Here is a 60948-nt window from a genome sequence, read left to right on the forward strand (position 1 = left end):
TTTGGGATTAATTGAATCAAATGACCACCAAGTTCCCCGCAGTGCTGAAGACCCGAGACTCCGCTGCCAGGCCCGCTCCAGCCTCTGCAAGTGCCACCTGCTCCCCACCCCTCCCCCCGTGGCTGGACGCTTCATTCTTCAGAAATTACACCAAATGCAAGTCACAGTCTTCTGAGTATCTGGTTCAAGACTGTTCTAGAAAACGCTCTCTCTGGCATCTCCCAAACCTTCCCATGGCTCCCTTGGGCTCTCCTAGTCCATGAACACAGTCTCTCCTGTCATCCCAGCCAGGTTCCCTGCACCTCCCTGTCTCCCTGAAGGACCAGCTGCTGCGCGCCCCAGCAAGACCCCTCACATTGTGGGGTCTCAGACTGGATGTGTGGACAGTGTCTTCATACTTCCCTCCTGTAGCTGTGGGAATATAACTCTTCCAGTCTCTGGGGGAAAGTCCGTGTGCCCTTGAAGTCCGTGTGTCCTTCTGCTCCCACCGTCGGTTCCTGTCTACCGCCAATCCTTCCTCATCATGGAAGCAGTGGCCAGAGACCTTCACTGCGTGGAACCAGACATGGTCCCCGACTCAGGTACTGCTGGGCTCTGGGATGACCTCGTGCTGTCACAAACTTGCCATCCCACACCCTCAGTCACATGGACTCCTCATTTCTCATCGCCTCCACCTCTACCCTTTTTAGCCTTACTTCATGGCCATACTTAGGCCCTATGGTTACCCAGGTGTTGAACTTCTGATATCACAAATTAAAACTCCCATTTCTGACCATAATTTCCCATTCTTTCAGGTATTAACCTTTATTATTACTACTTCCTCAATGTTCACCAAATGTCCCATCTGTGAACTACTCTACTGTCTTCCTGCCAAGGTGCACATCTAGAGCCACTCCTCTTCATGGCGTCCATGACCCAACACATCCCTGCCCCATGGCAGTGTCTTAACCCTCTGTGTCACTGTATGTGGGTCTTTCCTACATGCCTCCCAAGACCCCAACAAGCTCAATTCTCTGACTTCTCCTTATTTCTATAAGATATGCCATGGTGTCTTAGTCAGCTTGGGCTGCTCTAACAAATTGCCACAGATTGGGTGGCTTGTAATTTCTCACTGTTCCGGAGGCTGGAATTCTGAGATCAAGATGCCAGCTTGGTGGGGTTTGGGTGAGGTCCCTCTTCCAGGAGGTAGAAGGCCTACTTCTCCTTGTATCCTCACATGGCGGAAAGAGGTCAGAGCTCTCTGGGGTCCTTTCTGCAGGTCACTAATTCCATTCCTGAGGCTCCACTCTCATGACCCAGTCACCTCCCAAAGGTCCCAACTACTAATACCATCCCCTTGGGGTTTAAGATTGCAAAATATACATTTGAAGGGAAACTCAAATATTCACCTTCAATATTCATTGCTTAGAACAGACAGGGTCACAAAAAACTCAAGGTCACCAGCCTCAACTGTAATCCCAAATCTGATCAACTCAAAGAATCTCTCCTCCAAGGCATTGGAGTGAACTGAAGGTTTAAGGAGATAGGGAAGAAGGTCACGTCACAGCAATGCAAAGCCCTGTAGCTGAGGGCTGGCATTCCTTGTGTTTCGATCCCCTTTGGGGATCGCCTTCAGTGTCCCTCCTTGGCAGTGAGCTGCCCACTCTGTGGCAATGAATCCTGATCCCTGGTCCCTTCTGTGCAGAGCTGCTCAGCCACCTGCTGTTTCGGAGTCTTCCTGTCAGGCTTGCCCTTAGGATGTCCTGAAGGGCTTACTCTCTCATCGAAAGGGACCATGCACTTCGTTCCCAAACGAAACATACACCTCCCCCCCTCACCACCCCTGTGGATCTGTCTAACCACTACACATGGGGTCAGGGGTGGTTGGGGCAACGAGGGACGATTTCCACATCTGCCTCACCCACCCCTTTCCCAGCACCTGGCTTTGTGCTGTGCACCGGGCAGGCCCTTATGCGTATGAAAATGTGTTGGATAAATCAAGAGAGGAACAATGAATAAATATACCTGTTGTGATGACAGAACTTAAGAAAGAATGGTTTTTAAAGCAAAGCCCTCACAGACGCAGTATGCTGACGTGACACCTTCTTTCACATCTGTGCATTGCTGAGTTCCTGCCCTGTTTCCTGTCACTCAGTCGCACACACAGGGGAACAGGCAGGTGCTCAGCCTTGCTCACTCCGCTCCTCACTCCCCAGCCAGAGCTAAGAAGCGGTGTTAGCTGTGGTTTGGATGGGATGCTCCTCCCAGTCTCTCTTCAGTGCTCCTGTGCAGAGGCAGCCGTCCTTGAGGACACATCTGAGATTAGGAGGTGGTCTCTGTGTCTCACCAGTGTGGTCCCCCCTCGCAGAGTGCATTGATCTGCAGGAGGCCAGGCTCCCAGCACTAGCAGGCGGACGTCACCCTGCACGGAGACCATGTCAGGGCACTTCCCCAGCCAAGCTTCATGGGCAAGAGCTGTTCACTAATTTACAGTCACCCCTCTCTCACTCTCTCAATTTCTTGCATTTCTTCCTCACACCACATTTTAACATTTCCTTCTCTTTTATAGATCAATCAAATAACTTCAACCAGTCATTACCGTAAGCATTGCAATCATCATTAATGATTGACTCCTAACTACCCTGATAATTTTAATGTTATTTATTATTATTCATTAATGTTAACTTATCTGGGGAGATTAAATATGCCTTACCCTGACACCTCCCAATTGGCACAACTGTAGACAGCTCCACAGAAAAATAAAGAAAGGCCTGAGGTTTTCGAAGGAGAAATTAGATGATGAGATCAAACTATTTAGTCCAGAAATAAAGGCTATGAGGCCACTCAAGCATCATGAAACCTCATAGCGTGGTTTGCATGGAAGGCAGATGGGAGGAAGTGAGCTTACACATTAGGCTGACATTGGAATGGCAGCTCCACATCTTTGCATTCATTAGAACTGCGTGGCAACCATGTGAGGGAATGTCATTGTTGTCCCATTTTAGAGATGCAATGATTAAAGTAGGAAGAAATTATATGACTTTCCTGAAGGAACTAGCTAGAAAGTGAAAGAGTGCATTCTAAAGCCAGGGTTTTTCACCACTATGCTCCATTGGCTTCTTTTATTTCTGTTAATAGTGTGATTACCAGTAGCAAGTACCTAACACATGTTAAATGCTTCTTCTATGTGCCAAGTGCCATAGTAAGAAGCTGTACATGGATTACCTCAGGGTTGAGTTGGGTATCAGTTTATAAGAAAGATCCCACTAGTATTTTCATTGTACAGATGACTGAACTAAGGCTTGGATGAGTTAACTCACTTACTGGGTGCTATAAAGCCAGAAGGTGATGCAGCCAGGAGTCCAAACCCAGCACTGTCCCCAGAGCCAACTTCAGGTCCTGGAACCTTTAGTTACATGGCAGGTACTTCTCAACACATGGTCAGCTGCTCTTGTTCATCCCATGGGCAAGGCCACCTTCATAGAGAAAACAGCCTCAGTCATTTAGATGTTATGCTCCTGTTGGTCAATGGACTTCCTGCTCCTGTTACAGGGTCTGGGGATTGGTCCCCTCTCTCCACTAAACAGTAGTCACAGCAAGTATGTTACAGGTGCATCACTGAAGTGACTGTTTATATCAAAGACACTCAGGTAACAATGAAAGGTGAAGAAAGGCAAGATTTTCTATGAAGTGTTCACCCAAGGGAGAGAATGCAGGGTTGAAGGTTGATAGGAACAGCTTTTGTTCATAGATGGTGTTAACAAAGGTGTGGAATGTTCACCTAGGACATCAGCTGCAGGGCAGAACAGGATGTGTCCTCGGAAGAGCACTGCTTTGGTGACAGGCGTGCTCCCACTTTCCGTGGAGTGTACTGCCACCCAGGGGAAGAGCAGCATCCAGGGACGCTTTGGGAAGGCTCCTGGCTGACATGGTTCACTGGCAGTGGTCGTGGGCTGCTTCTGTCTCTGAACTCAGACAAGGAGGACAGACAGGGTGAGGGGCCAGGAGGTGACAGGGTGAGGGGCCAGGAGGTGGCACTGGCCCCAGATAAGTGAAGTGGCAGGAGCCAGACCCCAAGCACAGGCTTCACAGATACCCTCCTGGTCACTGGGACATCAGCCGCTCCCTGTGACTCCAGGTGGTAGATGGCTCATGCACCAAGAGGACAGCAGAACCCTGCTGGGTCCCCTGGTTCTCCTCCAGTCTTCTAGAATTGAGCCAGTTCTGTGAATTTCAGGGAAACTTCATTTTGTTCTTTTGCCTGAACCTGCAACGTTGCATTGAGCAGTTTGGAAGTTTCCGCCAGCGCCCTCCATAAATACGCCTGGGGAAGTGGCGAGGAAACCTGCTCAGCCTCCTGAGTCCCCTCAGGGTCTGGGGCTCTGTCTGAGAGACAAGTCCATCAAGCCCTGGGACAACTGATTCACACATTTCTATCTTGTGCCAATTCCAAGCAAATGGCATTGTGTCATTTTTAAACATGATTAATTCTAAATGCACACTTCTCCCTGCCTCCTCAAAGAGTGCTTACAGCAGTGATAGATGGTTCTTTATTCTGCTTCTTTGTTGAAAACAGTTTGTTCAGAGTTTTTCTTATGTACCGCAATACAGATTTTAAGAGTCATTAAAATTATGCGGCAGTTACACCTTTAGAAGAGCATGACACATATGTACAAAGACTTACTGCCCAGCAGCGATGCCTTCTGCAGGCGGCTCCTGTTCCCTGTGGCTAAGCTCAGTGCTGCAGGCAGGGGGCGAGCCCTCTGGCCTTACTCTTTCCCCTGTGGGGACGAACAGCTGACTCAGTCCTGCCCACAGGGGGAGAACCGCCCCCCCTAAACACGCCAAGAAGCCTCTTTAGTCAACCCCCCACCTCTTCCTGAGCACAGGAAACACAGTTCCGTCTCTCCTGCCCCTGCTAGCTGGTGTTTCCTAACCTCTGATTGTGTAGACACACTGAATGCGCCCCGTCCCACAGCTTGCAGCTCCAGTCCTTGGGTTGAGGCTTCCGTTGTAACCAAAGGAGGCCAGAGCCACTGGGAAGGACAGAGCCCACAAGGTGTTTCAGACTCTTCAAACAGGTGGGGAATTGAGGTGAGACAGGGACGCTCGTCGGTGCTGGATCTCCTTTTAGGATGGCCCTCACTGGAAAATAAGCATTGCCCTGAAAGGCACTGATGAAACAGGATGCTTCGGGAAAAAAGCAAATAAAATAAGCCAAGCCCTCTCTTTTCAAAGTTAGAATCTAAGATCACAGGGTCTGGGATGATCGTACTCACAAAATAAGATGATGCGACCAGCCAGGGTTACCTGCCTGCAGAGCGAGGGGTCCCATGCTGTGATCTCTGGGTGCCCACTGCTCATGTTCCCTCCCTCCTTACCACCCTCTTGGCCGCACAAACCAAGCACATTGCTCTCCTTCCTAAAAACTATGGTATCTCCCTAATTTCCAAGTCTTCAGGCCTTCATTGGTTGTGTTAGTTATCTACTGATGATTAATAGACTACCACAAAACTTCCTGGCTTCAGACAGCAAACAGATACCATCTCACAGATTCTGTGGGTCAGGGATTTGACAGCAGCTTTGACAGGATGTTTTTGAAAATGTGAGTTTTATTATTATCCAGGTATGGTGAAGCCAACAGGTCAGGAGACAACTGCCATTGAAAGAGACTTTGTTACTCATAGTTCCCAAGAGCAGGCGGCACACCACATCTTGGGGGGCGTACGGGGACACCCCAGGTCAGATGGGGTGGAGGGTGCAGGGCAGGAGGGACATAACTAGGTTTCCTGTGCTCAGGAAGAGAGGGTGTGGGGTTGACTAAACAGGCTTCGTGGCGTGTTTGGGGGGACAGTTCTCCCCCTGTGGGCAGGGCTGAGTCAGCTGTTTGTCCCCACAGGAGAAAGAGTAAGGCCAGAGGCTCGCCCCCTACCTGCAGCACTGAGCTTAGCAGCACAGAACAACATGGCTCCTGCCTTTCTTGTGGTTTCTGCGGGAAAGGCAAGGTGAGGCATCTAGGCAGACTTCAGGTTGGCTGGTGTGAGTAATTTCAATGAACTCTGGGGGAAGGGGCTGTTAAGGCAGGTGGATAGTGGCCCAGGGTGCCAGAGCCCTGAAGGAGGCGGTTGAGGTGTGGCTCTGGTTGGTTTGCTCATGCAACATGCCGGAAGGTGAGTTGTATGCTGTCTAGGAATTAGCTAGCCCTGGAAGGGGCAGTCCCTCCTGGGTCAGCAGGGATCCATAGGTCAAAACATCACAAAGTAAAAAGGCAGGATTCACACAGGTATTTCTGGCTCATAGTGTCTCACTAGGTTGCAATTCAGATGTCGGCCAGGGCTGCCATCATCTGAAGGCTCAACTGGAGCTGGAGGATCATTGTCCCTGTCCGTCCTGCAGCTGCTGGTGGGAGGCCTCCAGTCACACACTGTCACCTCCACCTGATTCTACTCAGTCCTCCCCCAACCCACGACCCTCCTCTCATCTCTCACTTTTTAGCCAGAGCTCACATCAATATCACAAAGGGAGACTTTTCAAATCCAGACACCTGGGACCCGCCCACCTACAGCACACAGAGGAGGGGACCTGCCAGGTGCCCTTGGGGAAAGTACCTCAGGTGATGCTGATGAGCTCTCTGATTGTGGACCCGGCCCAGGGCCACAATTCAGTTTGACCACTGTCCACATTTGTTGTACTCCTGGCATCTCCGTGGACATCTCAGGCGGCTTTGTCCAGAATGCCCTTCCTTGTCATCTACCTGGGTAACACTGTTCTCATCTGCATCAATGCCACCTGCTATGAGAATCCTACTCAGGGCCCTCGCCTGGCACAGTGAACTGCTCCTTATCAGTGTTCTCAAATCTCTCCAGACACAGCCTCATGAAGCCCAGAGCACAAGTCGATGAAATCAGAGTTCACGAGCCCCTCCTGGGAGGCACCACACCATATTTACACTCGCATCCCAGCATCTGTCACTAGGGAGGAGGAGGAATTGCACTGGGTAAATGAATGACCACAGGAGCAATACATGGTCAGTCTCTGAGAGCATCTTCAAGAGATGTTTGGGGAAAAGGCAGGTTTCCTCCCTAAATGTTAGCTCTATCTGCCAAACAAGTTCAACTTCCTATAATTGTTGCTGATATGAAGATTATATGAACTCTCCTTGGATTGCTTGTTCCCATTCACGGTCCCTCCATCTGCCACTCTCATTTCCCGCAGCTCGGCCCCTTCTCTCCAGCTCAACTCAGACCTTCCAGGCCTGGGCTGGGCTCCTCCTCTGCAGGTAGCTTTTCCTGATGTTCTCCCATCTCTGAGGCCCTGCTGGGCTTTCTACCTTTCCTTGGATGATTTATCCTCTTTAGGTGCCACCTTCTAATGCTCTTGGGTTGTTTTATGTGCTTTGTCTGATCTCTCAACTCTTTCATAAATTCCTGAGAGCAGTACTGATTTCATCTTCCTACGGCAGTGTTTGTTTTATACTAAGCATTTGGCCGTGGTGTGTGAATTGCTTGATGGTTTCAGCAGGTTCATCTCTTACAGTAACACATTCTACCTGCTGTATAAAGAGGTGATTTCAACTTTATAATGTCCCTGCCATTTTTAAAGAAAACTCCAGATAGATGGAGTCCTAAGTGCAATGTCCAGGTTGTGAGAAAGAATAATCTCACTGAATTCTGGACTGGCTGGCCCACTTCCAACATAATGAGTTAAGTTATGAGTACTGTTAGGAAAAGCTAAAGACCTTGGGACAGTTCAGGCAATTCTCTTTTAACAAGGACAACATATTTTCATGGCCATTGTCCCATTCAATCCTGGAGGGTGAGGCAGGCAGGCAGTACTCCTCTGTTAACAAGTAAGTCGAGGCCCAGCCAGGCCACACCTGGATTGTTCTAGTTCCTGTACTCCACACTGGCCTTGATTTGGCCTGAAGAGGAACAGTCAAGGGAAGATGCTGGACCTGTCTGAGGCACTGGAAGGAGACCATGGGGGACAGCGAGGAGTGGTACGTCCTGTGTTCTGTGGGGCAGGACCAGAGCCCACAACGTGCAGGAAGGGCCAAGGCTGCAGAAGGAAAACATTCTAAAACCCTGACTCTGCTAATGGTGAATTGGGCTGCCACGTACGGAAGGGAAATATTTCGTAGTTGGGCGATGCTAGCTGCAGACCACCCATCGAAGACTGATAGGAGATGCAATATAAGAAAACCAACTGGATCTGATCAAAATTTTCAAATTTGTGCAGATGACAGCATGGTCTCCTGTCCTGTTCACTGCTTGGGGGAATTGGCCATCTCGTCCCCTAAGAGACAGACAGAGCATCCAGCGAACCACCAGGCCATTGGTTAAAACAAGCCAGTGTGGCTCTCAGGGACTCCCTCCCCCAGAGGAAAGGGCTGGCCACTCTTCTGCCTGCCTTTGGTGTTTTCTCCATTCTCAGGTTTTGCTAGTGACTGCATCTGCATTAAAATGCTTCCCTTCCATTGACTTAAAATACTTACCCTTCAAGTCCCTGCAAATGACATTAATTCCACAAACCCATTTTATTCTAATTTAAAACAAACAATGATCTTTTCAACCCAATACATTTTATATATATCCTTTTTATCTCCTTCATCTCTTGGTCTCTCACATTTGCCTTAACTTGCTCCCTTGAAAACCGCACCAGGCGCCCGTATTTAAGTCATCACTTTGCCCTAAACCGTGGGTGCTGAAAAGTCAGTATCTGTTACTGGAAAGTTAATATGTGGATTAATAACGTGCGTGTCCGACAGTGTCTTTGTGGGACATTCTCCGGGTTTGCCGTCCATTCAGGCTGAGCCATGGCACAACGGTACTTGGGAGGGAAATTATTTTGGGTCCAAAGTGTCTTGAAAGTCCCTCATTACACCTCCAGAGTAGCAGCCTGCTAGCAGGGAGTGAGAGTGAGTATTTTAAAGCACTTTTAGTTCATTGAATGGTATAATATAATCAACAAATAAATCACTATATCTTAACTTCTGTTCCAGATACTAGTCTAGTTTTCCCACAAAGGAAACCAAGGTGTGTAAGACCCAGATGGGTCTGTCCGGAAATGTGGAATCTGCTTGAGTGCCGCACGCACGGGCAACAAGGAATGGAAACAAGCCTCGCTCAACTCCAGGATCATTGTCCTGGTGAACAGCGTGAGCCTGGCTCAGAGGCAGGAGTGAGGACTTTACCAAGCCAAGATTCCTGCCAGCACTCAAAGGACTTGGCGGGGTGAGTGAGGAAGGGAGAGGGCGCTTCAGACACGGAGAGTGTCTTGAGTCCAGGTAGAAAATGGGATGGAGGAGCTGTGTCTGGAAGGACCTACAGCTACCAGAGTGTGTTTCCGGAGCAGAAAGCTGAGCACAGCTGATCTGAGATGTCCTCTGGGGTCACACTGCACAGAGCCTTGGATGCCCAGCCCAGGACTGGGAGCTCTTCAGAGAGTGTGGGCAAGACCTGAATGTTGGGATGCAAGGTGTCATATCTTCTTTGCACTTCCCTAGGTATACCAAATTGTATATAATAATAATAAATGATAAATCAGTTTCATACATAAAAACAAGATGCTTTAAAATGGCTAATATACAGAGGGATTTAATCTCTCTCAGTAACTTCAGCAGAAACTAAGCCTAATAATTTTAGTTTTCTTCTCTACTATTCTAGATATTAAGGAAAGCAAAAGAGCTCTTTTCATCCGTTTTGTCAAAAGTGGAAAGAAGGTGGTCAAAACTAGACCTTGACTGATGTCCCTGCATTGAGCAAGCACTGTGTGAGTGTTCACAGCCCTGTTGGGTGAGTTAACCAAGAACATGACAATATTTATGTTTTTTGTTTTTTTTTTTTCTGGAATGCTCAGTAACACACTCATCTTTTGTGGAGTGTATCTTGATCAAGTTTAAACTGAAGCTGAAATCATTAGGGAAAAAGAAATCTGCCATCTTGTGTTTTTTGCTACTTCAAGTAATACTTGGGATCCAACGCCCTGCTCAGTCCTATCTGTTGCACAGCTATAATCTGTGCTAACCCCCAGTGGATTCACGTTTCATGGCTAGGTGTGTGTGTGATTCAACTCTGTTTATCTTGTACCTAACTGGTACCTCCCTGGGAAGTGGGCAGCCCTCCGCATAGGCACGATGAATGATGGATGGAGGGATAGATGATGGCTGTCTGGAGAGCCAGGTGGAAGAAACAGCCCGAAGGAGGCGGTGAATAAGGAAGAGAGGGAGAAGACCAATCTTTGTTCTTTGTAGTCACCACTGCAAATCACCCCCAGTCTGTGACTCTCATTTGGAAGAAGTGCAAAATAAAAATGATCTAAGGTACGCAAAGCTTACCCATTTATTAGTGGCTTATGCAGTAACTTTTCTTTTAATGCTTCTGTGGCAATAGTAGCAAAAAATTAATAAAAGCTTAATTTTTATACAAATAGTTTTATTACAAATTTGAATTCTTAAGAAATACACATTTAAAGAAATTACATAAAAGGCCTTTGTAGTCTTAAAAACGTTTTGGAGACTTATAGGGAAATGTCATTTCAGGCACAGTGGTCCAAATCTGCCCTCCTGGCTTCTATCTGTTCTCTTGCTGCAGTCTGTGAACACAGCTCATGTGAAACCAAGGAAGTGGCCTGAATGTACTTACGTGTAAAAATACTGACATTTTGATTCAACAGAGCTGTTTTTCAAGTCAGGATGTAGAATGAGGAATACTAATGACATGAAGGCCTTTAAGGTTGTTGTTTTGAAGTCAAGTCATTCAGTTTGTGATTAGTGTTTAAAACCCTGAAAATATTTAATACAGAATAAAAACAATAAGCTCAAAGTACATGTTTCAGTATAATAGACACCATACTCATGAACCTGGGTTTGGTTTTGGCAATACATAATTTTTGGTTTAGAAGTGAACAATGAAAACTAACGTTTCACATTCAACATCCTAGTGTTTAAAAGCCTATATTAAAGGACAGTACAGTCTTTTAAAGGGGAAAAAAAAAACTATGTGAGCTTTATTTTAACAGTGGAAGTTAAATTAAACCTTGATCTGCCTAATTGCTGACATCTATATAAATTACTAATATATATATGTATATATATATTTAATTTCTGACTACCTTTGGACCATCTTTATTCCACAGGAAAGTTGTGACTTTTGCCAAAGCAGCTGCAGAGGACTACGCATAGCAGAGAGACATATTTGGGGGTGGAAGATAGTCTACTGAGTCTCCAATTCCATTTGGAGGTTCAAAAAACCGTTTTTACATTACTACTATTTGTACAGACCAAGGGACCTGAATTTTAAAATAGCTTACAATTAGTTATAATACAAGAATGAAAATGGGCAGACAGTGTGGGAGGCACCACACCCCTCCTAGCACCCTTTGGTTTCTCAATGGAGTTCTCACTTCACGCCTCAGTGCACCGGATTGCAGAATATATTTATATTTTATTACATCAGAAGTGCCGTTTGGTATACCACTATTGAAAGCTTATCCGTGTCTTTTTTTTTCCTCCTTCAGCAAGTAGAGGCCAATGAAGCAGGGGGTGTTAGTTACACAAATTCCTATAAGGCACTTTATGGCTTCATATTGGACAGTGAGGTACACAGGATATATTTCTAGGGTTCGTTGCTGTTAAAAAGAAGAGGAAGAAGAGTAGCACCATGTTGACGTGAGCTGGGAGTCAGGCTCCATTATGTCCTTCTCATACAGACTTGGCAGCGGCTGACGTGCGTGCGCAGCTCCCCTGCCTTCAAGGTGGACGGCGTGGGCTTCCTAAAATGCAACAGAGACACACCGTCGGCCATCATCTCCCAGCACCTCCGCCCTCAGCCCTCCAGCCCTGCTCAGAAGTCTCGAAGGCACCAGGTGGGCACCGGCCTCTGGCGTCAGGCTCCACCCTGGTCATGACCAGTGGCCATCACCGGCCTTACTCTGGGTGGGCACCTTCTTGGGGCGATGCCCACGTGGCTCCCCATGCACTGTGGGTTACTGTCTTCATTCCCAGCCCCTGGCACCTGAGGTCAACGACCTGCCCCAGTGCACACAGCCCTTTGGGCAGGGCTGAGGTCACCTCATATGGGTTTGGCTCCGAAGTCCGAACCATTCCCCACTGTGCCACCCTGCCTCTGTGTACCGTAATTTAACTTCTTTCCTTCTCTCCTTAACTAGATCATAAACTCTTCCAGGGTAAGAAGAAGATACTATTCTTCTCCGCAGCACATTACACACATAGCAAGTGTTCATTAAATACTTGTCAAATGATGTGATGAGTAACAAATCTGGAATAACTAACCAGACCTCAACATTCTTTTACAACTCCTGAGGGATTTATATGCCGATGGTCAGATGTGAGGCCAAAGAGAGTGGAAGACACTTAGTATCCCAAACGCTTCTTCCTCCTAGAAATTCTACACTATTTTGATTGTTGCAAAGGTGAAATCTGAACTAAAATGGGCACTAATAAAATTCTATTAAAATAAAAGTAGCCATATATGTGAGCATTTTGTCCTAAAATTGAGGCTGCTTATTTTAGCAACTTAGGGTACTAATTCTAGCGTCCCCAAAATTAATTATTTGAATTAATGAGATCTTACCTAATTTTATTTGAGAAGACATTTTAGTGTATTGTATTAGCCTGCTTGTTCATAAAAAATTCCATTATTACCTATTAACCCTATAATGGGAAGCTCCAGCAGCTGAAACATGAACAAAGTGTGCTCATTTCAGTAGTTAACAGTTAAATTCTACCTGCAGCATAGGTAGAATGTCAAGTTTCCAGTTGCCTAAAAAGCTAGTATAAGCCACCAACTAGGCACGAGGTACATTTTTGATGGGTAAACAATTACAAGGAGCTAATATGTTGTTTCGAGTCTTATGATCTAAGCTGGAAAGAGGTAGGACTGTAGCAGAGTTCCATATATTTCTCTCCCAAAAGGTGGAGACAGAAAGACTTCTCTCCAGAGGTGAGAAGCGTTTATCTCAGGAATGAACAGTACGAGAGTGTTCTGGCCCCATCAGCCTCCAGCGCGGGCTCCCGCATGGCGGGCAGGCACTCAGCGGAGGCCGCAGCATTCATTCCCGTGCTGTCCATCCGGGCAGGGCCGGGCTCCAGAGCAGCTCCAGCAAGGCTCACAGCCTCTCGGAACAGTTGTTTTAAAGGTGACATTTTGGTAATGGAAAGGGAAGGAAACGTCCTCCCTCAATTTCAGCTGCATTTGTCCTGCAAGTAATTTTTATTTGCACAGGTCTTCACAAAATGTCTCTTATGAAGTCATTGAGAACTTACACAGCATGTACACTACGTCTAGCATTATAAATGCTTTGAAAGCAAATGCTGCTCCCCTCCCTCTCTCTAGATTGTTAACTAGACAAAATTTTAAATGTGCCCTGTTTGAAGATTTCAGTTGCTTTAATTCCATTTCAGTACATTCACCTAGAGAAATGGAAACTGATCTTTTTTCTTTTATGGTTCTTTAGTAAATAGAAGAATTAAGCCTATCACCTAGGGTCTGGTTTGAACATTGTTTCGGTTGTCTGCCTGTAGAACAGAATCAAATATTCATTACTACAGGTGGAGGAAGTGTTCCTAATGATCGTTTTATGACCACCTTGGAGACTCCACAAGGGAGGGCGTTATGGGTCACGGATGATCACAAGGAAAAGTCACAGAGAGGCGGGGCCCGCAGAAGGGCGTCTTCCTGACTTACTTGAACATATCACTTCTCTCTATAGTGGCAAGCCAGAAGCTGTAAGCATTTGCACAGTAATTGCAAGTCCCACGGCCATGGCACTTGATGAATGGTGCACTTCTGAACTCTTCCAGACAGGACCCGGGAGACGCGAGGGCTTGGCCAGAACCTTCGGCACTGGTGCTGGTGTGCTGCGGAACAAATGTGAGCTGTGAGTCACAGACTCCCTCCCCAAAGGCCAGCAGAGAGATTTATTGTTCCCGGGAAGGAGCCAGGGGACTCCCTGGGGAAAGCCACATGCTCTGGCCTAATGCGGTCACTCTGGAACACACTCTGTGCCAAAACCCCATGATGGCCGGCAAGGCAGTCCCTGCACCGCTGGGGCACTGCGGTACTCAGTCCGCACAGAGATTAGCCGGCAGCTCCTCCCAAAATAAAAGGCCAGTCCAGCTTTATCAGGATTTAATGAACTGCTGTCCTCACTATGTATTATTTTTGGAACACTAGAACTTATTCTAATTCAGGGAATGAGCGAATAGCCAAAAGGTACACATAATGTTGGAACCAACCAAGGTGAAATCAGACTTTATAAACAAAATCCTATATTTGCTAAATTAGATGCTGTTCTATTATCCTATTCTAAAGTAAAGAATAATCATTTTTTTCTCTAAAGGTAGAGAAAAATTAAACAAGAGAAAAAAGAATAACTACTATTGTAACTGTTTATTAAGTTGCATTTTCATCTAGCAGGTTCGAGTAGGACGTACCTGTACTCAGAAACCAAGACCTTGGGATGAACGGCCGGAAACCTTGAGGAAGACACACACAAACATCCCCAGGACTATATTTCAGGTATGAGAAAAGTGAACTCTGGAATTTTAGAGCTGCAAGGGACCTTGGAGGACAAGTCTAGCTCCATGGATTCCTGGATGGGGGTAAGAGGACCCTGCTACATTCTGGGGTCTGACCATGACCACACAGTCTCAAGGCGTGGCTGGGGCCAGAACTGGGCTTTCTAGACCTCCAGATCAGAGTCCCTCCCCAATGACTCGGAAGCAGCACCAGGTAACACTGTTCTCTAGAACATCATTATTTTTATTTGCTCTTGATTTGAAGGAACTGTGCCAACCACTGTTTCAGATCTTCATATGACACCAGGACAAGATACAGTGCTGGTGACAGATGCTTCCCTGTGCTGCTTTACCCCTGGATCAGTGGGCTTTCTCTGTCACACAGAGATGCCACTTCGTGTTCCTTAGGATTATGAAGTCAGAAATCCAATCTACCTTTCAATGAAAATTGCATGCACATGTCATTGTTGGTGTCTTGATTTCCCTATATGGCATTTCCAACTTTTGGCTCTCTTGATAAAGTAGTTACAATGCATCGTTTAGAATTATTGGAATAACCTGTTAATTTGGTGGTGCTATTGTTGCAAACTCTTTGGATGTGTAAGAGTCTAACTGCAATAAAACCAACCCAGCAAACCATATGATCAAACTTGAATAGATACACAAATGTTTTAAAAATTGCTTTCCTGACAACTTTTCTACACTTGGGATCATTCACAGCAGAAGAAAATAGTTAAGAAGCCCCTTTCCCTGTTAATCAAATACTAAGGTTAATGTGCATTTGTGGGTCAAAAGTACAATTTGGGAACCCCTGGGGGTATGAAAGTGGGACTGGGCCTTACAATGACAATACAGAAGATGTTTGTATAGTGTCATTTACTGGGATGTGGCACATTCCAGGATAACCCTGACCTTACAAGTTCAGGGCTTCTATCAATACTTTCAACTGAGGCAATAGAACAAAATAAGCTACAACAAGCGACTCAAAGAGGTACCTTGTTTCCTATTTTAATTGGCTTCTGGGGGCAAGGGAACCTCTAGGGGGGGTCTAACAGCTGGGGCAGCTGGGTGATAGGAGAGCCGTCCTCACCCCCTGTGAGGGGCCCCAGGCGTGAGCCCAGGAAGACCTTCCTGGAGGGCTGCTGCCAGCCAGTCCTCAGGGGTTTTCTCCCTAACTCAAGCTCTTGCCTTCCAGTTTGTGTGTGTTTAGTAAAATGCACACTTCCCCACATGCAGACTCACTTCCTCTTCTCCCTGGGAGAGTCCCTGACTCTAGAGCAGCTGCTCATGTCACCGGTACTGGGGCAGAGAGCACCTGCGTGAGCAGCTGTTGGGGAGCGCGGTCCAGGCCTGCATCCCAGGAGGACGCTCGTGCCAGCTGCCCACTCTCAGAGCAGAGAAGGGCTCTGGCTGGTGCTTGAGACCCCGCTGTCCCCAAGCAGAGCAGGCCAGGCTCCTGGGCATGCTTTGGAAGGGAACAGTAAGAGGAGGGAGTAGACACCTAAGCAGCGTGATCCAGAGAACTTAGAGGTCATTGCACTGGACAGAGGAGATAACAGGGCATTAATGGTGACTCTTCCACAGAAATATGGCATTTCCCCAAACACCTACCATCACAAAGGATTAGCCAATCCACAGCGATGACCACTCAGAGGGGCACGGTGGGATCTGAATGGTCTGACTGTGCACAGCCATCACCATGGTGGGCGCCTTGCACACAGCACACCTGGAAGGTACGAGCAAAGACACTCAGCACGGCTGGAGGGGTGCAGGATGGGGCTTTACCTCTTCTCACCTTGCCCTGTTATTTACACACAATCTCTTCACTCAGTCTTTCTGATCCAACTATATATTAAGTGCAAACCATTGTGTCCATGGCTTGGACTCTGAGGCTTAGAGCCTTCTTGCTGGTTTTATAAGCCTGCCTCAATATTAAAATATTCAATTCAAAAATAGAGCTGGGTGCAACGGCGCATCTGTAGTCCCAGCTACTTGGGAGACTGAGGCGAGAGGAACTGCTTGAGGCTAGGAGTTCCAGGCTGTAGTGAGCTATGATCACACCACTCACTCCAGCCTGGGCAACAGAGCAAGACCCCATCTCTAAAAAGTTAAAAAAAAAAAATCCAACACTAATTATTTAACCATCCATTTTGTAAGAGAGAAAAATAGGCAGGCCAGGTTCTAACAGTGGCTAACCCAGACGGGTTAGGGTTATAGGTGCATTTTGTTTTCTCTTTTGCACATCCACAAACATGATTAATGTTTAAGGACAAAGAGTTGGCAAAATGCAAGAGCTACCACTTCCACATGCAAGTTTGTTTTACACTATGAACAATCTTTAATATAAGACATACACTTAGCGAGTTGAGTAACTAAGACAAATGATGCATGCTTTAATGCGCATGGGACTGAATGTCCACAGAAGCCTTCTTCAGGAAACTTGTTCCAGACTGAAGCCGACAGACCCACTGTTCTTCTCTGCCTCCAGGGCTCAGTTGAGCAAGGCCTGAGGCTGTCAGCATCCACTGCAGCTGAGGTGACCCCCAAAGAACCTCTCAAAGACAGGACACCTCCCAAGCCAGGCTGGCTGAGCTCAGCCACTGGGACTGTTCGCAAGAATGAATGAAAACACAGTATTCTGACCAAGACTGCTCAGTTAAGGGAACCCTGGATGGCGGGATAACGCTTTGTTTATAAAAATAAATAAATAATTACATTCAAGTCACAAAATGAACAGAGTGTTAACAATGCTGGTAAGTGACTATCAATGGTGTTCATAATTACACCTAGTTATGCTGGAACATTTGCATGAAAATGGATCAGAAAGGCAGAGGGCCTAAATTAGTCATCTGATTTTCCATGCACTTTGTATGTGCGTGTGTGTGCGTGGTGTGGAATTTTCTATTTTGTTCACACAAATGCAGTTGAATTAAGTTTCAGTTAAACAACAGTTACCGAAATTGGCCTTCTACATCTGCCACCATCTGTCTGCCAGACACAGGAACCAGAAATGCAGCCTGCAGGGAAGTGCTTTATCTTCTTCAGGCTGATTCTGGGCTGGGGGGATTCAAGTGACTACAGACAGGGAGTGGTCCTTCCCCCGGCAGATGGGTGGCTAGAGAACACAGTCGCAGGTGTGAGGAGCTGCATGGTCCCTTAAAATTCATATGGTCTAATAATTCCCCACAGTGTTCATGGAGAAGCTAAGGCCACGGTTAGTTGTGTCAAAGCCAGAACTAGAGCTCAATTCTCCCTGCTCTCACACCAGTAGCATTTCCACTAGAGCAATTAAACAATTAGCAGTTTTCTGATGACTCTTGTCTGCAAAAAGCTAGAAAATGCTTAGAACATTTTGCCCTACTATCAGGATGAAAACAGTAAAGTTGCTACCTTTTCTGCTCAAAATGAAGGATTTTGTGTTATTAAGTGTTTCTGAAGACAAGCTTCAGGACCTCCCCAAAGGAAAGACCTGAGAAGGAATCTGTAAGTCCTGAGAGGTCACTGGAAACCACTACGTTAAAGTAACCAAGGAAAGCGCCTGCTGGGAGCCAGGGAGAAAGGGTCCCCATCACTCACTACAGGAGGGAGGTGGAGACAGATGTGTCTGAGAAGACCCCTTCATGCTGAGTTTCTAAGGCTCCCCTAACAGAATGATGTGAAAACCCTGAAATGTAAAGTCCTCGGGCTTTTAAATAACTTAGTTTCTGTTTGTGCTTACAGATCCAGGGATGTCTTGCTGAAAGTGACGTGTCCACAGAGAAAGGCGAGTCTAGGACACACAGCTTCTCTTGGATGTGTTTTTGGAATATGGCCAAGGCATGCCAGACCCCACCCCCCACCCCCGCCCCGTGTCTTTAACAAAATCAAGGTCAAATGTCAGTGCTGGCAAGAAGGTAAACAGGAAACACATAAATGAATAATCATTTTCTACCTGTTGTGTAAAGGAAGCTTTAAAAAACAACACAAAAGTCCTTAGTTTTCCTTCCACTGCATCAGGCATGGCTGTGTGTCAGGAAAGCCTCAGAACAGAGCAGGCAATAGGGATTCCCTGACACAGGCCAAGTACTGTCTGGATTTTGAAAAGTGCCACTCTGGAAGTGTAACAAATGACACTTTCCATTTTAAGATCCACAAAATAAGTTTTCTTATAGCTAAAAAAAAAAAAAAAATCAAAGAAAACTGCCAGAAGATATTTTAATGTAAAGCAATGAAAACCCTATGAGCTTTCTGCATAGTGGGCATCTCCAGGCCTTTCTGCTCCAGAGTCCAAACTGTAAAATGATCACTACCAGCAGAAGGGCACATGACACTATTTTGGTCACAATCTGATTCACACGTGTCCCCAAATAGACCATAAGATACCTGGAGGCTGAGAACTTCTTTTATTCACCTTTCATATGTATCTGATTCAGCTGTAAAAATCGCAGTGCCTGGAAGCTGGCAGGCACTCAATAAATGTTTGTTTGATACATTAATAAATTAATGAATGGTCGAAATCCATGACTTTTTACTGAGAAATTAATGATCCACTAATTCATAATAAGCAAATCAGAATGCCTTTATACAACCATTCACAGGATTATACAAATTGGGCTGCACACAGAAATAACATTTTTAATTTGAAGAGAGCACTATCTTGTGCTGTAATGCAGCCAGTGCAATCAGTGCTAAAGTGCCCGGGGTTAGGAAGCTCTTCCAACAGCTTGCCCTCCACTGCATGTGGCTGTGGAGGAGGCTGTGCGGCATGTCCTCTGCTGCCTTTCCTTGAAATCCTGGAACTCCTGGTGGTCCCATATCACCCTTAGAACCTGTGATTCCTGGAGAGCCACCGATACCCTAGACACACAAAGAGGATGTCAGCTGGGATTCCTCAGGACACGCACGATCAGTGTCTTGAAAGTAACCTGGGAACTGGAAAACTGAGAAAGCCCCTCAACATTCTACAAAGTAGACTGCAAACAAAGGGTGCCTGTGGTGTCCTAAATGATGTAACAGGAGTGACAGAACCTCTGTGTGTGCCTAAATTAGGAAACTGGAAGTTGGAACAATCTGTTTCATTCCCTCCTGTCCGCTGTGCTTGTCCACATGCTAGGTTCCCTGGGGGCAGGTGGAAGTCTCACACCTGCTGTCTCCACCCCATGGCATGATGCACACACAGAGTCAGAGCTCCATGAACACCCGTGGTGGCAGCATGTCCATGCACCAACACCACACTGCCTTTTCCAAAAACTTGCCCCTAAACACTCCAGTGTGGTCATTTTTCCTTAGCATTAGCTTCATATCTTATCTGAAAACCAATTTTAAATATGGGAAGAAGATAAAAAAATACTAAAGAACTTTTCTATAATATAACAATATTCATGTATTTTAAAACATTAGCTCATTTTCTTGTTTTCAACATAGCTGTTCCTTTCTCTAGTCATAGATAGCGACATGTAACAAGTTGTATCATTTCTTACACAGATTTGTTCCTTTGCTTTACCTTATTTTAGAAGTTCCATAAGCAGAATAAATGCACAAATACACACACACACGTATTTGTACATACATATGTATAGAGATAGACAGACATGGATTGGCTCCAGGAGTGGGGAGTGTATCTCTATATTTTATTTCTAAGGAATAAAAGCAGGGATACATGAATAATTGACAAATCGTCTACACTTACATCACTAGAAAACCACCATATAGCAAGAAGGGGTCTGGGAACATATTCATATACACGGGCAGCGTATTGTGGGGACGAGCATATAACTCCAAGGACAATGAGTAGGTAAAAGCGATTACTGCTACTCCTTCCAGCCTGCTCTGTGTTATTGTTCATAAGCGTTTCATCAGTTACTGATGTAGAAGTAAAACAGCACCACTATTTTTTAGTGCATGGCAAGCTAAGGTCAGTCATTCTGCATCCATTCTTCAGAAAGTGCCTTAATGACTCCAAAACATGTCTCTGCTGCTGATGAGCAGTCCGTAGTTCTCCCTGTAGGGGAGAACCTGTGTTGACTTGGAAAAGAATTCTACTCGCTCCTATTGTCACCACAGAGATGTGTCTCAAATCCCTCCTGTTTCCAATCTCCCCTGACACATGCTCTTTCTCCCAATGTGTGTTAGCGAGAGAGACACACAGACAGACACAGAGAGAGAGAGAGAGAGACACAGACACAGAGCATGAATCTCTGCTAATGCATCTATTTGACCTCAACAAGCCACATAAGCGCAATGCTTTAGCCATGGCTGTGGTTGAACTGAGAATCCAACCAGAGATCCACAAGCACCACATTACCTAGCAGGGGCTGCATGTTCAGGTGATGCAAAGGACTGAGTTAAATAAACACAAACGCACGCAAAACCCACCACGGGTCACTTACTCCACCCTGAGACGTGGTCCTCCGAGCCTTGTCTAAGTCACCAGGACTTCAACTGCTCAACTACAATATTCTAGTCCTGCCAGTCATAGGAGACACTGGGCTGTTTTTACAGAGTTGTTCTTTACAAAACAACGCTGGCTTGCTTTCTCGCATTGAGTTTGGAAATAGGTCTTAAATTTAGGCACTGAACTATAATTTCCAGCACTATAACGTTTCTCTTTTCATGGTTCTTGTGAAACTAGATTGTAGAAAATGTCATAACAGTTTCCTACTCTGATGCCAATAAAGATGCTGATTACTGGCAGGAGAGGACAACCTGATTTACAGAGGACATGGGAGTGTGGCACATGCGCACGTGCACATACACACAACATGGGAGTGTGGCACATGCGCACGGGTACATACACACAACATGGGAGTGTGGCACATGCGCACGTGCACATACACACAACATGGGAGTGTGGCACACGCACGGGTACATACACACAACATGGGAGTGCGGCACATGCGTACGTGCACATACACACAACATGGGAGTGTGGCACATGCGCACGTGCACATACACACAACATGGGAGTGTGGCACATGCGCACGTGCACATACGCACAACATGGGAGTGTGGCACACGTGCACGGGTACATACGCACAACATGGGAGTGTGGCACATGCGTACGTGCACATACACACAACATGGGAGTGCGGCACATGCGCACGTGCACATACACACAACATGGGAGTGCGGCACATGCACACGTGCACATACACACAACATGGGAGTGTGGCACATGCGCACGTGCACATACACACAACATGGGAGTGTGGCACATGCGCACGGGTACATACGCACAACATGGGAGTGTGGCACACGCACGGGTACATACACACAACATGGGAGTGTGGCACATGCGCACGTGCACATACACACAACATGGGAGTGTGGCACATGCGCACGGGTACATACGCACAACATGGGAGTGTGGCACATGCGCACGGGTACATACACACAACATGGGAGTGTGGCACATGCGCACGTGCACATACACACAACATGGGAGTGTGGCACATGCGCACGGGTACATACGCACAACATGGGAGTGTGGCACATGCGCACGGGTACATACGCACAACATGGGAGTGTGGCACATGCACACGGGTACATACACACAACATGGGAGTGTGGCACACGCGCACGGGCACATACACACAACATGGGAGTGTGGCACATGCGCACGGGTACATACACACAACATGGGAGTGTGGCACATGCACACGTGCACATACACACAACATGGGAGTGTGGCACATGCGCACGGGTACATACACACAACATGGGAGTGTGGCACATGCGCACGTGCACATACACACAACATGGGAGTGCGGCACATGCGCACGGGTACATACGCACAACATGGGAGTGTGGCACACGCGCACGGGTACATACACACAACATGGGAGTGTGGCACATGCACACGGGTACATACACACAACATGGGAGTGTGGCACATGCGCACGGGTACATACACACAACATGGGAGTGTGGCACACGCGCACGGGTACATACACACAACATGGGAGTGTGGCACATGCGCACGGGTACATACACACAACATGGGAGTGTGGCACATGCGCACGGGTACATACACACAACATGGGAGTGTGGCACACGCGCACGGGTACATACACACAACATGGGAGTGTGGCACATGCACACGTGCACATACACACAACATGGGAGTGTGGCACATGCGCACGGGTACATACGCACAACATGGGAGTGCGGCACATGCGCACGGGTACATACACACAACATGGGAGTGTGGCACATGCGCACGTGCACATACACACAACATGGGAGTGTGGCACATGCGCACGGGTACATACACACAACATGGGAGTGTGGCACATGCACACGTGCACATACACACAACATGGGAGTGTGGCACATGCGCACGGGTACATACGCACAACATGGGAGTGTGGCACATGCGCACGGGTACATACGCACAACATGGGAATGTGGCACATGCGCACGTGCACATACGCACAACATGGGAGTGTGGCACATGCGCACGGGTACATACACACAACATGGGAGTGTGGCACATGCGCACGGGCACATACACACAACATGGGAGTGTGGCACACGCGCACGGGCACATACGCACAACATGGGAGTGTGGCACATGCGCACGGGCACATACGCACAACATGGGAGTGTGGCACATGCGCACGGGCACATACGCACAACATGGGAGTGTGGCACACGCGCACGGGCACATACGCACAACATGGGAGTGTGGCACACGCGCACGGGCACATACACACAACATGGGAGTGTGGCACACGCGCACGGGCACATACGCACAACATGGGAGTGTGGCACACGCGCACGGGCACATACGCACAACATGGGAGTGTGGCACACGCGCACGGGCACATACACACAACATGGGAGTGTGGCACACGCGCACGTGCACATACACACAACATGGGAGTGTGGCACACGCACGGGTACATACACACAACATGGGAGTGTGGCACACGCGCACGGGCACATACGCACAACATGGGAGTGTGGCACACGCGCACGGGCACATACACACAACATGGGAGTGTGGCACACGCGCACGTGCACATACACACAACATGGGAGTGTGGCACACGCACGGGTACATACACACAACATGGGAGTGTGGCACATGCGCACGGGCACATACGCACAACATGGGAGTGTGGCACACGCGCACGGGCACATACGCACAACATGGGAGTGTGGCACACGCGCACGTGCACATACACACAACATGGGAGTGTGGCACATGCGCACGGGTACATACACACAACATGGGAGTGTGGCACATGCGCACGGGTACATACACACAACATGGGAGTGTGGCACATGCGCACGGGTACATACGCACAACATGGGAGTGTGGCACACGCGCACGTGCACATACACACAACATGGGAGTGTGGCACACGCGCACGGGTACATATGCACAATGTGAGCGTGCAGCACACATGCACGTATGCACAATGCGGGAGCGCGGCACATGTGCACACGTACATAGGCACAACACATACACATATGTAAGATAGGAATAATTCTGTGACCAGAGAAGTCTCCTTTCCAAAAACAATTTGCAAATCAGTCACTCACAGGCATGCCCTGGAATCCTGGCTCTCCCTCCTGGCCAGCCGGGTTGTCCTTTTTCACCTTTCAGTCCATCGAGCCCGGGGAGCCCTTGAGGCCCCATGGGTCCCGGAAGCCCTAACGGGAGAAACGAGAGTCACACATTTGGGTTGAAGGGTGATGCTGTGTGCACATGTCCCTGGGTTGTGGGGCTGTCACTGCTGCCACCCAGCCAGCCCTGACTGTACACAGCACCATGTCAGGCAGCACGAGCCCTAAGAGAGATCAGGGCGGGTCCTAGAGGGAAGGAAGAATGTTCATACAAGTGCCACAATCTCTGTCTAAAACGCCTGGGGTCAGCGGTGCCTGGGGTGCCTGTGCTGCCACCACTGCAGTCCTGGTCATGGCGGGAGGCTGTGCCAGAGTGTTATGTCACTTTAAGACAAACACCACAGACAGCACAGGTGTCCAGGCTTTTTCAATAATTTCCTTTCTTGCATCTCCCTAATTATTACTCAAATTCCTTGACAGAAAGGACACATGGAAATCTTTGACCCAATGGAGGCCAAAATACAGGTTCAAGCAGTAATAAATGCTGCAGACTTCTAAATAAAAAGCTCAATTGAGAATTTAACTGTTCATTAATTTCTTGTACACTAATTTCTTCTTGAAATTCTGCCCCACACCCCGGCACTGACACCTGGTGAGACACCCTTACCTGGCAGGCCAGGCTGTCCCTGGGGTCCCCGATCTCCTTTGGGCCCCTCCACAGCGTGTCCTGGAGCACCAGGCAGGCCTGGCTGTCCTTGCGGCCCCAGAGGACCCATAAATCCTTGTTCTCCTTTGGGTCCAGGAATTCCTGGGCTCCCAGGTAATCCTGGGAAACCCACGTCACCCTTGGAACCTAAACGAGAAAAGCAGTTTGAGACGGCGGTGGATGCGCAGCCGAGTAGGGGGCTCAGTACACTGATGGGCAGCCGGGGGTGGGCGTTCCTTGTCCTCCGGCACCCCCAGGGGGAAAACTGGAGCAGGCGCTCTGCTCGCTCCTTCGTTTAAGTAACATGCCTGGCTCTAAATGACATGCCTGGCTCCTACCATGGCCTAGCCTGGAAAAGAGAAAGCTTAGCACGCTAAGAGCATGGGTATCAATATTTACTTTTCAAGAGAAGTATTCGATGTCAAAGGCATTTGAATATGTACTTAGCAACTGCATCACTAAAATTAAAGGCTTCTTCTTTCAACAAGTGAATGGTTAAATTGTATTACATCCCTACAATGGGACACTGCTCAGCCGTAAAAAGGAATGAACTATTGACCCACGCGGCAACACGCATGGATCTCACACGCAAGCATGGAGGATTACGAGGCTGCACGGGAGACTTTTGGGGTGATGGGTGTGTCCACCACCTTGAAGGTGGGGATGTTCTCGTGGGTGCATACACATGCCAAAGCTTATCAAACTGCACATGCTAAATATGTGTGTTACATTGTCTGTCAGTGACACCTCAATAGAGCTGCTTTAAAAAATAAAAATAAGAGTTTGTAGGGGAAAAAACCCTCTATGTTTAGTTTTAAACGTATCCCCCCAAACGTGCCAATAAAAACACCAAAATTCTAGGGTTATTTCAAGGTTATTAAGAAAAAATGAAAAGGGAATGGCACAGGGTCAAGTCCTTTTTGGTCACAGGGCTCCTCCTTGGGACTCTCCCCTTACTTCACAGGCAGCGAATCGGAACACAAGCCATCGTGTGCAGTCTGTCCCAGGGCAGTAGGATGTGTCAACCAGATTGCACAGGATTGGACGGGCAGGTAAGGGAAAGACATGTCCCCGGCTCCCTTTCCGAGCAGGAGCCTTCGCAGCGGCGCTGTGTTTGAGGAGGGGAGGCAGCGCCATTCCCCAGGCAGCACCCTCGGCACCATCCCACCCTTCACGAGCCAGGCGCGTCCAGTGCCGGGCAACACACTGCACAGGAAAGGCGCCGGGCTGGCCTCGGGAGAGCCAGGGCCGGGGAAGCAGAGCCACCGTGTGCCCTGCTCAGTCTGTGCCGACATGCCAGGCCTGCCGGGGCCTTTCCCAATCCTCAGACACAGCCCTGGATCACTCAGGACCCCCCCAGCCTTGTCTGAGTGACCAGAGTGTGTGCCCTCCCCAGCCGTGGCTACCGCGGCTTTCCTTTCAATGTCCATCGCTTTTGTATTTCCAGCATCTGCCTTTTCTTCCTCACAAAATGCTAAGGTCTCTGAGGGAAGAGCCTGTGTCCCTTCCCAGCTCTCGAGTGTGCTTGGGAGTTAGCCCACCAGGGCTGCACAGGGGGTGTCTGGCCCGTGTGATGTCCTGTCCTACCTTCACATAAGAATGACCAGTTTTAGAAAGGAACAATTTTGATATTCCGATTACTTTCTAAGCACAAAAATGACAGGGGTTTCCCTCTGTACTGAATTTTATAAAATAAGTCCAAATAAAAGAGAATTTCCAATAACGAGAGCATGGTGGGGTGACCAGCCGTGTCTGGCAGGACATCCCCTCTGGACCCAGATTCTATCCTCCACATCCGCTGCTGCCTTGCTAAGGGGGCCAGGGCTGCATCCTGCAGACGTCACCCCCTGTTCTGCTGGTGCAGCGTGCAGCAGTGGCCGACTAGAAAGGAAGCGCACACTGAACAAATGTTACCTTTGTTTCCTTTGGTCCCTGGAAACCCTGGGAATCCTCTTCCTGGTAGACCTACAAGGTGAGGGCAAAAAGCCACATTTTTCTTTCCTTAAACAATCAGTCTGCAGGGACAGTACAAAGCAGCATCGGCTCTGAAGTAACACTGTACACACTCGTAGAGTACTTGGAAATTAGTTAACTGCACCATGGGAATAAAATTGTATTCCTCCAGTTGTTGCAAGATACCCTTGACTGGATATTCATAATTTAGTGCCTTTCCCTAAGTACCTTTCAGCTCAGAGCCATCTGGCATTTAGCAGGAATGATCTGTGCAAATGAGCACTTATTTCTGACACCGTCTGGAGACACGAGATGGGCTAAACACTGTTCTTATAGAGGTGGGGAAGCCAAAGCCAACGGGGCAGGGACAAATGTAAGCGAAGGGCTTGAGGGACAGTCCAAATGGGGGAAGGGAGGACAGGGTATTTTTTTATGAATTATTCCTATAAAAAATGAATGTATGCAATGTAAACATAAGGGTTATAGGCTTAAAAGGTGAATTCAGCGCCAACAGCACTGGGACCCCGTGGCCCCTCCTCCATCCGCTGTGCACCCAGCTCTGCCCGCTGAACATGGCCTGCGAGTCTGTGGCAGGGGGTGCTGCTCACTCTGAAGGGGGATGGCGGGCCGGGCCGTACCTGGTCCACCCTTCTCTCCCTCCGGCCCCGGGATTCCGTCACTGCCGCGCTCCCCTCTCTGGCCGGCTGGGCCTGTGGGGCTGGGCTTCCCAGGAAGACTTCAAAGAGAAAGGCCACGTCAGTCATGCACAGAACCTCTCCCACACCCTGGTGTCCACATACAATGGTCGTCTTTTAAGGGAGTTGTTCCCTTCTGAGTACTCCTGGCTTCCCTGAGGTTAGTTCTGAAACCCCTTCAGAAAGGACCCCCCATGCTGTTACACTGCCACCGAATCCTGAGCCACAAAGGCTGGTGAGAATGGAGAGCAGACACCTGGAACCCCACGCCACCTAGAGAGACAGATTGGAGACTGGGCCTGGATCCTAACTCATGGCAAGACCTTGGAAAGGCCCTGTGAGCCCCCCAGACCCAGTCTGCTCATCTGCCGACTGGAGGGGCAGACGGCTGGCCCCTGGTCAGCCCTGCAGCAGCGTCCTGGGGCCAGAGCCCATCCATGTGGGCAGCTCCCTGAGCCTCTGGAGTCCCTGTCCCTGGTGGCCCCTGTCCGCACACCTGCCCTGCTCTAGAGCAGGGCCTCTACCTGCTTCTCCTTTGATGCCCTGAACGCCATCCAGTCCTGGGAGGCTTTTGTCCCCTTTTTCTCCGGGCAGCCCAGGGCTTCCTAAAAAAAACAAACAAAACACCAGAACACCTGTAAGTTGGAGTTTGTGTTGTCTGTGATTGTCATGTTTAGGAAGAAGCCCCAGGTAAACTACCTGGATAGTTGACGCTCCCGGGAGACCCCTTTGGGCCAGAGACCCTGGCATCCCTGGGATCCCAGTGCTTCCTTTTTCTCCCTTCTCTCCAGGGCTGCCTGGGAAACCTGCCACTCCTTGAACTCCCTGCAAGTGAAAATCTGGCATGTTAATTTCACATCTATCCTGGACATTTTGGTGCAATGATTATTGCACCGTAAACTGCCATTGCCCATTTCTCGCCGAAGTCCACCTCCGAGAACAGAGGAAAAACTTCAGCACAAAGCAGCCAAGTGCCCCATTTCTACTCACCATCCCTGCTCACCTGCGACCCCTCTGCTTTCTCCCAGGGATAGCTGCCCCCCACCCTGGCCTCCCCCTGAGTCTCCAGATTCTTCCTTGGGGGGGACAGGTACTGAATAGAAGGGGGAGAAGAGGCAGCTTCTAATACCCTGGGGGCATTACTGGAGCTGAGGACTCACTGAACCTGCTGAGATAATTACTGAATATTTCTCAGGAAGTGTTTCCACCGAGAGGGGCAGAGGAGACATTTCCACGCAGGGTGCTGGTTACCTTGGTCCCGGGCAGCCCAGGAATGCCAATGCCAGGAGGGCATGACTGCCCTTTCTCTCCCTTTGAGCCTTTCTCTCCAGGTAAGCTGGGGATGCCAGGCACACCTTTTTCTCCAGGGCTTCCTGTAAACACAAACAACTGAAACTAGAAGGTGGGACTGGCTAGTGCTAGTGTTAAAAAGGAAAGAGTCCCTTGACAACCAGCCAAGAATGAGGTAAAGGAACACGGACCCCTTCATTTATCAACCTGCAAACAATCCAGCCAGCTGTCAGTCACCCAGGTCACATCGGAGCCGCATTGGGAAATGTTTCTCTTGTCTTTTTTATAAAGACAGAGTAGAAATACACTAACTTCTTAGAAATACATACTTTCTCAGCAGTATAAAAATGGCTCTTAGGTTCTTTATTATATAACCAACTCTCACTAACCAAATGAACCACAGGGCGCGTGGGGCAGGTGTACAGGGTGAACGCATCCTTGGTTTGCAATGTACGTTGGTGGCCAAGCTTATTTGTAAGTGGGTATGACCAGAAACCTAGATGTTTATATTTCAAGTGACAGCAGCACCTTGTAGAAACTTAGGAGAAGATAAACAGACTTTTTGTCTCCACTCTTCCCCTTTCTGGGCAGGTTACGAGAAGCATTACCCACTAGACCCTGTCTCACATTCCTTCTCTTTGTGCTTGCTGTCACTGGAGGGGACCCCACTGGCAGAGCACTAAGGCTGGCTCAGGACTGGGGAAGATGAGTCCAAGGGATTCCTCTGAACTAACACAAAGGGCTCCAGAGGCAGGCGCTGCTCTAGCTGACAACCCTGAATGGAGAGCCAGACACCTAGGGAGATGCTGGCCAAGTGGGCAGCCACTTGGAGATCATCAAAAGTTGGTTGTGTCCAGCCCACATTTTATTTTATTAAATTGTAGGTTTTCATAGCAATGGTCATAGTGTCAGCCAAACGCCATCCATCCATTCCCTAGGCAGGACTGAGGATGTGAATTAGTGTCAAAGACACAACTGCCTGGATTATGTTCTCCTCTGTGGAGCAGGATCTCATTCTGTAGACACGTCCTGCCCGTACCACACACACACGTGCTACAAAGACTCCTGTTCTAAATCCAAGTTACCTGGCAAGCCCATTCCACCAACAGGTCCTATTGGTCAAGAATGTCCGGGGGCACCTGGGGTTCCACTTATACCTGGGTCACCTTTAGGTCCTAGAATAAGAAAGAGAACAGTCAGCAGGTTGCCATCTGTAGAAAGCACTGGAGAGCACATGCCCCTTGCCACGCGGGGAACCTCAGTGCCACACTGTACCTGGCTGTCCAGGGTGCCCTGCCTGCCCATCCTTTCCAGGCACTCCTGGGGTCCCAGGGTCTCCCCGGGATCCTTTTTCACCAGCTGGTCCAATTTGTCCTATAAATCACAGAAAAGAACAACGATGACCCAGCCTGCTGCTTGAAGAGCAAGTGGTTGCAGAAACACAGGTTGGTTTGGTGTCATTTATGGAGACTCAGCTTCCCACTTGCCTTTCTCTCCCTGGTCTCCCTTCTGTTCCTTCATGCTGCCCATGTCCACCTCATCCATGGACCCAGGCTTGCTGGGGAAACCGACGTCCCCCTTGTCACCTTTGAAGCCAGGGTCTCCCCTGGGTCCCGAGGAACCTGGGAAGCCATGTTCCCCTGCAGAGGAAAGAGAAGGTACCGGGTGAGGCTGGTTACAGAGCTCGGAACTCTTGCTGGCTAGGACATGACTGATTAAGAAGGTATCGAGGACGAATAACTTGTCTAAAAATGGCACTAAGTGTCGAGTGTCTGAGTTACACAAAAGAGTCTGAAACCAAGTAAACAAATAATCAAGCCATTTTCCAAAAGTCATTATTTGCTAGTAATGCTAATATACTCAAACTTGGCTTACTACATTAGATAATTTATTATACATTTTCTCACCTTCCTACATACCTTTATCACCCCTGCTCATTCTGCCCTCAATTCCTATACAATGACAGAGTAGGAATTTTCCCATTCTACGAAACAGATGACTTTTTTCCTTCTTTTTTGAGACAGAGTCTTGCTCTGTCGCACCCAGCTAGAGTGCAGTGGCATCATCATAGCTCACTGTAGCCTCAAACTACTGGGCCCAAGTGATCCTCCTGCCTCAGCCTCCCGAGTAGCTGGGACTACAGGCATGTACCACAATGCTCAGCTAATTTCTTTATTTTTTGTAGAGATGGGGTCTTGTTCTTGCTCAGGCTGGTCTTGAACTCCTGACCTCCACAGATGCGTCTATTTATACCTCACAATCAAAGTCAATTTCTCTTTGAAAAAAATTATTATGGGCCAATTTCAAATAACAAGAAATGAAAATTAAGATTTGTAAAGTCACGGTGTTTGCTAACTTGATTCTAAGGACTCAGTCCCCCTGGCACTGCTGAAGATTCCACCATTTCTCAAAAAGAATCTCAGCGCCATCTTCCTTCTGATTTGCGGGGCAGAGCTGTTCTGAGTCCCCCATGCACTGTGCACCTCGGACGCCCACTGGGCCTGGGGCATCTCCCAGCCCCTGCTTGATCTTCTTAACTTTGCTCATTACCCCTCGAAATGACACATGACTGTGACAATTTGAGAATTTCCCAAGGGGCTTCGAGAGAGACACGGATTCCTACCTTTTTCACCTGGTAATCCTGGAGTACCTGCTGGTCCTGGTGAGCCCGGCTGCCCGGGGGTCCCCATGACGCCCACCTCTCACTTGGGACCTGTGGACAGAGGGGAGGACCATGAACATTTCCTCCCTTGGAACATGGATGGTAAACTCTATGAGTCATGGAAAGGATGAGGCAAGGCCTGTTTCCTTGTGCTCCATCCAGCCAGAAGTTCCAAAACCATTTACCTGGAAACCCGGGGATTCCAGGTGTCCCCTGCTGTCCAGGAAGGCCAGGGAGCCCTGACTGTCCTGTTAAGCCAGGAAGTCCTTGAGCACCTTTACCTCCCTTAGGGCCCGGCAGGTCCAGTCCAGGGAATCCGGGGAAACACTTCTCTACTTTTATTCCAGGAGAACCTGAGGTCGGGTGAAATGAGAATGACTTTTAGCAGAGTTCACAACTCATTTTTTCTGAACCATTTCTCCCTGATTGGTTTACCCTATTCTGCCCTCACCACCTTCATTCTAAGATTATTACCATTAAAGTCAATAGTAGCTTCTAGATATGGACTCAATTAGTTTAAATTATTGGCAACTTATTAACCCCCCTATGGAAAGAAAATATAGAGACATCATTTTGAGTAAAATTTTAAGTTATTGAATATACAATACAGGAAAGATCTCTTTGGCACATAAACCAGTCTCAGTGGCAGGAAAGAACAGAAATCTATGACTCTACATTTAAGCAAACAAGCAAACCTAACTTTACAAACTGGAATTTACTTCTTTACCTTTTATTTCACAAATCGTGCTCATCTCCCCTCCAGCATCATCTCCCACACCACCGTGACCACGCTTTAGAGAAGGGATAATTCTCAGAGAATGTCACATCACCTGATGCCCCTGGGGGTCCCTGTCCTCCAGGGGGGCCCCTAAGTCCAGGGGGTTCTATTCCTGGAGATCCTGCAGGGCCCGGCAGTCCAGGAGGTCCAGGGTCACCTGGAGGGAAAAATTGTGAATAAACTGTAGGAACAGTAGCAGACACTTCCCACTTACAAAATGGGCCACAAAATGGCAGGAAACCATGAGCTCTAAACTAGGATTTTCATCATTCTTTCAACAAACAGGTCTGGAATATACCTAGTAGGTGTTCTGGAGATACAAAAATAAGCACACCCACTCTTTGAAGCAGTCTGGATAGATCTGTGAGAAGTTACCTCTGATTCCCTGCAGCCCGGGGCGGGGGGGGCGATTGCTCTGTTTTCTCCGGGAATGCCTGATGCCCCGATGTTCCCCTTCTCCCCAGATGTGCCAGGAATGCCGGGAAGATCTGGCAACCCTTTCAGTCCTGGTAGACCAACTCCCGGCTCCCCCATCCCCAAAGCACAGAGAAGCAAATTGACCAACAAAGTCAATATTTATATCAAGCCAATAGCATAAGTGAACATGTAACGGGTACTGCCAGTGCATTTAGTAAGAATATCTGTTCAACTCTTTATAAAAGTTTGAGAAGCTTCCTCACACCTATTATTTCCTTTTAATCTCACCACAAGCCCCAAAGGTGGGTAATTTTTATTGTTTTCACTTCACAGAGGAGGAAAACCAAGGCTCCCCACAGTATGCATTTCTACCTGGGCCTCTGACCCAAGCTTGTCCCCTCAGCCCTGCCGCCTGCGCCTGTGAGGAAGAGCTGACCCTAAATAACTGACAAAATGCCAAATATGCTCTGTGACCAGTTAACCAAGTGCTTCTTAAGAGATGGGAAAGTTCCAGGGCTAGTACGGGTACCACTGACACAGTTTTTTATATAAATGAAGGCTTTCACAGCAAATTAAACATTTAAAACTACCACATGAATACAGGGGTTTTGACAAATACAGTTGATTAGAAATGAAGGAAGTATTTTGGAGAGCAACGGCACATTGGAAATAGCCTCAGTTTAGACACAGACGTAGACTGTACTTGTACTCATTGAAGCAAGTAGGTGGATGTGAAATGACAGCACTCCACTACATGCAAGTGACACTTCCAGATAAGGAGGACATGAGTGCGTACTGGATACTTCTCTCATGTCCCAGTAGGAAATTTGCACAATGGAAGGAACTCCATCCAAAGGATTCTTTAAAAAGCACACTATTTCAAATCACAAATCAAATCCTTCATTCCGATTCCATTTGGCATTAACTAACTCCTGAGCCTTGCATGCTTAAGGTGATCCACACGCCACCACAGTTGACTAAATTTTCAAATCAAATGTACATTATAAAAGGAAGATGCTGCATGTTATATAAAGACAGACTTCCAAAGCCTTCCCTTCCATCTCTGCCATGCAGAGAAGGCACCACGATGCCAGGCATCTCCTAGGAAGGAGCTCCCCCAGGACCATGAGGCCACCTGCCTTCTCCTGATAGAAAGTGAGCCGACCCAACCTGGTTCTGCCATCCCCTTGGCTCTTTCTCCCTTTCTGCACCAACACCTTCCAGCAATTTCACTTCCATTCCTTATAATCAGAACATCCAAGGATGAGATGGGGAACCTGCAGCCCCAAGGCCACATGTGGTCCTTGAATCCCCGAGCTCGGCCCCTCAACTGACCCTTTTAATCCTTTATTCAAAGGATTTGTTCTGTAAAATTTGGATTCAGTCAAAAGGCTGCACTCAAGGATCCAGAAGGCCACATGTGGCCCCAAAGCTGCAGGGTCCCCACCCCATTTAATGGCCATTCACACTTGCTGAGCAGAATTTTGAGTATAAGAAAGTTGGTAGAAGAATATTTGAGGACAAAAAGAATCCCAAAGTCACACTAGACCAGTGGTTTTCAAGCAGGGACACTTTTGTCCCACAGGTGACGTTTGGCAATGTCTGGAGATATTTTCAGTTGTCACAGCTGAGGGTGGGGGCAGAGATTTCTTGATGTCTCAGGGACAGAAGCCAGAAATGCTCCTGCCAAAGGTCCTGCAAGGCACAGGGCCACCCCACGGAAAAGGATTTTGGACCCAGAATGCCAATGGCGCCGAGGCTGAGGAACCTGCACTGAGAAACCCCCTGGTTGGCTGTGACCTCTGCAGGACAGAGGCTTCCCCGCAGCTGTTCCTCTGCCGCCCGCCATGAGAAACACGTTTCACACTGAGACCCAGCACGCACATGCACAAAAACATCTCATACAGTTTCGTAAGACTGAAACAAATGTTTCACAAAATCGGACAAATGTCTCCCCTCAAAATATTTAGCGCCATGTGCTATGTACTCTGGTATTTTCTAGTCTATGCCATTTCATTGAAAAACAAAACATGTTGCTCCAGCCTATCCTGTGAGATTAGTAACCTACATTTTCTGTGTCCCATTAATAAAAAGCTGAGGGGGAGAGAGCAATCTAGGGAACATCACACCCACCTTTTGGCCCTGCAAACCCGGGCTGCCTGGTAAGCCATTAAATCCTGGGCGACCTGGACTCTCGGGGTCTCCCACTTCTCCAGGTAGGCCATCGACACCTGTGCGGAAGAGTCAACATAATCGGCCCAGTTATAATGCCATTCCCCACTTTCTTTACTTCTCCTGCACTTGCCCAAATGTCTCTGACCTGATTCGAGATGGTCACCAGACAAGCCCTTTGGGGGCGATCCTGAGAGGCCAGATGAGCCCACCCTTCCGGCACCTGCACTCTGCTCTTTCTCTCTCATGCTGATTCTCCTCCTCTCCTTTGTTCTATCTCCTCAGCTGTTCTTTCCTGCCCTACTTCCCCAATAGGAACAAATAACTCCCTTGGCATTTGCAGACTGAGAAGGGCACTCTGGAGGGGCCAGAGCATGACCATGACCTCGTGAGAAATGCAGACCCCGCAGATCTGCTAAGTCAGACCCACTTTTTAACAAGATCCTGCATGATCTGTGGACACGTTCAAGTTTGAGGAGCACTTCAGACCACCGGCTCTCAAACTAGGCTGCACCCACCCTGGAGCCACCAGACATCTAACAACTGTCTGGGCCACACCCCCAGAGGCTCAGATGGGCTTTTGTTTGTTTTTAGAAATGGGTCTCACTACCTTTTGTTGCCCCAGGTCTCGAACTCCTGGGCTCAATAAATCCTCCCACCTGGGCCTCCCAAGTAGCTGGGACCACAGGTGTGAGCCACTGGGCCTGGCTCTGATGGGCTTTTTAGGTGCTGATGGGCAGTGACTTTGGCAACCACAGGTTTAGACCCTTTACATGTGATGCTCAGTGGTGACGTGTAAGCTTGCAGAGGCGTAGGCCTGAATCGCACGCGCAGTGTGGCTGCTACACAGACGGGGTCCGGGAGTGAGTGCATCTAACCACCACGCCTGCGCCTCCATGCAGGTGTAGGGGCCACGGGGCTCTGTGAAGGAGGCCTTCCGTGGTGATGGTGACAGGGCACTCCTGTGGTACATGGTGAGTCCACGGGCACGGAGATGGCCTCAGCATCTGTCCCTCTTGAACACAGAGGGTCTGCTGCCCTCTGAGCCCAGCAGAAGTAGCCTTGTGTGTGAGCATCACACAGCTCTTGGAGAAAAGCGCTGCTGTCTACGGTTCCCCAAGCACAATAGTCCACACAAGAGTGTGACGTGGAGCCTCTAGACACAAAGCCTGGGAGGCTGGGGAAGTTTTGGTCACAGGGTGTGTTGTATGAAGACAAACTTCCTTACACAACACACCCCTTTTGATGCTCACAGCACCTTCTTCTCAGCCATGGACCCAAGGTCTGTAATGACAAGTCTATTAATCAGAGTCTACACGATAAACAAGTAGACCTAAGAAATGTGAAAAAAGAAGAAAAAGAAAAAAGGTGAAATTGTCCTCATTACTTCCTTAAAGTTTTCAGAAGGAAGTGATGGTCCTAAAATGCTAGTGCCCTGTGGGGACACCCTTTTCCATAGGGGTCTTTCTCCTAGGAGCAAAGCCCTGTCTCTGACTCCCAAGCCCACCCTAGTGCACGGAAGTTTTCTTCTCTGATACGGGGAAAGCCCTCGAGGGTGGGTTTTAAACAAATGCCACTCACGGTGGTGCCCAGGCAGCGTGCACAATCCTAAAGTCCCATCTTCTCTAGAAACAAACTCCTCCACCGCGAGGCATCCATCGGATAAAGTGATTGAAATCCCTGTCCTCAAAACTGCATGGACGTTTTTGAAAGCCCCAGTTAACACCTGAGTCACTAACGTGTGTGGTGTTTTATGTCTGCTATCTCCTCTTTTCTCACCAGATCCGTGGGAGGACCAAAGGGGTCGTGAGGCAGGTTTACCTTTGGGGCCGGGGGTGGGGGGGGGCCCTGGAAATCCAATCCCTGGCTGGCGTGTAGCAGCTTCTCTCCCGGGAGGCCTGGCCTTCCCAGCATTCCAGGAAAGCCTTGGTCACCTATTGTGAGAAAGACCAATGGTCAGCGTGAGAAGAACGTGAGGGAGCTCCCAGGGTACCCAGGTGGGCTGGAATTCTAACGGTACCTTGAGGCCCTTGGAAACCTGGGAATCCCAGAAGTCCTTCTGCTCCAGGGGGGCCTGAAAGGGGAACGACTCTTCCTGCTTCACCTTTTGGACCTGGGGACAAAGGCAAAGACATTCAGTGAGTGAGCTGCTACACTGCACCATGTGCACCCAGAGAGAGCAGCCGCTGTCTACATTTTCCATTTCTTCCCTCTACGTTTCTAGACTCTTCCAGAGAGCTACCCTTCTTCCCAAAATGTATGTCCAAAATGATCAAGATGTTTGTTTCAAGAATTCCTTGAGAGTCCAAAATTAAAGTCACAAAAAGCTGAAAAATCAACAATATAATGTGGATGGCCTTGGGTAATTTCTTAATGAGCCTGTCTCAAAAAACCAAAATGGTTTTACTGTTTTCTTTCAACTTGCCACACAAATTCTAAGTTGCTCTGAGACTGACCTAAATTGTGTTCGTTTGGCGCTAAATCATCCAAACCTGATAAAGGGATGATCACGTGTCACCCACTACGCCTAACGGTGCAGCGGGGCAGCTCTGTGCTCCCCTGAGCAGCACAGGAAAACCACCCCTTCTGCTTCCCAGCCAGGAAGGGCAGCCCGGCTGCCTGGCCGTTCATGTCTGGGAGATCCACTGGGTGTCAGGATCTAGCTATCAAGAGAGGACAGAGGCGGTCACCTCCAAGGTCGTGTGCACTGAATCTTCACAAACCTTGTAAGAATTCCAGATATGTGGGGCGGCCCCAGAACAGCCAGCACATTCTTCATCTATAGACTGTGGGAAACACCAACTGACTGACCCTAGAAAATATCTGCTATCGTCTACGTCCCTGGGAACCAGGCTTTTACGATCATCAAAGTGAAACACAGCTCTGGCAGATCAAAGAAGGCTAGTTTTCTAATCTCGAAGCTGACTGGGCCTGGATGGCCGAGGAACCCCACAGACCGTGGGCAGAGGATCAACCCCACCATCAACAATCCTCCTTCAGGACCCTTCATCCCTCATCTCGCCAGGAGATATCTGGAAGTACACATTTGGTTTTTCTGATGGTAGTTTCTGGCCAAAAAGAAAGTCTAATTCCTTCTTACAGCTCTGCAAATTTGCAGGCACCACAGCACAATGAACACTTGATTTGTTCACTGTGAAACGAGGAGGGAAAGTGATCAGAGGTGCCTTTGCTCAGTGTCATCCTCCTGCTACAGGAGTCATAAAAGAGACATGTCTGGGACCCTTGCTAGACAAAGAACAATTGCCAGCGGAGTCATAACAGCACTGAGCACTCAGTGGTTAAACAAAACTCGGAATGATGATGACAGACACATCAGCATGCGACACATGGACTCCCATCAAGACTGGATAATATTTCCCATGTTGGAATGTTTATGAGCTTTACACTTTGTCTTAATTATGAAATGATAGTCCCACATGGGGACAGGAATCGATTATAGCTGGGCTAGCTATATGGTGATCTACAGAACCGGCAAACGTGTGAGCAAGAAGGGTGCAGTATAATTGTTCCAACATCATTCCTGTTGGACGCTTTGATTACCCAGCTACTTAGTTACTACGTCTTTCAGAGTTTACTTGTCACACATTTTTAATCACCCTAAGTCCTTTCATTCCCTTTTACAACTTTCAAAAATGTCCTAGTAATGCACCTTTCTTCCCTCCTCTACACAGCAGCCATTCCCACTCCAGGGTCTTCTAGGGAACCGTAAGAGTGTACCATGTCACTACTGAGCACCCACTGTGTGCAAGGCCCAGGGCCACAGCCTTTTCCCCTCCGGCCCTGATAATACAGTAGAGAATGACTCGGGGAGTCCCTGCCCCAGGGTGTCCACAAAACATGTGGACAGGCCGTGCAAGGGCAGAGACCATCTCTTGTGAGCACTCAGCGTAGCGCTCGGCACATGAACCACTTGAAAAATGGTCAGCAGATGGCTGAAACCAGCATGGAATTAAACAGCCATCATGAGACAGCATCTGTTGTAAAGTTACTCAAGAGGCACCTATGTGTCAGTGGAGACGCGGAGGTCACATTGCTTGGGACATACGCCAAAATGGGCGGCTCATCGAGAAAAAACAGAAAAGAGATAAAGAGGAAAAAAGTGACCTCGGTTTGATATTACTCCTACATAAAGGCTGACTTCAGTTCTGATTTCAAGATTATTCTTTTTTAAGCACCAAAGGAGGCAAGAAAAGCTTCATTCTTCTCTGCTGCACCCCTTTTAATAAAAGGATTCATTCTGTAAAATTTGGATTCAGTCAAAAGGCTGCATTTAAGGACCTAGAAGGCCACATGTGGCCTTAAGGACGCAGGTTCCCCAAGTGGTAGGTCCTCTGCCTCTCTGAGCCCCGGATTCTCATGCACCTGGCGGCTGCACCTCGAGGTTCCCAGGCCTCACCTGGCAGGCCTGGAGACCCAGGTCCCCCGGGAAGGCCCACTTGTCCTTTGTCACCAATGGGGCCGATAGGACCAAATCCTGGAGGCCCAGGAGGGCCGGTGTCATGATTACTGGGGAATCCCACTCCTCCAGGGGGGCCACGTTCTCCTTTCAATCCTATGGAGCCCTGATGTGAAAAGGGGAAAACCGTTATCAGTAGGCGCACCGGCATCCCTGCCCATGTCGCATTCCTCGGCCATCATAGTCAATGAGTGCCAGAGTCTAACCGGCTTCCACTATTCATTCACCGCAGCAGCCCCCCAGTGGGCCACTCTAGTTAATAAGTGAAACCAACATTCTTTTCCCTCAGCTGAGTAATCGCTCTCCCTCCCGCTCCCTACTTAGGGAGATACTCCAGATAATAAGAGGTTTCTATCTGGAATCCTCTTTCAAACAATAACCTGATCACCGTTAACTTTAGATTTCACCATTATGCAAGGTGAAGAGATATGAACACTTGTCTGTTCAGTTGCTCAAACACAGCTGAAGAGACTGAGCCATTATCACCCAATTGTTGAAGTCTACACTGCCCACACCCAGGTTTACAGACCTGAGTCCTTCCGTGAACCATGAAACAAGTTTATTTGTGTCAATCACCATCCAAATGAAAATATATAGATGCGATGCAAATTATTTATTCCTTTACTCTTTGCAGATGCACATTTGTAAATGTTCAAGTCTGTTTCAAGTCTGGAAATAAACATACCGGGGAGCCTTTGGGGCTGGGAAGACCCGGATGGCCATCTCTCCCAGGAGACCCTGCTCTCCCTGGAATGCTGGGCTGGCCTGGAAAACCAGGGTCTCCTTTGTCACCCTTGAGCCACAGGTCGAAATACATCTTGCCAGCTTCTCCCTTGACTCCGCGCTGGCCCGTCAGCCCTGGTGCGCCTTGTGGGCCCTGTGGGAACAAAGCCTCGTGAAACCACACACTGGACACACTATCGCGGCAGTAGCACAGTCACCAACAGACTCAAGGAGCCACCCTCCTCAAGAATGGGCACATAATCAGACCTCATTATCCATTTTCTAGAAGAAACCAGTAATTCCACGGCAAAGTCCTAATCAGCTGAACTTCTTGTGTTTTTCTGAAAAACACTCATTTTATGAGACATTCCAAACAGCCCGGGAAGGAGCAAGGGGTGATGGTGTGGCCTTGGGCACTCAGCTCTTAGAATGGCCCTCAGGCAGCTTCCTTTACCCTGCTCCTGTCACACACCCACGGTCATTTCAGCCCCGGGCAGGAGGTGCCCATGTGTGGCTTGCTGGGCCCAGAAACTGCAGAAGTGACTTCTGAGCACAGGTGGCTGTGGAGCAGCAGTGAGGGTGGGGACAACCACTGCTCTCCAAGTCCGGTCACCACTGACATGGAGCAGCTTTCCTTTTATGCTCACACCCCAACTTTGGAAGAGATAAGAACTTTCAGGGCACCAATGAGAGAAGCAGCCCCTGGAAGTGAGCACTGGGCCAACTCTATAATTATTTATTTTGAGATTCAGAAGAGTTGCAGGGATTTTCCCAAGAGACACACAATAGAACATTCTCAGTTCCTGGAAAGTTAAATCTGTAAGGAATGCCCGCACCCACCAACGGTTTCCCCTCCAGCATCCTGGGAGCCAGCATTCACGTGGAAACAGAAAGGGCTTCAATAACTGTTTCAATGGCCTGTTCCCTAAGGCCTGAGAAAGGCATCTTCCGACTCCCTGCTGACCTGGAGGAATCTGAACTCTCACACAATTCATTTAATTTGAACTCCTTTTCACAACTCCTTCCAAAGGTTCCTAGATCTATGTGAATCACACACGTGTGTGCACATAATACAGACTTCTCAAAGGAAGGAGCTGGACAACCAAAGACAACCCAAAATGTGTACAATCTTTAGATTTAAAAAAATGGCTGCCATTGATGACTCACCTACTGTCATAATATGTCACCTCTGATCCTTATTGCAACTCTGCAGGGAAAACACTAAACCCAGGACTTAGCAGAACAAGAAGCAGATACTTCTTGGGTGATAGATCCAACACCACACAGCTGGGAAGTACAGGGGCTGGGACCCAGATGCACGCATTTCTGCCTGCAAAGCCTCTACTTTATGGCCACACCTGCTCGGTGCTGATGAGAATTAGGCACATCTGGTAAAACCCGCCCACTGCGCAAGTGTGGAGGCTATGCTTGAAGAAGTTCTGTGTCCTGCTCTAAGTCAGACAAATGGCAGATTTGGGACTAACCTGTACAGGGCTGCCTTATTTTCCTGCCCATATTGCTTCCTAAGAGCTGAGACAATGCAGGATGAGGAGGGGAGCAGGTGTCCTTCCTAAGCTAACGGTGACGCACTGCCTCCTGGAAACACATCCAACACCACTCAGCCTCTGAACATATGGAGAGAGTCAAAGCGACTCTCTGCATTATTCGATATTATTTAGGAATTTAAATGAAATGACATAAAAATCCAGTTCTTCAGTCACACTAACCACATTTCAAGGGCTTAATAGCCATCACTGGCCAGTGGCTGCCAGTTTGAACATCATGACAGAAGATTCTACTGCACAGCCCCAGCTGGTCTGAGCTGCCTGTGCTAGAATATCCCTGTGACCCAGGACGCTGCACTTGGACCTAGCAGGAAAGGTGGAAGACATCGTCTATTTGCTCTGATCCCAAAAATGGCAACAAATTATTTCTACCAGCCACCTGCCAGAAATTTTAGCAGAGAGTTACAGAGAATTCATTATTTAATTGAAAGACCTTGTGGTAGTTTCCGACTGCTTCTCTTGAGTTAATATTAGCTTCTAAGCATCCTTAAATCCCAGCTAACATTAGACTCCAATATGAAGCCCTTCCTGTATGCACAGGCTGCCTTGTAGTATATAGTCCTCATTCTAGAAATTTCTTTGCTCCATTACAATTTGTTTGCAGATCTGTCTCTCTACTTGTGTTTCAGGGCTTTGAGGGCAGGACCAAGGTTTCCTATCTTTCTATCCTTGATGTTTGCAACCAAGAAGATGCTAGAAGGAGTGAATGTTGAACTGGCAATATTCATCAATAAAAATTAAATACCAATGTAAGAAATTATAACCAATGTATGTTTTTCTCAACCTGAAAGCATACATTATTTTATGGTGATTACTCACAGCCTAAAAACATAAAGCTTTCCAACACTACAATTTTAGGGTGAGAAAATATAATCCTTTATTTTAACAATGGTGACCTTATCAGCCATCCTTCTATTTAAGGGAGAAATCTAGAATTTTAAAACAGTGACATTGGTAACCCTAGGACATTTCATATGGTTTCTTTGCCTCAGAACTTCTTGATTCTAAATGGTTCAAAGGTATTTTGATCCATATCCCTTAAGATAAATGCTGAGGAATCAAATACTGCCTTGAAAATTTAGCATTGGCTGCATTAACCAGAGAAGATTGCACTGGCTTCATTATCTCGCTTGGGTCAGCCTCGTGTGTGTGTGTGTGTGTGTGTGTGTGTGTGTGAGATCCGCCATTCTTTCCCAAAACCAAACACTCGGTTTTCAAAAGTAGATGCCACAGAAACGCTATCTGCATCGCATGAAAACGCAGAGTGTTTCACCTTTTTAGTTTCAGTCCACTCTCCAGTGTGCTCTGCGGGCTCACGGACAGCTCTTTCAGCCTCCAGCCAAAAAAGAGATTGTCTTTTGGGACTATGACCTACATCCCAGGTGACAACGGAGGCAGAGACTGGAGTGATGCATCTACAAGTCAAGGCACACCCAGGGTGGCTGGCACGACCGGAGCAGGGAAGGGCTCTGCCCATAGTCTCGGTGGGGGGGGGTGGGGGGCAGAATGTGGCCCTACTGACACTTGCTCAGCCTCCAGAACCATGAGGGAATAGACGACTGTTGCTTTAGCCATCTAGTTTGCGGTAGGTTGTTAAGACAGCCCCAGGACGCTAACAGACACTCAAAGGATAAAACCCGAACACATGAGGAGTAAGTGAATGCCTTGTGTGTCAGAGCCGACTGCCCCTGTGAGAGGCTGCTCAGGACCAGCAGCACATCTCTTCCTGCCTCGCTCCTTCCCCAGACCTGGACTTCAGAGGCAGCACCCAGGGTGGGGAGAGGAGGGAGCGGCTGCTGGGGGAAGCACTGCCCTTGGCGCCCAGCCCTGCCCAGTGTCTGGGAATTCTCTACAACCACCCACCTCTCCACCTCCGCAGACCAGCACGAAGCCTGGCACATCTACCAATGCAAAAGGGAAATGGGAAAGCTCTCTTCTCAGTTTTGTATGGTGGAACTCAGGAAAATATATATTTTCTTTTCTCTTTTTAATGTTACCTTTCCTTGCATACTTGCACAAGTAATAAAGTTTTTAAAAATTTTTCTCTCATTGTTTGTTTTGATGGTATTTACTGAAATGTGCTTTTTTTTGTTTCAAGAGATCTAGGGGGTGCAACACGTAAGTTTTTTAATATGTCTAAGTTGGTTACTAAATCCTGATGGATGCAGAGAAATATCCTGTATCAATACCTGCTACTCAGTCTCACTTATCACCTGCCCTGAGCACTTAAAACACAAATGCCTCTAACACTTCAAAAACTCACTCATCTACATTCCGTAGAGGGGGATAGTCTATCACACTTATCTCCAGAATATAATATCAAAACATTATACTTCCTGCAGGAGGACTCATTCACAGGCAGCCGTCATACCTGAAAAGAAACAGGCGTTGATGCACGTGAATTTGATAACCAGGGAGTTAAATAAGACTGTAAGAACTTGCAGATACCTAAAAAGAGTATGAAATACTTGCAAAGGAGAAAATCAGCATCAGGTAACATTGCCAGAGAGCATGTGGCCGATCCCACAGCCACACCCCTCCAGGAGCCGTCACACACTAGAGGATATTTTCTCACCTTCTGCCACTTTCCTTTGCTCTCAACACAGGCTCGAAAAGAACTGAATGTCTCGAATCCTTTAAATTCTTCATTCACACCTAATGGTTCAAAAATATGAAGGAAAAAATGAAACATTCTCTCCATCCTTCCAGCTACGTGTTCAGGGCTAGGTTGAGACTTACGTGTTCCGAATCTGGGAGTGTCACAGACCTGAGAATCCCACCAGGACCCACTGGGTAACAGTCCTTCTAGGGCTAACGAGGAGGAAAGAAAATTGCAGAGACAAGACCTTAAAATATTGTCAGGAATGAAATTGGGTTTCTCCTCACGGCTTTACAAAAACATACGTTTTCAAGTAAAATATCCTGAATTCTATCTTTACTCTAAGATTTTCAAAAATGATGTGGTCGCTTTCAAATCATATAGGTTCTGTCTCAAATATTGAAGGGCCACCTTCTACGGCTAGGAAAGTGGAGAGCTGAGGCCCTTATGTGGACAATTCAGAAGAGAAAATAAAAAACCTTCTTTGCTCCAGATTGCCCTTTAGGAGCAGGGGAAGGTGTTGTCTGGAATGTCCAGGAAATGAAGACGTCTTTCCTTGTCTCGTGTGCCAGTAAAGATCTGGCCAGACTGGGCCCCAACAGTCAGTTTTTCATCCTGGATGAAAATAGAACAAATTGACACAAATAGACTACTGTCTGGGAGTGAAGGAAGATGTCTCCTTTGAAGCTGGTGGGAAAGTGGAGTTCGATAATTGAAACACCAGAGCTTTTACTCCAGCATCTCTGCTGCCCTTGCACACAGACGACATTTAATTATTTTAAAGTGCACACGATCCTTTCTCATCAATGCGTGGGGATCTCTCCACATCTTTTCCAATACTGTCCCTACAAAATGCTACGTGTGTGGGTTAGTGGTAAACCTTTCTTTGTGATCAAGGTTTTCTTCCATCAATCATGTTCTCTGTGCAATTTAAGATGCTTCCTTCACATAAGACAGCAAGAGCTCCACCCAGAGCTGTTTTTTTGTTTGTTTTAATTTTCTCATTTGTGTCTTTTTAAGACCATACAACCCTCACTATGAATAATACCTTCTATGAGAAAAGATATTAAACAGAGTATCACTGATTGAAGTTTAAAATACTAATAGAAACAAACCATAAGGATTTAGACAAACATATTAAGAGGTGTCTGGCTGTAAGTCAATTTTATAATAAGGCTCTCTGGCCTCTTCAATCAGAAAGCAGCTGAGGCACCAGGCTATCACACATACTAGATTGTCGGATGGACTCGGTGCGTCTGACGTGTTTGTCCACACTGTGTGCACTTGGCTACTCTCGTTACACCCCCTGAAGCCTGGGGTCTGTCGCACTGGGGAGTGGGGGAGGGTGGGATTCCTGCCGCGTGCAGAAGTTGTTCTCATTTCCTGGGGTATCTTGAAGCCCACTGGGGGCTGGCCCCTGAGGAGAAGACATCCCCATACCAGGGGTGGTGGGAGGAGCGGGGGAGGTGACTGCAGAGTCCCTGCCTGGTTGCTGCAGGCTGAGCAGGGCCCAGGACAGACTCCAGGCTTAGCCCTGGCCACCTACCCCCGTGGGAACACACCTCCAGTCTCCTTTACAAAGAGCTATGGTGAGAAGAGGAAAATAACCAGAAGCCGAATGTCAATTAGTAAGTGTTTTTTTATCACTCCAAGAGGAGAGGACAAAAAACCCCTACTGTTTTTCAAGGAAACAATGGCATGCTAAAAATACTAATTAATTATTCTGAAAATATGAATGGAATGCTGGAGTTGGCCACATTGCACATTTAAGCACAAAACGCAACACGCTGGTGAATAAAGCCTCCCTGCGCTCAGGATGCTGCTCCCTTCGTCACCGTGTCTGGCGTCACCTACGGCAGGTGAGGACAGAGGCAGTCCAGGCCAGGGTGCACGCCCACTCTGAGGCTCTGGGGCCACCACGCTGCAACAGAAAAAGAATTTTAGGCGTGAGGGTGCATTTGAAAATTTACTTAAGCTCCTGTCCAGATACCCTCCGCCGAAAGGGCCGATGCCGCCCCTGCCAGGGCGTCCGCGTGCCTCTGTCTCCCCGAGCAGCTCCGGCGCTGCTCCCTGGAAGTCATTTCGCCCAGCTTACCGGAATATTTGAGTAACCATCAGAACATAACTCCAAGGGCTTTACACGGCCCCCGCTGACACGTCTGACATTTCAAATCACAGAACTATAAAATTCTAAAAGTCATTCCGCAACGGTGGCAACCAGTGAGGAAACGTGCTTCCGCAAACATGTCATTTCTTATTTGATCAGAGATGAAAGCATCCGGTTTTGAAATGAAACTGCATTAAAACATCTGTTTCCTGGGACGTATTAAAGATAGAAGAGTCTAGCAGAGATCAAGGGGAAAGACAGAACCAGTCAAGAGGAATAAAACATTTTGTTTTAGGGGGAAAGTCAAGAATACAGTGAACCTGGCAATGCCTATACAACCCGCCGGGCTAATTTTAGAACAGTGAACTGTTACGTAACCCCAGAATTTCAATGAGAAGAGGTGTGGGGCCGGCTAGGTTGAGCCCCTCCTTTACACACATTGGGTGTCTGGGGTCCAAAAAGCCAAGGAAACAGGCTGCAGGTTTTTTAAGTATATGCATGTGGAAAACATTAGAAAATGACAGTTTTTATTTGACTTCCTCTAAAGTACATGTTTCCCTTTTAGTTTCTTTAATGTGTGAGATCCCCTTGTAGGGCCCTTTGATGTGTAATCATTTTGGATATTCAGAAAATTAACTGCTAATATCTAAAATAACTGTAAACTTATTGTTACCACACCGTTTATCTACATAGTGTTCTGGGCCTAAAGTTCTTATTTGCCTTTCTCAATGATTTTAAAATCAAACGTTTTAAAACTCCAAAATAAATAGTTTGCAAGCCCAGATCTGTTTGTGTGATCTGGATACTCAAAATGCAATCTTTTTTTTTTATAGATTACAAATTGATAAATTTACCTGATAATTCATTAACTTTTTTTTTTTTTAGTCAGGTCCAGAACAAAGAAAGAACAAAAACAAAAGGATGTTTGGCTGTACAAAACCCTGTGGCAGTGTTTCTCAGCCATGGACCCACTGACCTATTGAGTTGATGGGAGAATCCTTTGTCATGGGGGTGTCCTCTGCTTTGTAGAATGTTTTGCAACATCCCCAGGTACTAGTAGCAACCTCTGCTGAAAATGTGACAACCAAAAATGCCTCCAGACACTACCAAAGCTCAGGAGTGTGTGAAATCACTCCCAATTGAGCACTGCTGCCCCACAGCAAGGGATGTCTAAAAATTGGTGTATTTTAAACCAAGAATCAGAATGGCAACTTTTAAGTAAACAGCCTTAGTAATAATAGAAATTTTATTTCAGTCTAGGATTTGGAGTGTAAAATTGTAAGCACGATCAGTCTGAGAGAGTGGTGTTATGGTGATAGAGTTGGAGAAAATTTATACTACTACTAAGTAGGCACAGAACACTGTACCTGGGCAGGGTAGCATTTCATCCCCGCTTTCCGATGTGGAAGGGCAGTCTTAAAGAGGGTACTTCTTACAAAGCCGGCAGGGGTGGGCGTAGGGGAGCGGAGCCCAAACCCAAGTGCAGCAGACCCTTCAGTGCCTTCTGTCTCCTTAACGAGCTCGTCCTCAGCTCTGGGTCTCCTCGGTAGCCATTCTGGTTTGTGGGTGGATATTTTAATGAAGTGTCATTGACATGACAGCTCTAAATTGTTCTGTGGATTTTATCATTTTGACCCGCAATAGCAGTCTATTCTATCTTTTTTGTTTTATGACTGACTCTATGACGGTAGGGAATTTGAATGTTTAAGCAATTGTATATGGATACAGACAGTGTGGGAGGGTTTTCGAGTTGACAAAGAGGCTGTTCCATTTTCATAGGTTTCAAAAGGTGCGTTCCACCCATTTTAGCAGAGTACTGCTGTTTCAAAAGGTCAGTTAGAAATATTCTTTCCTTTTTATTTATATTCAAAATGGAAAGGAAATCTAGTGCTGATAAGGTTAGACTTTGATCCTTGAATTACCAAAGTGTTCATAGAACATACCCTTTAAATAAAATCTCAGCAAACAGGCCACATCCAGCCCCAGACAGCCTAATAGCCACGAGGAAATCAGAGCATCTGGCAGTTCAGATCTGTAACCAGCTTTGGGGAGGGGCCTCATGACTGATGAATAAACATTAACATTATAAATGAATATCAATAAATATGACATGTTGGTGATTAATCACATGGCAAGGAAAATAATTGCAGGGGCACATTTCTGAATCAGATAATCAGAAAAACATTTTCAATTGAAAATAGTAAAGTATGCTTTGCCTCTTAGAAACTGTAAGATCACCATTTACATAGAACCTTTCTCTTCAATCTTTTTTCATTAATATTCTAGAAAGGAGGGAGGGGTGGAGACTGAGGTACCAAAAAGACTTTGACCCCATATTAGAAATTAGTCAATGAATATGACTAAAAGGTCACACTTAGTCAATCTTAACATTGCTCAATATTTAACAAATATTTACTGGGTACAATTTCTGGGCGAGACACAGTGCTTGGCCCTGAGAATATGGAAGCCAACAAGTCACACGTGGTCCCTGTCCTCAGAAAACTTGCAGTTTTGTGAGAAAGACAGTCAATAACCAGGAAAGTCAGTAAAGTTTAAAAAAATGAAATTCTGATGAGTGCTGTGAAGTACAGAAAGAGTGGCGGTGATGACACGGTGGAGGAACGGCCTTTCAGGAAGTGAGAGGCGACCTGAGCCTGGAGGACTAACACAATTCCACCGGGAAGAGGGAGGCAGAAAGCATTTATGAAGAAAGAGGAGTACATAAAGGATCCGAAGCAGGAAAGCATTTGGAGGCAAAGTCCTGAGTACTGTGAATGAGGAGCACAGTGCCTGGTCACGCAGGGCCTCGCGGGCTGCAGAGAGGAGCTGGGGTTTCCTTCCAAGCATAGTGGAAGCTGCTGAAGAGCCCTCAGCAGGTAAGGAGAGGACCTGACGAGCTCTAAGGATCTCACTGGTGGCCATGGGGTGACCTGGATGGGTGTCCAGGGGAGCAGTCAACAGGTAAAGGCAGGAAGCTCGTGGGGGGTGAAGATGAGCCAGCTGTGTGGCTTGGGCTGGGGTGGCAGGGAGAGAGGTTGTTGGTGATGCCCTGTCACTTGGAGACTTGGTGGAGTGTGCTCATGAGATGGGCCGTGGGTGTGCGCCACGGGACACGGAGGAAACAGACAAGCCGTGGGTTCTTTCCCGAGCAGTCGGGTGGATGGCGATGTCTTGGATGGAAAAGGGGGAAGGCTGAGAGATGAGCTCTGTTGTGAATAAACATGAGATGTGCATGAGACTTTGAATTAAAGAAGTTCACCAGGAAGCTGGACATTCAGGGCTGGATCTCGGGAGAGAGACGAGGGTCGAACATGTCAATTAGGGAGCCTGGGATTTGAACTATGGGAATGGCATGAGCACTCGGGGATGGTCCAGGACAGAACCCTGCAGCTCTCACACTGAAAAGTGCCCTGGGAAGGAGGATCTGGAGAAGAAGGTGGAGAAAGAGGGGGACGAGAATCAGGAGCAGAACCCCAAGAGCAGCGTCTCCCAGAAGTCCAGCATGTGGGGAACGTGCCTTGTCCATATTCACACTGCAGTGAGTCAGCCACCTCTAACTGACAGTGATAAAAGGGTCAACAAGTTCCCTGCATCCTGGAGGTTACATTCTAGCCAAAGCATATGTTTCAGAAACGTGCAATGGGTTAACTGTGTTGAATGATTCTGAGAAGTGAGAAAAATGAGGACATATGTATCGTTGGGATCTGGCAACATGGAGGTTCTTGGTGACGTAGACAAGGGCTCCCAGTGGTGTGCTCTGGCGGAGCCCACACTGAGTAGCTTCACCGTGTGCAGGTGGTCCAGGTGGTGAGGGGGTGTGGGCAGCACACACAGATGAATCTTTCTGAGAGATTTTGCTATGGTAAGAGGGGGACAGGTGGCCAGGTCTAAAAAGGACAGAGAGTCAAGTCCTGCACATGATTATTTAAAGACAGAAGGCCCCAAGCATGTGGGAACGCTGAGGGAAGGATCCCATGGAGGAGGAGAAATTAATATCGGACAGAGAGAGGCTAACCAAGGCAGCCCCTCCCTGAGAAGCTAGGGCAGGGTGACCCCAGAGCAGGTGCAGACAAGCAAGATTCGGGCAGAGAGAGAAACAAGCGAAAGGAGAGGAGGGGGTCAACGCAGGTGGCTCTATAAATGTGGAGCGGGGGAAGTGTGTGTGTTCCCACCTGATGGAGATCAGGTCATCGGTAGAGCAGGAGGCAGAAGAGAGGGTGTTACAGGCTCCACAGAGAGGAGAAGATGGCAAATGGGCATCAGAGAAGTTGGAAAAGAGTTAAAGAAACACAGCAGGCCAAGGCCACCTGCTCGTTTGAGGGTTTGTGACAGTGAATTTAGAGTAAAATCAGGTTGTGTCATTTTCTCCAATCATGCTGACCACTTGAGCTCAGGAAGAGGGCAGCAGAAATCAGCCAAGGGTGGCGTTTGCGGGTAAGCGAGATGGAGGAAGACAGACAGGAACGTCAAAGGAGTCAGTGGCACATGACAGTCTTAAAAGTGGAGCACAGGAGAAAAGCGAAGAAAGAGGGGGCTGCCAGCCGAGAGCTGAGACCCCACAGGGCTTCGCCAGACCCTAAAGACAGGCGGCCTGTGCGTCTCCAAAGACCCTGAGCACACAGCTGGGGCACATGACTCCCACGATTACAGGCACCTGTGCCCCCAGGGGTCTCCAGGCAGGGACGACCTCCGGTGTCCCAGCTGCCTCGTTTCTTCTGGACACCCCCCTCCACCCCATTTCTAGTCATCTTGGAATCACGTCACCTTTGACTCATTGGCAGGGTGATGACTTCCGGCTAGGCACAGCTGGAGACAACTGCCCCAAAGTGCACTCCAAATGCTCCCACTACCTAAGCTACCTGGAGAGTGACAGATTGTGCCTCATCTAAAGAACTGAAACATGTAATTGAGATAGGACTCCTGTGCCCTGAAGGAAACACACATTAGGATGCTTAAAATGTGCCCGGGGGAGAGGGCGCCAGGGCATCGATTGAAAGGATTCAGCTCAGTTTGTTTGGGGAGAGGACAAGAGAGCAGGTCTCTAGATGACCCAGTGGCACAGTCCTGTGACAATGCAAGTAGAAGGGGCAGAGGACACAGGGTGGTTTAAACCAACTTCTTCACCCTACAATTTTGAATTCTCTACCTCCCAACCAAAAACGCTATTTTCCATATCCCCCTTAAAAATGCAACCCGAATGGAAATCTTCCTATTGTGTTTCAACATGCAGGAACTGAGGTCTATGGCTGCCATAAGGTTTCTGGAAGGTTGGCATTGCTTTTTAAAATGATCTCTTTTATCCTCCTACATGTTCATTTGCAAGTGATTAAACACACACGGTAGTAACTCCAGGAATAGTAATGTCCCTGACAAGGAAAGTAACAAACAGGAGGAAATTAAAAGAACCCAGTATGACCCAGAAAAAAAAAAAAAAAAAAAAAACCCTCACAGATTTAATCAGGAGACATAGAATATTCTCTGGGCCCTGTTAGGAAGACCCCTGGTGCCAAAAACATGGCAGAAATGGGACAATTAAAATGGATATGGGGAGGGTGGCAGATACACAAGATGAAACAGGGCTGTAGCTGTGCAGAGCAGGCAGCCCCAGCAGAATTCAGATGAGAGATTCAAACCTAAACAAGAGCCGTGCCAAACGGGAAGAGGAGCGGAGGAAGCGGGAGTCACTGAGTCTGTCTGCGCTGCGCTGCCAGGAAGCTTACCAGTTCCCCAGGCAGACCCTGGGAGATCCAGGCGTCTCATCCTAGTGGAGCATGTGTCACTCTCCCTGCAGCCTTGCATGTGTGCCGCGGAGTCAGGATTCTGAAGATGTGACAGGCCATTGGCGATGATTATTCCCCCCATAGACACCTCTCCCTATATTGCCTTGCTGAGCAGACAGACCTGGTGGTTCATACAGTGCAGACAAGGATTAGACAATTTCACTTGCCATGTTAGAATACTGCCCATGCTCAGTGACAGATGGGTTCTTGACAAATTGCTCATGGCAGCCAGCATTTAGCAATATCGTGAATGTCTGAGTCTTGTGAATGACCTTATCCTTGAGGTATTTATTGCACACGCTACAGACAGCCTCTTAATCCACGAGCTCATCTACATGAGGAGAGGAGAGGGAGGGTGATGGGGGCTTCCTTCTTCTCCTGATATGCCCACCAAGTGGTGGCCACGTTAACTGAGGTCCTACTCTGTGCCAGATCCTTACCTACATTTTTCATTAATTTATAAACAAACCCTGACAGTGTCTACTATGTGCTGAGCTCTGGGATGAGCCAGGAAGGCCTGTCCTCAGTGAGCTAGAGATCTGGTCTACTGGCAAGTGGCAGAGCCAAGCGTTGGAGCTACATCAGTCGGGTGACAAAGTCCTGGGTGCATACAAAGCAGTGCGGTCCCACAGATCTACCCACCACAGTGGGACCGTTCTATAATTCTGCACTAGTCAGCCACTAGTCGCTTGTGCTAGTACAGCTAAAACAACTACATTTTTTTCTTTTATTTAATTTTAAATTTAATTTAAATCATCAAATGTAGCTAGTGGCTACTCTGCTGGACAGTGCAGATGGAGACTATTGACCCAAGACAGTCTGACTGTAAAGAATCCTTTTAAAGACAAGAATATTCTGAAGCTGGAGGTGCCCTGGCAACAGCTGTGGAGGGCATGTGAGCAGCTGCTTGGGGGTCTCTCCACAGCCACAGCCACTGCCTCTGGGACTTCCCTGTCCCCAGTCCCTGAGGGCTTCTCAGAGGCTGGATGGGTGTGACATCCTGGGCTGTGGTGAAATGGCTTGGGATCTGCCAAACCCATGCTTAGCTGTCCACCAGTGTGGCCCCCCAGCATGGAGCCACACATTGATGATGTGAGTTGACAGTCAGGAGACCCCATAGGCCCACCCAGCCCAGAGACAGCCACTCACCACGGAGAGGTCAAGTCAGGGAAACCGAGTTCACCTCTCAACATCGCCCGCAGTGGGGTGGTCCCAGGCAGGTCCCAAGCCCACTCCAAGTCTCAGTGTTCTTGCATAGAACTGGAATCATAATTCCCTTGAAATCATGTTGTTATTTAACTTTCAAAATGTCTTAGGTCTTTAGATCACCTTCATTTTATGTATTTGTACAGATTCACTTGTATGGAAGTAGTCTGTGTTATTATAGAAAAATTAGAATATATAGAGAAGGGGAAGTCCACGTGCCCACAATCCCACTGTGCTGTCTAAACCTCTGTCAACACATTGGCGACATCCTCCGGGCGTGCTCTGGCAGCAGGGAGCCTGCAAACACACCACGTTGCCCGCTCTTATTTTATTTTATTTTTTTTAGTGAAGATTGGATTACTCGCCACATACTCTTCTAAGTCTTGATTTAATTGCTCATCAACAGGTCATGCGTACCTTTGGAAACACACAGTTATTTTAAATGTTTTTCCTACATTTCAAAATTTCAAAAACATCTCTGAGAACACACATGTGTTTCAAATACCTGCATAACATTCTCTTTCCTTGATGTACACTAATTTATTTACTCAAGTCTTTATTTTGAGATATTTGGGCTGTTTCTAATATTTTACTATCACAAATAATGGTGTAATAACTTCTGTGTACATACACATTGGACTATTTCCTTTTGAAAAAGTTCTCCAAATAGACGGCTGGGTAAAAAGGCATGCACATTTTTACCATGTTTGATTCTTATCACTGAATTGTCCTCTCGAAAAGAAAACATGTGTCAGTTCGTGCTCAACTGCAGATGCTGATCCTGAGGCTGCCCCTCACCTCATGCTCCCTTGTCCTCCCATAATTCCTGCTGGTGTGCCCAGACTTCACGCTCGCAGTCGACTGGAACAAAGCTCTTGCACTTCCACCTGGCAGCCTGCGAATCCATCTGGCACATCGCCCCAAATTTTTATCTGTTAGTCTAAATATTTCACATCCTTTAAACATTCCTCATAGGAAATCGTTCCTAATGCAGTCTGTTTATGCTCCTATTAAAGCAGTGCCCAGATTCAAATAACAAAGTCAAGACTGTATTGACTATCACTTAATGAGTACTTAGACTGTGTGCAAGATTCTTTTCTAAATGCTTTTAATTTGCTTTGACTCTATGGTCACTGTTATGGACTGAAATGTGCCCCACCCCCAAAAATTTATATGTTGACGCCCTAACCCCCAATGTCACTGCATTTGCAGATGGAGCCTTTAGGAGGTAAGTAAGATTAAACGAGATCATAAGGATGAGTCTCTGATTCCGTAGGATGAGTGACCTCATAAGAAGAGGCTCTAAGAGCACAAGTGTGATCTCTCTTCCTCTCTCTTTCTCTCTCCCTCTCTCTCTCTCTCTCAATCTCTCCTTCTCTCTCTGTCTCTCTCTCCCCATACACAACACAGAAGAAAGGCCATTTGAGGAAACAGCAAGAAGGTTTTTCACAAGCCAGAAAGAGAGCCCTCATCAGCAACCAAATTGACCGGCGTCTTGAGCTTGGACTTCTCATCTCCAGTAGTATGAGAAAATAAACTTCTGTTATTCAAGCTACCCAGTGTGTGTTATTTTGTTAGTCAAACCAGTCAGCTAACTAAGACAGTTCCCTTTAATCCTCAAAGCAATCCCACAAGATAGTTCTTATTCCAACCCCATTTGACAGATAGGGAAAGTGAGAAACAGAGAGGTTGAGCAACATACTGAAGATCCTCATGCAGCTGGATGTGGTAAAAGTGGGAATGTGAACCCAGGTAAACTCACTCCAGAACCCATACTCTTAAATTCCGTGATATGTATACTACCTCTTATCTCTGGACAAGATCTGCCCAGTCGAGATTAAAGATGAGCACCTCCCTTGGTCTAGAGTTAATACCTCTACTAATGCAGCTTAAGTTGCATTAGCTCTTTTGGCAACTGTATCATATTATTAGCATACCTGGTGTTTAGTTTACTAAAACCTCTAGGTTCTATTTCACATAAGCTTTAGTTGAGCCATGATTTCTCCATATCCAAAATGCAATTGGGATTTTTATTAGCAGTGCACTTACGGTGATTGAGTTCTACCCAGTTATAGAACACCCCCACATCCCAACCCACCAGGGTCTTTTGGGGTTCTGGTGTAAACCTACCTCCCAGCTTCCCAGCTTTGTGCTATTTACAAATTAAATAAGTCTGCCTTCTGTAAAGGAAGTGTGCCTTATAACCCATGAAGTGCTGCACAGATTCGTCACTGTTATTAAATATCTCCATCCAAGTCATTGATTAATGTTGCCATCTCAGAACCAGCAAGGGGCTTCTGGAATATAAAACTGAGAACCTCCTTCTTGGTAAGTGTCTTTGCAGCTCTTTAGACCTGTACTCCTATTTGGTAAATATTACAATTTTGTGCTCTCATCTTTTTTTCTTTATTAAAGTAAAAAAAAATCAAGCTTTATTTTTGTATAAAAGTATACTTTCCTTTAAAAGAGAAAACTCTTGGTATGTGTGTGATAAATGATAAATCACACCATACTTGTGGAATGCACACTCCATAAAACAAAGATGTCATTACACTTTGCTTTCTATTTCTGTGTTATGAATACAGTGTGTACATGTTTTGGTTTCCAAATATAAGTACATACACTTACGTACGTATACTGATGCCTGAGGCGTCCGTGTTTCAGCTAAAATGGAGATGTCTTCCCTTCCCACCCCTGTGCCCTACTCTCCGCAGTGAGCCACTGTCCAGGGCCTCGGGTCAGAAAAGCTTCTCCAAGTGTGGACTTTTCTAGAGAGAATATCATTAGAGTGAGCTGGGATGAGTGGGTCTGGACATGCCCTTTGGTAAGTTCAAGTATTGTTCTGATGCCACATTTTCCCTTTCTTTCCTTCCAGAACCCTCTCATAATATGCCTGCCTCAACAGAAACACGCAGGAAGACCATGTCCACTACTGTGGCTGCAGCGGCCCACACAAAGCCCTTAAACTGCATTTCAGCCCATCCCCAGAGTCTGTTTCAGTGGTTTTCCCTGCGGATCTCTCTCTCCTGGCATCAGAACCTGATTCAGATCCTTTCAGGAGACTACAGATGATATATCCACTTTGATCCAATTCTTCTTTCCCTCGCTCTCTTAATGCCTTGAGCTGACTTATGTTTACGATGAGCCAGGCCCCATCCCACCCCCCAGTAAGGCAGAGCTCACAGGCACAGGCACAGCCTGACCTGAAGCACCTCCAAGGCCCGGGGTTGTGCAGGAACGTCCGGCAGCACAAGGAAGATGCCTGAGCACCTGCCTTCCCCGCGGGCTCCAGCTCAGCCTTCGGGTGCAAATGTGTACAACGTGCCTGTCAATCCTGGCAGGCTGGGGGTGCTTTTAAGTGCAAGAAACTTAAAGGTGGCAGGTCACACATGCCGTTCCTGGCAGAGACTCTCCACTCCAGAGGCAGCCCCTGCACCCAACGTGAGTGTCCAGTGCCTGGGACGGCCGTGAGCGTCTCCCTGGCACCCTCCACTCTGCTTTTTCAGGAGCCTTTCACTTTGGTTGATTGTTATGGGCCGAACTGTGTCCTCTCAAAATTTGTGTGTTGAAGTGCTCATGCCTAGTAGCCCAGAGTGTGAGCACATTTGGAGACAGGGCCTGTACAGACAGGATCGAGTTAAATGAGGTCCTCAGGGTGGGTGTTGATCATTACAACTCGTGTCTCTATGGTAATAAGAGGAGCTTTGGACACAGAGACAGGATGGTGGGGAGATGACATGACACAAGGTGGGAGAAGATGGCCACCTGCAAGAAGGCGGGGCCTTTCCCTCCGGACCCTCAGCAGGAACGACGCTGGCCAAGCCTGGGTCTGGGACCTCCGGCCAGAGCCGTGAGAAAGAATGTGTGATGTGTGAGCCACCCAGGCTGTGGCACGTTGCTAAGGCAGCAGAGCCTACGAATATCCTGATGGTGGGTGACCATACTTATCATCACTTGGTGACATGATTAAACAATTTAAGTGCTTTCATGCAGAGATTTACACTTTAATGATCCCCAGGCTCCCATTGCCACTAGAAGCAGGTGGACTCAAGCCCTTCATCGTGCCAGGGGCTTTGTGATGGAATGACAGAACGGCTAGATGCAGTGAGGGCCTTGGGTGGGGTCCTACGTATCCCTGGAAAATGGTAAAATCTGAATAAAGTCTGTGGTTTAGTTAACAGGGTTGCAGGCATGTTAATTTCTCAGTTTTGGTAACGTTCTGTGGTTATGTAAGAGATTAACATCCAGGGAGTCAGGTGAAGAGTATCTGGGCAATCTCTGCATTGTCTTTGCAATTGTTTGTACAAATCCTTACTTATTTCAAAATGGAAAGGTTTTTATTTTTAATATGCTTTTGTGAAAGTAACACAATTAAATGGCATATGTAAGTTATCCACTCCTTCCTGTTTTCCAGTGTGACACTGTCTCGCTGTAACATAGTTGCTGTCACTGCTGTAAGGTGAGGTCTGCCTGTTTATCTTCCTTGTTCCCAGGAGAGTGGCCCGTGGATGGACAATCCCTGAGACGATGGGCTCAGCTGGCTTCAATGTACCCATTAGGCACAGGAGCTCAGTAGGCCCATAATGCTGTTAGAAATTAATGTTTAAATTTATTTTAAAATCAGGATAAAAAAGAGACATTTAGGTTGAAGAAAATATCTTAATATGTAATATTAAGATATTTACATATAACTGTGCAGTAGTAAATTTAATTTTTAATCTTTTTTATGAAGGAAGGGGCCACAGAAGTCAGAATGCAGCCCTGGAGGTTGATGTCCACGTATATCAAAATGAAAATCTAGACATGATTGTCCTGGTGTTGCAGAGGGACACATGCATAAGCACACGCCTGTCAGATAGAATACTGTTCCCAAACTGCACTCCTGGGAGGCCCAAGGCCACATGTAGGTGTCTCAGTGGCTCCTGTGGAAAGTTCTGGAATCTAAGCCCGGAGGCCCCTAGGCCTGGGCACCACAAGCCCCATTCAACCAGACCAGCACCACTTAAATTGTTTCTTACATGATGGAGGTATAGCATATTAGTTGAAAAACAAGGATTGTACTGCTAAAAATTTTTGAAAAAACTCTGAAAGGAGTGAAGCCCAAGGATTGACTCTTAGGGTGACAATTCAGGCATCTGTCCTGTGAAGAGAAGGAACAGGGAGGTGCATCCAATTTAAACAACATTTGGGAAAGGGGGGGTCTTCATCTTCTGCTCAGCAGCTGCCCACGTATAAGCCATTTTTGAACAATATTTTACCACATGGCCTCTACAAAATAAAACAGGAAAAAATATTAGGTTACCACTTCTTCCTGACTTTGGTCCACTTCTTGAAAGGAAAAATATTCAATTCTCAGCAAGCTGTGGAAAACGCCTTTCGAGATTTTATGGCTGCTCGCTCTCCAGGCTTTTTCACTGCTGGCACAAACAAGCTACCATTAAGACGGCAAAACCATATCGATAGTTTAGGCACATACTTTGATTAATTTTACTGCTTCTTGTTTGAGATATAATAAACTACACTTTTGATTTGAAATCGGACATTCCATATTTAATGACCTAATAGTTTCTTCCCCATAACTAACACTTCCGCCTTCCAAGAAAGAATTATTTAAACAACCCTTCAAGAGCTCTTAATCTGACTGAGAAACTTCAAAACACTGAAGTATTTTTGCACCACGTGAATTGAAAGTACTAGAGCAGCCCTTTCACAGCTCAACGCCAGGCCTGGGAAATCCCTGCTGCACATGGACAGCCTAGATTCCGCCCAACAGCCAGAATTGTAAACCATAGTCAAGTGGACAGTGGTCTCTACAGCACTTCTGCACAATTAGGAGAAATCGCACTCACTGCTGAAATTTGACCAACAGATTGTAATTATCCAAAACTCAGCCTGTCCATTTCCCAAGGCACAGTCACAAATATTGTAAACAATTTTGTTTGTATCATAATCATGTTCAAGGTATCAAATGAACAAAAGGTGACTTTTCAAGCCTACTTTCAAAAAACATTTTAGGTCTAGGAATTCTTACTCTCGTCTGCTGCTCCAGAAGTGAAAGAGGGTTTGTCAGCAGGATAATTAATACATAAACAGCTGCACCCACTGTTTCTAGGATTGTTTCTGCAGGCTCTCCACAGCAGTCATGCAAAGTAGTTTAATTTTTAAAAACCACTGGAGTGCTTTACACTTGAGGTCTTGTAAGATATTCAAAGATAAAACAAACACACACACGTAGTCTGTAAATACCAGCTTTCCATGTAGACAGAAGTACACTAGACCACAGGAGATAAAAAATATGTATGTATTGGGCCTTCAAAAAGGTCTGTGGGGAACAGACTGGCTGGAATGCCCCTGTTTCCAGACTGCCCTGGCATCTTGCCCCTCGCTCCCGACAACCCTGTCCCGGCTCCACGCTGTGGTCCAGCCTCCCGCTCACCTGTCCGTGGCCTCTCTCCCACCACGCTGCAGGCAGGCCCATTTATGTGAGTACCAGTAGCGTACTCTTGCCAGCTGGACCATTGGCGAGACCGTTGCAACACCCCCCTGAAAGTGACAATGAGGAACTCCCAAGTGACTCTTAGGTGAGGTGCCATCCGGGCCCTGTCTCGCTTCACCTTCCTTCACTTACTTAGCAAGCGGTCACCAAATGTCCCTGTTACAATGGGCGAGCCTGCCGAGATGGGCGCCCGTGTCCTCCACGCTCAGAGGGATGCCAGTCTAGTCAGGGGCAGATGTGGAAATGAGAGCTCCTGTGGCTACACATCCTCATCCATATTCACTGTTTTCAGGCTTAAAAGAAAATTTTGTCATTTTAGTGGGCTCCTCCTGTGTGTCACTGAAGTCTTCCTCCCTTTTCTTTTGTAAGGACATCAGGTAAGGATGATCTTATCTCAAGATTCTTAACTTAATTGTATCTGCAAAGATTCTAATTCCAAATAAAGTAATGTTCTGAGGTTCAGGTGGATGTGAATTTTTGGAGGACTCTAGTCAAGCCACTGTCAGTAGGAAGTAGAAGTTAGGGTTCATTTTTTTCATAGAGATATCCAGTTCCAGCATAATTTGTGAAAATGACTTATTTCCCCCCATCAAATTGTTTTGGAAACCATATGTTGTTTGACAATGATGGTGAAATAGTCCATATTCTTACTGAATTTTTGATCTGCTGGTTCTACCAATCACTGAAAGAAAAATGTGGAAATTATTGAATTATATTTGTGTATTTGCCTATTTCTTTCCCCAATTATGTCATTTTTCTTTGTGTATTCTGAAGCCCTGTTATTAGTTGCATACACATCTAGAATTAGCGTGTGCTTTTCTCTTTGTTCTTCATTTGGATAAATTCCATTGCCCTGGGTTCAAATGTGTTGATTGTTTCTTCAGCAGTGTCCAATCTGCTGTAAGCCAATCCAGGAACATTTTCATTCCACATTTTATATTTTGCAGTTTTAGAATTTTCGTTTTATTCTTTTTAATAATTTTGATTTTTTTTCTGTTAAAATCTCTGCTGTTCACCATTTTGTCTCTCCCTTTCAGTCTTTGAATGCATTTGTGTTGGTTGTTTTGAGGTCCTAGTCTGACACTTCTGACACTTTGGTCCTGTCCAGGTGTGTTTCTATTGACCCTTTTTCCCTCAGACTGTGGTTTACCTTTTCCTGCTTCCTTTAGTCATTAGTGATTTTCCTATTGCGTGCTCAACGCTGTGGATGCGATAATGCTGAAGCTCTGGCTTCTGCTGCTTTCCTTCACCG

The 60948-nt window shown here is 47.3% G+C and overlaps 1 pseudogene; it reads right to left on the minus strand.

The window, feature by feature from the left end:
* Positions 1–15803: 15803 nt before the first annotated feature.
* On the minus strand, positions 15804–59793 carry LOC138380932 (collagen alpha-1(IV) chain-like; annotated as a pseudogene).
* Between the last annotated feature and the right edge of the window lie 1155 nt (positions 59794–60948).

The sequence above is a fragment of the Eulemur rufifrons genome, chromosome 2 (genome assembly GCF_041146395.1).
Source record: "Eulemur rufifrons isolate Redbay chromosome 2, OSU_ERuf_1, whole genome shotgun sequence".
In the NCBI taxonomy this organism is placed as follows: domain Eukaryota; kingdom Metazoa; phylum Chordata; class Mammalia; order Primates; family Lemuridae; genus Eulemur; species Eulemur rufifrons.